General features: G+C 44.3%; 1 protein-coding gene across 2 annotated transcripts; it reads left to right on the top strand.

The window, feature by feature from the left end:
* The first annotated feature begins 213 nt into the window (after nt 1–213).
* Nucleotides 214–45,697, top strand: SQOR (sulfide quinone oxidoreductase). 2 transcript variants are annotated; one of them, XM_036842562.1, is made up of 10 exons: nt 214–563; nt 20,675–20,925; nt 23,478–23,648; nt 30,526–30,579; nt 34,157–34,351; nt 35,970–36,179; nt 41,334–41,517; nt 42,422–42,426; nt 43,588–43,655; nt 43,934–44,075. In XM_036842562.1, the coding sequence occupies exons 2-9, from the start codon at nt 20,692–20,694 to the stop codon at nt 43,624–43,626; spliced, it is 1,092 nt and encodes a 363-aa protein (XP_036698457.1). In that variant the 5' UTR covers nt 214–563; nt 20,675–20,691; the 3' UTR covers nt 43,627–43,655; nt 43,934–44,075. The 2 variants fall into 2 exon arrangements, with proteins under 2 accessions (XP_036698457.1, XP_036698456.1); XM_036842561.1 differs by lacking the exon at nt 42,422–42,426 and adding an exon at nt 45,346–45,697 and having other exon boundaries at nt 222–563; nt 43,934–44,112.
* The last annotated feature ends 15,251 nt before the right edge of the window (nt 45,698–60,948 follow it).

The raw sequence follows: 60,948 nt of genomic DNA, 5'->3' as shown, positions 1-60,948 counted from the left end.
CTCGTTACCTTATCTGTGAAATGAACGCGGGAACAGTTGTCTCTCTGGACAGTCTTGGAAACCAGACGAGAAGCCCAGTAGGGCTCACTGGACGACCCGAAGCAAACCGCCAGGGCCTCTATTCACAGCCCCGCCTTCACCTTTGTTCCTCCCAGTTACGCAACAGTGTAGGCACCCGGGAATGGGGGGAGCGACAGGTGGCCTCCGTGCCCTCCTATGTCGCGCCAAGGGCACCCGGCCGCGCTCCAGGGTGCGCTGCGGGTAGGGGCGTCTGCCCTGCCGGCAGCGCCCCGGGCCCTCTGGACTCGCGTCCCTGGCTGTACCCTGTGCGCGCTCGAAGCCCGGGTGCCGCTTGCACTTGGCCTTGGTTCCCCGGCCTGTGGCGCCGGGCGGGGCAGCGGCGGGACCTTTCCGGAACTTTCCTGGGGTGGGGGTGGGCTCGCTCTCCCCGCCTCCAGCTTCCGCCCAGGGCCGGGCGGGTCCCAGCAGAGGCGAGAGCCCTCGCAGGGAGCGGCTGCTTTTGCTGCGCCAACGCTGTGGCCGGAGGCTCTGCGCACCCCTGGGTAAGAGGCATCCCGCGGCCTATATCGGGCACTTGACCAGGGGAGGGGGACCGGGCGGGGACAGAGATCACCCCTAAGGCCGATTGTTAACCCAGCTCTGTCCCAGCAGCTGGGACTGCGCGGCCCCTGTGTGTCGGGTTACATCCCTCTTCACACTTTTCTTCCCCACCCCCGGCATCTACAGCTAGTGCTGCCCTTACTGGAACCCGGGTCTTGGGACTCCTTCCGGCAGTGTCGGGCCTCGGGGTCGCGGAGAGGCTGACCTGCGAGGGGCGGTTAAAAACCCGAAGTATCCGTTGTCTTGTGTATGGGAATTTCTTGGTATCTTAGTGTGTGGGAATTTCTGGCACCTTCCGCTTGTTGACACTCAGCCTGGTTCCCAGGGCGCGAGGGGTGCTCAGCCCCCGGGGGTAGGAAGTGACGTCTGCTTGCCCACAGTGGGGCACATTTATCCACACAGCTCGTGGCACGGAGTGGGGCTCAAGGAGTCAGCTTCAGCTGCAGCTGGAACCAGCAGAGGGGAGCATTTAGGGCACGTGCTGAGCAGGAACTGGTGGAAAGGGTAGAAAGGGTCCTCTCGTGGAATTGGGGTCCTTTCCTTTCCTCTTCGCTTCTCTCTTTTAGTTATAAAAGAATCCCAACCTAGCTTCTTACTCAAAGACGCAGTGAGCAGAGCCTCTGGATTTGCCTGGGCTGCCCATTGCTGTAATGTAGGGTTCTGACCCATTTTTCTCCCAAGTACCACTTTGGCATTTCTGGGAAGACTAAGGACCACTTCTTGGTGCAGTGCTTTTGAAGGTGTAAAATAAAAGGCATAGTATTGTAAAGGAAACCTATTCCAAAACACTTGTCAACATATGAAAAGAATTTATGTAGTGGTATATGTGCCTTTAGAAAAACAAATGCATGAAGTAACATGATCTAGCGGTGGATCTAATAGCTATCATAATTTTGAAATAGTAATGAACATAAATAATATTTCAAGATTTGGGCAATGCTTGTAATATAAGAAAATATCTGTGATTTCTATTGGTGACAAAGTCATAGGTACTGTTAGTACTGCTGGGGTTTCTTGCATAAATATATGAAGAAAGTGCTAAAGTTCAGTTAGAGATTAGTGAAAATAAAGATATAAATTATTATCTTCCACCCAAGTTCAGGAAGTCAGGTCACATGGCTTCTGGTCTTGACACTTCCACTGACTAGCGGCACGAGCTTGTCTTTTGGACTTCTTTTCACCTTGGCTTCTTCATTGTACGGTGGAGATAATCGTACCTTCCCAAGTATTTAAGGTGTCCAGTATTGCACCTGGCACAGAGGGGTGAAATAAGTACCATTTATTAGAACTTGTCTCCCTCACTAGACCCCAAGCTTGTGGCCATCACCATTATGTCCCCAATCCTGGTACATGGAATGTAGTCAATAAACATTTTTTGAATGAATAAGTGCATTGGAGAGGGTTGCTTGTAACTACATCTAAAAAACCCAGAATTTATCCAGGAGACAGCTGGTGGTTTGAGAAATGACTCTGCTTAAAATTCGAGCTGCTTTTTCCTACTGGCTGAACAATGTAGAAACACATCTGGAGCTGGAGGGCTTGAAATGTCAGTCAGGGCCTATGGGTCTGTGCGTGTGGGTCTGTGTGGCTGGTGTTTTGCCAGAGAAAATGAAATTGAGTGTTGATAGGAAACTAGAACTCCTTTGCAGAACAGTTTCTCCTCCATCTTGCCCATGTCTAGGCCTGTTAATCTGATGTGATGTAACGCAGGAAATTGTCTTATAGTGCATGGAGACAGACCCATGATGAGGCATTTCTGGGCACAGATGCACATTTCTCTTTCCTCTTTTCTTTTCATGTTTCCCTGCTCCGTCACCCATTACATAACTCCTCTATGACCCTTGAAGATTTGGTAAATAGGAGCAGAAGGTGAAAGTTGCTACAAGCTGCCTAGACTAGACCTAAAGCCAACTAGTTGCTTCTTAATTCCCAGCCTTAAAAGTCTATGTAATCCAATAAATGTGGATGGTAATAGGAAGAAGAAAAGTAGATCCAGCCAGTGAACCCTGTGGTTTACTTTGTAAAATTGCTAAGTTGGGGCAGAGAGATGGGGAGAGAACTTTGTAAAGAACAGTAAATTTAGACCACGCTGGGCCTGTCTATTCCTGTAACTTTGAAGAGGGCAAATGCTGGTGTTATGGACTGAATTGTGTCCCCTCAAAAAGTCATATGTTGAAGCCCTAATCCTCGTACCTTAGGATCTTACTATTTGGAGAGAGGGCCTTTAAAAAGGTAATTAACGTTAAATGAGATCATAAGCATGGGGCCCTAATCCGTTATGACTAGTGTCCGTATAAGAAGAGGAAAAGACACCAGGGGTGTGCAGAGACGGGACCATTTGAGGGCATAAGAAGGTCCAAGCCTAGGAGAGAGGCCTCATGAGAAACCAAACATGCTGACACCTTGATTTTGGACTTCTAGCCTCTAGAACTGTGAGCAATCAATTTCTGTTGTTTGAGCCATGCAGTCTGTGGTATTTTGTTATGGCGGCCTGAGCAGAATAATATACAGGCTGAGGAATTGTACACTGAATGTGAGCTCTTTATTCTCTTTCTTCCTTTGTTGCACCGACCTTCAAGGCCATGTGTTCCAAATGATGTTGCTAAAAGGTGGAGGAGGAAGGCTCAACCCAGATAAGTTTTCTTGTGTCAAGCCGCTGATATTTCTGGTTCAATTTTTGCTGTAGGATAGCCTGATGTTAATCAGGCAGACTAATTCAACCTGGACCTTGCCTTTTGAAAACAAAAGCTAAGCATCTGACCTTTTGGTTCTGCAGTTCCGTGGGATGAACCCTCCTGGAGGCAGTGGGTGCCACATGTCTGGTTGCATGAGTGGGGTTGACTCCCAGGGTAACTGGGAATCTCAAGGTGAAAAGAGTTGGTTAATATATCAAAATATTATACTGCTGCAATTACATAGGGCCCCAAGAGACCTTGCTCTTGAACTTCCAGCCTCTAGAACTGTGAGAAAATAAATTTCTGTTGTTTAGCTGTGGGTTCTCTCTCTCTTTTTTCTTTTTTAATGGCAGCTCTAACAAGTTAATATAACTTGGCACTCTATTCTAAGTCGTGATCCCAGCAGGTCCATCACTTTCTTTTAGGACCCCTCTCCTTTACCTACCCAAGAGTATCTTATGCTCTCTTTCTACAGACACTCTGTATTGTCCCTTGGATCCTGTCTGAGGTCGTTAAGGCCTTCTTCACCTTCATGGTCCTGACTGTTAGGAAAAACAGTCTTAAGCAAATGACCAGCCTAGCTGCTGAGCCATGTACGGAGCAGATGCTTTTATAAATGCATGGTGGGTGATGGGATGATGGTGTTGGTGATCATCCTTAAGTACCATGGGGTAATTCCTTTCCAGTCATACTGAATTTACAAATTTGACCCTAGCCCAGCCCTCAGGGAGCTTTCATTCTGTGTAGCTGGGAACCAGCAGCTCTAGCCCAATCTACAGTAATGGAGAGGAAATATCTGTGTCTTTGTCCTGGGACCAATCCCTGACTTCTGGAAGGGGGAGACCTCAATAGTGGGGCCTATGGTGATTTCAATCTATGATACTTTCTTTTTCCCTTGGCAGTTTGCTGTAAGGCAGCCCATGGTGTCTTGATGTGTTTTAACAATCACCTTGTTTACAGTATAGATTGTGAGAACATCCCAAGGAGGTGCTGCGTTTAGTAAATGTGGTTTTGTGTTTCTGTGAGCATGTGCATGGTGCTTTAAGTGGGTGACGGGCCATCCTATTTTCTGGCCAACTGGGTTTGCACGATAATCGTGAGCCTTTCAAGGTCTAGGTAATCAAATCCAAGCTTGTTTTGAGTCATAGAGTAGGCGAGGCCTTTAAAGTCAACTGGACACATCCACTTATTTTACGCTTGTGGAACAGAACTCAAAGCGGTTGCGACTTGCCCATGGCTCCACAATGTCTGTTTCCTCACTTATAAACAGGGATAATAATACCAAGCTCTCGGGTTGTTGTGAGAAATTATGTGAAGTTCACAGTGTAATGCCTGTCACATAGAAAACCTTCAATAATTTTTTCTGATGTTTTTGTTGTGTCTGGGATAGTGCACAGCAACTGCCCAGTGAATCATGGTCAGTAATGGTCCTGGTGTCAGACTTGGGGGAAGAGAAAGGGAGATACGTTTTCCATTCTGATTATGTTCAAGGCTTGGTTACAAACCATTGTCATTCTTTGCTGCAGTAGTTCAGAGCTCCAGTCAATTTATGGAGTTAGTAGGACAAGTATTCCCATTTGAGTATCTGCTTGTGAACCTCTGTTTCCCTTTTCCCCTCGTTTAGAGGATCACAGAGTTTGGAAAAGGAAGGGACCTTTGAAACTACCCAGTCCAATCCTTTATTCCACTGATGAAGAAAACATGACCCAGAATAGTTCAGGACAAGCCCTACCTGGCACTACCTGGAATGTGGACTTGGGTCTCCTAACTCCTGACATGTCCTCAGACAAGGCTTTTGCAGGAATGGGGAACTGTGTCATTTATTTAGACATAGGAAAGACACTAGCTTAGGGAACCTGGCACACCTGTTACTGTGTCTACCCCCTCATTCTATCCTAACCATTAAAGTATTGAACTTGGTATCTCTTCAATCACGTTCAAACAACACATGTGTAACTTGTAATTAAAGAGTCTCTTCTCATTGTGTTAAGACCTCACACGCTGGATTCCATGGAACAATATGCCTGACAAATTGGCCAGTCCCTGTTTATAATGAAACTCCACTCCTCAGAGTCTTCTTGTATGTGAAACTCTGAGTGGGAATTCCAGCACTCCAGAGGCTGATGAGTAATTTTATTGTGATCGTTGAATGGGTTCAGGAGATCAAGGCAAAGCTGGATCCCTGCTGTGTGACTGGAAGCAAATTAATTCCACATTAGGCCTCCCTCTCCTGTGTGTCTTGTTGTACAGCCTCGGGATGGACACACACAGGCATATGCAAACATTGAAACCTTCAGTATACTTGACTAGAGGCCAACTGTGAATGGTGGGGTTGAAGGGGAGCTAAATTGTGATGATTTATACACTAGAACATGAGTGGTCAGGCTCCCACTGGCTAAAACAACAGAGAAACAAGGCACTTCCCCCCCCCCCCATATAATTCAGACAAAACCTTTAACTTTCAGTTGAAATAATCCAATTGACTGTCTTATTTTTTCTTTTTCTGGAGCTGTAATGTGAGAGAATTCTCTTTCTGTAAATAGGATTTTAATTTTCTGCTTAGCAAATGTATGGTTTGGTGAAATTGTCAGTCCCTCCCTATTGCAAAGCTCCCTGATTGTAAAATGAATATAGGCTGGGGAAACTTGTAGGAAATTTCTCAGTAGCAAAGGGAGCCACTGTTTCATTGCCACGTCCTCATTCGTAACTCTTAATCAGTAATTCTTTAAAGAAAATTCCTACAGTTTCCCCCTAAAGAGTTAGGGAACTAAAAAACCCAATGTGACTAAACCCTGAATCATCAGGGAGCTGTACGGGATTGTTTCTGTTGCCTGGACGATTTGCTCTTGGTCCACTACTAGAGCACTACCTTCACAGCTTCATGTTTAAACAAATATTTGGCATTGTAACAGCTCTAGAGGTAGAGTTCCAACATGGCCCTGCAAGCCTAAATGAAGATTGCCCCATTTTCTTTATTTGTTAACAAAATAGTAATCCAGTTGCTGAATTCAAGGGGAGGTGTGAGCTGAGAGGAAGGGCGCCACCTGCCTAATCCCTTCTCGGGCTCACCTCCTTCGGCTCCTTCATTCTCAGGGTCCTCAAGGGGCGTGATTTCCTTCTCTCTCACCCTGCTTTGGATCTTCACTGCACTCGGGAGTAATCCAATACTGTTACTTACACCGTCTCTTCAGTATAGCCACCTGAACAAGGTCCCAGTTCACATCCTTCCTTCTTTATCCCCTGTGGCAAATTTGTCACAAAAATTCCTTCAACATCTGTTTTGCATTCACACCTTCATCTCTGTTCTCATGTCTATTCTAAGCCCTTGCTGGTGCCTGAATTTCTGAATCAGCCACTTAATGGACCTTCATATTCCTGGTCTTCCCTGTGACGATAGACTCTTCTTATTCATCCCAGGTTCCGCAGTGCTTAGCACAGTGCCTGGGACATAGTGAACACTCAAAAATGCTGAACTCAACTGAATTGCTCTAAGTCATCCTCTCGACTCCCCCCAGGGGGTCTTCTTCAGTTTCCTTAAGAACTTCCAAGGACTCTCACTGCCTTTAGCAGGGACCACAGCTCATGTGCAGCTAGGGCTGAGCAGTAACAAAGGAGTATTGTAGGCCACGTGGGGCTGGGTGAGAGGGAACCTTGTGCAGGGTCTATATGGGCAGTGACGGCTCAGCTCCAGCCGAGAGTTGACATGTGAGAATGTGGGTTCAGTGTTGTCAGAGGGGCCAATAACCTGGAATTTCAAGGGTAAGATATCCAAAATTTTTAACGTTGGCACTAATTCAAAATTTAAGCAGAATTTGTGAGTCAAACAAAACACAGCTCTGGTCTGCATTGGGCCTGCATGTTGCTACTTTGTGACCCCTAGATGAGATTACGATTGTCTAGGATTAAGCTTCCAACCTCAAATTTTACTTAATATGCCTATACAGTCTTATTTCTCTGTTTTCCCAGTTGGCACCAGCTTAGGCTCCCTTCTCCTTGTCCACAGTTATGCCATGCTCATTCTAGCATTTGGAATTCTATTTCCCAAATCCCTAACTTGTCCCAAACTAGCTCAGACAGGCCCTTGCCTAGACATCCCTGTTTCTGCCCACACAATTCCTCTCTCTTTAGCTGCCTAGATTCAACTTTGGCTCCGTCCCCCCAGGGGCCCTTCTTACCTCTCATTCAGTCATTCTCTTTCCCTTACCTCTGTCTTATCTGGATCTTTATTTGTATTTCTAATGCTAGCACTGCATCAGGCCCTTATCATTATACCTGGACCTCTATACTAGTCTCCTAACTGAGGTCCAGAACTGGTTTTGTCTCTCTTTTGATTTAATTTTCTCCCTGATACTAGATTGATTTTCTCAAAGCTTCCCCCTCTGTTCTGAAAACTTTGATATAAAGCCTCAGTTCCCTAGCATGGCCCTTTATAATTGGGCTCTGATGTTTCTTTATTATCTACTCCTCTCAATAGCAGTCATATCTGGTTGGCCTTCCCAGCTTACTAGTCAGGGTCTTGTTGAAACACTTGGCACACTCAAACAGTGCTGTTAAGAAGGGTTTAATGAAACAACTATTTACAAAGATGTGGGCAGGGTTAGAGGGAACCAACAAGAGTGGTGAAGCAATGGTATTGATTTGGAGCCTGAAGAAGCAAGTAGAGGGAGTGATTACTAGAACTCCGAGTAAGGGCAGTAGCTGAGGAGAAGGCCACCCCACAGGAGCCAAGGCCTTCAGCTGGAGGAATCCAGCATTGCTCAGCTGAGGCTTGGCTGGGAGGGGTCTGGGGAATAAATATCCTAATTTCATTCTTTTCCCATCCTCCAATCTACTGGTGACTCTCACTGGCTGAATCCAACTGGAAGCCAGAGGACCAGGGAGGCCAGCTGATGCCCACCTCACAGGTCAGCTCTCAGGTTTGGAGAGGGCAGAGAAGGCTGGAGAGAGGTCTGGAGGGCAGTAGCTTACTCTTTGATTCATTTACCTATGCTGTTCCCTCCCATAGCATCTCCGCTTGTCCAAATGCTGCCAATCTTTTACCTGCTGCTCAGATTCTGTTTCACCAAGTTTTCATTGATTATTTCTTCTCTCCTCAAAACACCTAAGGTGTTTAGCTCATACTGATTACATTGTACTTTGCTTCTGGTAGTTAAATCTAAGATATGGGATATAAACCCAGATTTTTGGAAGCCAACGCCAACTTTCCTTCCCCTAATCCAGAGATGATGTAGGTGGTGGAAAATACAGGTGCCTCATTTTTTGGCAACTGTCCCTGAGGAGGTGGCTAGAGAGTGCTACACTCCTGGTAGGCTGCAGAGGTTTTCTGCCTGTTGCCACCAACTGTTTGGACCCCAGGGTTGACAAGAAGGGCCCAGATACTCGATAAGTGTTGTGGGGATAGATGGGACCAGAGTTAGAACCAGGGTCTCCAACCATCAAGAGGTTTCAATCTCTCTGAGAAAACAGATGCATCAAAATGCCAACAAATAACAGTGACCACAAGAAGGTTCCAAGAAGGGCAAGACAGGTACCACGACTTGTAGAACCAACCTGGGCTGGAGGGACTAGAGAAGCTGCGACTTGGACTGCACTTTGGGCCACGGCTAAGATGAGGAAACAGGAAGGGGCACTTCAGAAGGGAATAATAGTCGGCGGTGAGGGGCTAACGTGTACTGCATTCCACTAGAATGTAAGTTCCGTCAGCACAAGGACCTGATGTGACACGTTCACTGGTTTTTTTCCCAGCACCCAGCACAGCTCCTGGCGTAATGAAGGATAGGATCTCAGTAATTGTCTTAGTCTGTTTGGGCCACTATAACAAACACAGTAGCCCCCTGTTATCGGTGGGGGAATACGTCCCAAGACCCACCCCCTTGCCCCCGCCCCAGTGGATGCCTGAAACCATGCATAGTACCGAATCCTGTATATACTATGTTTTTTCCTCTATGTGCATACCTGTGATAATGTTTAATTTATAAATTAGGTACAGTAAGAGACTAACAACAACAATAATAAAATAGGACAATTATAACAATGTACTATAATGACAGTTATGTGAATGTGGTCTTCAAAATATCTTGCTGTATGAATTTAATGCCTTTTCCATCCTAACTAAGCACTTATCACACCGGGGCTGTAACTTTGGTGGTATGAGGTGCAACATCAATACTAACACGAATTTCTTTTTCCTTCTTCATTATTTCATGGATAGAAGATTCATTCCTACTGTAGATCTTAGCAACCTCAGTGTATGATTTCTTTTATTTTCTTAAGTCAAGAACTTTCACCTTTTCAACTAAAGGAAGCATTTTACAGCTTCTCTTTGGCAAATCCAAATTGCCAGCATCGCTACTCTTGTGCTTTGGGGCCTTCATTAAGTGAAACAAGGGTGACTTGAACACAAGCACTGAAATACAGTTGATCTGATAACCGAGGTGGCCACTAAGTGACTAAGGGGCAGCATACGCTGGACAAAGTGATGGTTGATGTCCCAGGTGGGGCGGAGCGGGATGGCCTGAGATTTCATCACACCACTCAGAATGGCATGCAGTTTAGAACTTATGAATTTTTTATTTCTGAAATTAAAAATTTAATTTCATTTAATATTTTTGGACTGCAGTTCACTGTGGATAATTGAAACCACAGAAAGCAAAACTGTGAGTAAGGAGGGACTACTGTACCACAGACTGGGTGGCTTATAAACAACAGAAATTTATTTCTCACAGTTCTAGAGTCTGGAAAGTCCAAGATCAAGGTGCCAGCATAGTTGAGTCAGGGCCAATGTGTTTTCCCTGTGTCCTCACATAGTAAAAGGGGTGAGGGATCTCCCTGGACCTTCTTTTATAAGGCACTAATCCCATTCATGAGGGTTCCACCCTCATAACCTCATCACCCCCAAAGGCCCCACCTACTAATACCATAACCTTTGGGAGTTAGGATTTCATTGTATGAATTTTGGGAGGGCACAAACATTTAGAGCATAGAATGAATTAGCAGATGGATGGATTTATTCAATACCTTTATATGTCAGATGTGTACACAGTGAATTAAGGTAGAACTTAATTCATTCAGAAAAACTCTGTTGAGTATAGAGGAAAACACAAAGCACTAGGACACATCCCTACTCAAGCTAGAAAGGGAAAGATGTACACACATCTCACTACCTTTAACCTTCCAATATTTAAATTAGACCTTCTAACCTTAAAAAAACTTTCCCCTGGGGAATCCTGTGGTGGTCCAATGGTTAGGACTCCACGCTTCCACTACAGGAGGCCTGGGTTTGATCCCTGGTTGGGGAACTAAGATCCTGCAGGCCACACAGTGTGGCCAAAACCAAACAAACAAACACCTTTCCCCTGAAATTTGGCTCACCTTATTATTGGCCTACATTATCAGTAACTGGCAAGCTCTGCTGTTCTTCCATTAGCATCTAAAGCAAATAGACTGGGAATGGGACCAGGACTGGGTGGGGAAATTTCTGTCCATCTGCACAGGTCCTTGTATGTAGTAGGTACTCAATGAATACTTGTAGAAACATTCTTAGATACAGCAGAATTGTGGCCATGCAGATTTCATGTAACTCTTTCTTTCCATAAAGATATGATTGCACATTTAGCATAGCTAAATGTAATTTAATCTGCATACCTTTTGTGTAGGAAATAAATCTGTAAATAAAAATATAGCTTAGGTGATGTTTTTTGAGCACTTCTGGCTGATGACACCTCTCTTTTATCAAGGTTAAATGGCTAAAATATATGTGAAAACTTTCCTTGTTGGAGAAGATATCTCGTTTTAATACATTGATAGAGTGGGACAAAAGAGAGGACGTCCCAGTGCTGTATTCTTCAGGAGTAATTATTGCATTAAAAAATCATACCGTAGCTATGTTATTTAGTTGCAAAATTTGGCTCACTCACTCACATAATTATAGCATTTGACAGTAATATGTAATTAAATTGCTTTTTAAATGCCACCTGACAGTTCAGCGAGTTTGTAAGGAGAAGGAGTAGAGCAAAATTTGTTAAACATGTAAAATCTTCCATCTGACTGGACAGTAGTGAATGCACTTTAATGTAGTGTATTAAAATGTACCTGGGATTTGTTTTCAATCAGGCATGGTGAAACCAGCACATCAGGAGATGACTGCCATGAAGGACAAAGATTTGACTCCTAGTTCCCTAGGAATGGGAGGCCTGGTACACCATGTACCAGGGCCACATGGGGAAGCATGCAGGTTGGTCAGGAGACAGAAAAATTAAGGAAAACCTGTAATGTGGTTTTCATGAGGCAGGGGGAACAGACGGACCAGGTTTGGGATTGGCTAATTTGAATAATTTTAGTGGGCTCTGGCGTATAGGGGCTGCCCTAGTTGTCTGATGTCTGGTCCTGGGATGATTAGGGCAAAAGAATGTTGCCTTCTGGAATGTAAAAGCCAGACAGAGGAAGTGGTTCAGGTATGGACTCTGGGTTTGTTGGCTTACTTATCAAAAGTGTGCTCCTAGACTGAGTTGTTTACTGTCTTTAGGAGCTGGTTAGCCCTGAGAGGGGCAGTCTCTTTAGGATTAACAAAGCCCCCAAATGTCAAACAATCATAAAATACAGAAATTAAAAACATGATTAACACAGTAGGATTCAAAATATCTCCAGGAAGGTTTCATGAAGTGTCTTATTCAGTGCCATTGATAAGTGCCACAAATATGCCTACATACTTGCATGTACTTCAGATTGAGATGAGATCACATTAAGGAACCATAGCATTTGGGGGGCAATGTTTGGTATTTTCCTGGCAATCCAGTCACAGTGACAATTTCCTTCCTGAGATTTTTCCATATTTGGACCTGCCCTTTTATAGTTTAAGTCAGAGGGTGTGATGGCTAATATCATGTGTCAACTTGACTGGGCCACAGGTGCCCAGATACTTGGTTAAACATTATTCTGGGTGTGTCTATAAGGGTGTTTCTGGAGGAATCAGTAGACTGGGTAAAGAAGATTGTCCTCCTCAGTGTGGGTAGTGCCATCCAATCAGTTGAAGGTCTGAATAGAACAAAAAGGCTGACCCTCCCACGAAGAAGAGAGAACCCTTCCTGTCTGCCTGCCTTGACCTGGGACATTGGTTTCCTCCTGCCTTGGTACTTGAACTGAAACATCAGCTTTTCCTGGGTCTTGAGCCTGCTGTTCCTTTGGACTGAAACGACACCATTGGCTCTCCTGGATCTCCAGCTTGCTGACTGCACATCTTGGGCCTTAGCCTCCATAATGGTGTGAGCCAATTTCCAGGAGTGCCCTTTGTATAACAGGGAAAGGGATGATGTTTGCTTTGGTTCTCTCCCTCTCTCCTTTCCATCCACTCCGGTTTAATCCTGGTTTTGTCCTTTTTTGGCTGTGTGGCCTTGATGTAACCAGTCTCCTGGAGCCTCACTTTTTTCAGCTGGTGAAATGGGGATATGTCTACCTCTAGTGCCTAGCACAGTGCCTGGCACATAGGAGTCTGAGATGGTACAGTGATGAGCCAGTTTTCCAATAGGGATCAGGATCCAGCTTCAGATTGTCCAAAGGAGGCATGGTATGCTGGCAAGGGGTGGGAGGGGCTTTGGCAGAGCTCAGAACCGGTAGAGGGAGGGCCCAGGCCAGTTCAGTGAGTCCCAGAAGGGTGGGCGGGCAGAGTGCCCTAGAGGAGTGCAGTAGGCACTAGAGGTGGATTTACCCAGAAGCAAATGAAGTTTAAGCTTCAGGGCCTCTCTTTTGCACAGGTCTCTGTGGGTGCTGGGAGTTCCAGGAGCGGAGGGGTAGCCAGGTTATAACCAGAAAGCATTATGCTTATGTTTCTGATAAACTGCCTAAAAGAGATCTCAGAAGGGTCTTGACTCACCAAGGATCCAGACATTTACTTGGACTTGTTTTCTCATTCAAAATTAATATTAACTATCTAATTTTGTATTTGTAATTTTGGGTCCCCAACTTGTATAGGCTTCACTGCCCATAACACCTGAATCTGCCCCTGCCTGGAGGGCTGCCCTTCTGGGGGATGGCATGTAGGGCCCCAGCAAAGAGGTCATCCTGAGATCCAGAGCTGGGAGAAGGTCCAGACTGGGAGCTCTCCACCTCTGAATTGCAGGCTCCCGCTAATGCCTGCATTGCTGCTCCAAAGGGCATTCAGAAAAAGTTGCTGTTCATGGAAAGGACTCACTGTAGCTCTGACCCTGCTGCAGATTCAAGTGACCTTTGGAAGATCACCTCGGCCCTCTGAGCCTCAGTTTTCCCATTTGTAAAGTGGTATCAATACCTCCAGTGTAGACTCAGGTATGGGTCCTGTGAATTGTAAAGCTCTAGGCACATGGGAGGGAAGTATTATAATTGTGTTGCTACTACTTGTATTTCTGTTATCTTGCTATTACTTGAAATATGCTTAGACCTTAACATTTCAGTGACTAAAGAGCAAAGGTAATGTCCACCCTGACACACTGTTTTTTGATTTCTGGTTTTTGCTGTTTCATTCATTCGTTCATTTTAATTTTTTATTGAGGAAACTTCCCAGCATATACAAAAATTCACAGATTACCACAAGGAATGCCCATATATATATATCCATAAATTGGCTTCAGATTATTATCAACTCTGAAATAATGCCATTTGCAGCAATGTGGATGGACCTAGAGATTATCATACTAAGTGAGGTAAGTCAGACAGAGAAAGACAAATAACATATGCTATCACTTATATGTGGAATCTAAAAAAATGATACAAATGAACTTATTTACAATTACAAAACAGAAGTAGACTCACAGACATAGAAAACAAACTTATGGTTACCAAAGGGGAAAGGGGGGGCAGGGATAAATTTGGAATTTGGGATTAACAGATACAGACTACTATATGTAAAATAGATAAACAACCAGGACCTACTGTATAGAACAGGGAACTATATTGAATATCTTGTAATAACCTATAATGGAAAAAAAATCTGAAAAAGAATATATATATATAATGGAATCACTTTGCTGTACACTTGAAACATTGTAAATCAACTATACTTCAATTAAAAAAAATTATTATCAACTCATGGCCAATCTGATGTCATCTACACTCCCACCTACTCACCTCCTGTAATATTTTTGAGCAAATTCCAAATCATTTAAACTGCAAGAATCCCAGTATTTTAAAAATTTAAGGGCCCATAAAAACTTACATCAATACTATTATTCTACCTCACTCATCCCCCAAAAAACTTAAATTTTTTTCTTCCAATTTCTTTAGTAAGCTAAAATTTAATATCATATATTCCCTCTCAACTCACTCCCTGGGGCATAAGCTACTTTACATTTGAATTAAATAAAATTCAGCTGGTAGGCATTTTCCCTGAATTATCTCTTAGGTCTAACACTGTGAGAACTCAATTGAGGAGTAAGTTTGAATTAAACTCTGCTCTTCAATCAGTGAGGTGACCTTAGGCAGGTGCTCTAACTTTACACTAAACCTCAATTTTCTCGTCTGTAAAATGGGGATACTAACACCCTCTTTACGAAGTTATTGTCTCTGAGACAGCATAAGTACAACTAGTAAACACTCAGTAAATGTTAGCTATTATTATTATGATAGTTTCTCCCTACTTTTTCTTATTGTACCCTGTCTTCTGGAAGTAATTTTGTTGAGAGATGTAAATAACTGATGATAGCCTTGGCTGATTTAAGTTAAAAGGCCCAGCAAGCCCAAGGGGGAGGAGCTAATGGAGGAGGAAGAGCCTTCCAGGAGTCTTACCACCTGGGCACTAGGTGTAAGCCCAACCCATGCTGTGTAGACAAGGTTCACTTGTGTCTCAGAGACTAGGACCCACAGGGATCCAGACAGCTCAGCATAAGCTTGGCTGGGAAGCTGGAGGCCCAGAGGTCAGGTAGGAGGAACCGGGTGGGTGGTGAGAGGTGGAGGCTGTTCGTTGTCTGTTTTCCTCTTTGATTTTTGAAGTTTTGTACGAAGACGATATAATAAAGGTTGGCCTTGTAGTTATTGAAACTGAAAGCAATGAGGGCCCAGCCTGGCATGGGCTTGAGATAAGACAATTGTGACCCATACAAAGACCCCCTGTTTCCTCAAGAGCAAAAATAGCTGAAAGATGGACTAAGTCTTGCTGGCCTGATGGGTCTTTCATTAAGATGCTCTGAATAATCCTTGTTTAGAGGCCAGCTCTGTTTGAACTGAGCCAAGTGTCCTAGCTGACACCCAGTGAGTGGCATACACGTGGCATAGGATTAGGGAGCTCTCGACACTGGCAGTCTGCGGCTTGTCCCAGAAAGGCTGGCTGTGAGAGGTGTGGAGTCCCAGAGACTTGTCTGGACCAGGGGGTCTGGAGTCAGCAGCCAGAGATGTAAGTAGGAGATGCCTAGCAGGCTGTCTTATTTTTCAATCAGCAGGGATTTTACTTCAGTCAGACTACAGCTATAACAAAGCATTTATTTTGATTCTTTGAAGGAAGCACTCAATTGATGTAGCATTAATTGAATTTTTATCTAACTTAAAAGCATGACGTTATTTAACTAGGACATGTATTTGTTATATGAAATACATTTACTTCAATTAAATAAGTGTGCCACTTGTTAAATGAAAGTTAACTTTGCCCTATTTATTGATTCTTTTAAAAAGTGTGTGTTTCACCTTGTAAGAGGGTAGAGAGAAAGCAGCTGCATTCTTCTGCATCCTTAGTGGGTAATTCTTATTTCTTAACCTAACAGGTAGATGTGTTTCAGGCTACCTTCTAGGGAGACTCAGAGACTTACATTTATGCTCCTTAGTTATTTTGTTGACAGAGGTTTTTTATTTCTTTTCTGTTGACTTCAGGGTCAAGTTTGGCCTTTTCTTTTCTTTTTTTTTCATTCTGGTTAAGATTGTGTGACCTGCTTCCTTCAATTGTCTGGTGTTTTGATTGTTGCTCTAGACTTGGTTTAGGTCAATGTCAGAAATTTCTCTTGGTTCCTGTTGATATTTTCTGACGCTACTTCTAACACCAGGTGTATGTCTTTTCCAACACCAACCAGTTCTCTGACGCCAACTGGGTGTTCAACAATTCAGTTCTGATGTTAGATCCCAGAGCTGCAAATGGCATCCCAGGCGACCCACACTTCTGCCTGCTTGACTACAAATTTTGGGGCTCCCAGGATGCCCTCTTAGGTTTGATAATTTGCTAGAATGACACACAGAACTCAGGAAAACACTTCACTTATGCTTACCAGTTTCTTATAAAGCTTATTTCAACTCAGGAATGGCCAAATGGAAGAGATGCGTAGGGCAAGGTATGGGGTGGGGTGGGGTGGGGGGAGAGGGTGGGAGGTGCCACAGAGCTTCCATGACCTGTCTGGGTGTGTCACCACCCTCCCAGCACTTCAGCACGTTCGCCAACCTGGAAGCTCTCAGAATCTCATTGTTCAAGAGGTTTTTTTTGTTGTTTTAAATTTTACTTATTTATTTATTTATTTATGGCTGCGTTGGGTCTTCGTTGCTGCGCGGGGGCTTTCTCTAGTTGCGGAGAGCGGGGGCTACTCTTCGTTGCGGTGCGCGGGCTTCTCATTGCAGTGGCTTCTCTTGTTGCGGAGCACGGGCTCTAGGCGCGCGGGCTTCAGTAGTTGCGGTGCGCGGGCTCAGTAGTTGTGGCTCGCGGGCTCTAGAGCGCAGGCTCAGTGGTTGTGGCCACAGGCTTAGTTGCTCCGCGGCATGTGGGATCTTCCTGGACCAGGGCTTGAACCCGTGTCCCCTGCACTGACAGGCGGATTCTTAACCACCGCGCCACCAGGGAAGCCCCTGTGCAAGAGTTTTTATAGAATTCAATCTCCAGCCCCATTTCCTCATAGAAACTGGGGGCGGGGCTGAAAATTCCAACCCTCTAATGACATGTTTGGTCTTTCTGGTGAACGGCCTCCATCGTGAAGCTATCTAGGGGTCCCATCCTGAGTCTCTTCATTAACATAAACAGTTATGGTTGAAAGGGGCTCCTTATTATTATTTGCTATTGAATAACAACTCCTATCACCCAGGAAATTCCAAGGGTTTTAGGAGCTTTGTACCATGAACGGGGAATAAAGTCCAAATATATATATTTTATTATACCACAGTTCCAAAGTGGGATACTAAAAAATTATGATTATGCATTATTGTCCTGGGTTTTTTCTGGTCTTTGACTTTGTATCATGCCCTACCTTCTCCACAAATAGCATTAGATTGTGGTTCTGGTTTTTCTGATCCGAAAGTGAGGACGACATTACATTGTTAGAATGAGAGTGTTTCTGAGATTTTCAAGTGTTTTCAAACTTGGAACATTTCCTCTAACACGTTCTTTTATGTTTGTGAAATTTTTGTTTATGGTTCACAAGTGAAATTTGACTGCAAAGGCCAGGATATTCTGCTTGATGACTGTTATTAATGAAGTTGATAGAACTGGTTCAGAGGACTTTGTGTTTATTTACACTGAATCCAGAAATAGGCTACGGGTAACTGCTGAAATAAAACAGAACTAGTCTTCTTGGCCGAATGAAGGAAATATTTGCATAACCTCTTCCTCTTTCAAGAGGAGAACCATGGGGTATTAGGCTGGAAGGGAATTAGCAGGTTGAAGAGCCTCAGATGGCGTGGCTGGAAATCAGAAACTTAGCCAGGCCTCCTTTTAGATCATTATTTTGTAACTCTTTCCATGGAGTTAAGATGTTGTGTCAGGACCATGAAAAAGTGGTTTCCCTAAAAGGCAAGCGAGGAGTTTTGCTGTGATTCCGTTGCTCTGTGGACATATACAAAGGCAGGATGTGATGACTGTCTATTCACCATAAAATATCTTCTTCCCTAGCAAACAGCAATATCCTACTTGGTGATTTCCTCCACTCCTCAATGATTAAGAAACAAAGAACGAACAAACAAAATACCCAACCAAACAAATAAAACCAAATTGAGTGATTTTTAAAATTTAAAGCTCATTAAAGAAAACGTGAGAAAAGCACATGTAAAGAAGAGGCAAAAAAATCAATTATAGTGTTATCAAAACATTGCTAATATTTAGGTGTCAGTACCGTGCAAAAAATGGTTTCCCTTCTGTGGGAAGTGTGGAAAAGATATCTGGATTTTTTTCATTTAAGATTATCATGTAAGCACTGTTTTGTTGTTGTTGATAGAGATAATAGATATAGTGGTTTAAAGCAGAGGCTCTGGCACTAAAGTGCCCAGGTTCAAATCACAGTCCACCATTTGTGAGCTCCCTGCCTCAGTTTTATCATCTGTAAAATGGGGATGATAATGACAGCCATCTCACAAGTTAAATGTTTATGTAAAGGACTTAGTACATGTTTGTTATTGTCATCAAAATAGATTTCATTATTATAACATTAATATATGTGTACAGTAGATATTTTATAAGATACAGAAAAGCAGAAGAAGTCAAAATCACCCATTATTCTAAAACCCAGAGAAGAACCATTACCCAGTGTTAACATTTTGCTGTTTTTTAAAATACACTTTCTCTTACATAGTTGAGCTCATATTGTAATTCCAATTTATATCCTGATCATAACATAATTATTCTGGAAAACTAATTATGTAAACATAATTTGAAAAGACTACATAGGTCATCTTGTGTAACCATATTTTACTTACCCCTTCCCCAAAGTTTTAACATGCAGATGGCTATTCCTGCCCATCTCCCCGCACACCCCCCCCATATTTAAAAGAGAAGTAATCATAAATTAGCCTTGGTTAGAATAGTCTGGAGCCTGAGCCTTCCTTGGCCAGTGTGGAACCTGCAGTTGTTTTTTCTGTAACCAGGACGTAATCAGATCCAATCCACAAACCAGTTAACTCAGGGTTGAACGTATTATGAATGAATATGTGAGATATATCTTTGTAAAGGTTTGTCTTCTTAAGTATTAGAGGTTACTTCCTTAGAACAGAGTCCCAGAAATGAAAATGCAGGGTCAAAGGATGGAAATGTTTTCTATAAGGGTCATACTGATTTAAACTTGTGGCAACAGTGTATGAGCCTGCCCCACTTTCTGTGGCCCCCATGTCCCTCCCCCCCAGCTCTGGGTTGCTTTTCAGATCTGAAATATTGAGGAAGTTGTCAGGGGTTCCAAAACACTGGAGTAGAGTTAATCTTAATTAAAATCATCACTCCGGCCCCTCCTTCTCACTCCTCCAGGGCCCTTCTTTCTTCCTTTCATAGCGTTTTTCCCTCCCAGCTCTCTCTAATTCCCTCGTGTAGCCTTCCTCTTCTCCACTGGCGGGGGAAGTCATATAATTAAGTTGTTCCCATTAAGAAGTTAGTGAACTTAGCAGCTAGAAGTGTTATCCCCCAGCTGGGTACTTGCATTTTAATAAACGGTTCCTGGAGCATTGTTGAACCCACAGGGATGAGCTTGATGGTGGAATTTGGGGTGCTGTAATACGCAGGGAGGGAGATAGTTTGGTCTGGACCCCTCAAGTTATAAAATAGACTGTATCCAAGATGTAAGGCCGGATCTATGGATGGGATGACGCCAAGGCCAGTTTCTGAGACGCCTTCATTTCCTCACTGCCAAAGCACCAGCTGCTCAGAGCAGAAACACCTTTTCCTAAAGGTAAAGTGTGTCTCTTGGAAAAACTATAAAGGGGAGATTATTTACCGAATTGGCTATAATAAAAGACTGGTCAGCAGCATATGCAGATTCTTTTCATAAAATATAACTTTATGATACCAGGCAGGGCTCCTTTTATGGCTTTTGCATCATCTGGTTGAAACTGCCAAAGATATGGAGGGCCTTTGCTTATGTGTCTGTAGCCAGTGATTTAAATCGTGTGTCGCTGGGCAGGCAGATCCGGGTACTTCTTAGTGGGGCTGAGGCTCTGATTACCTTGGCCTGAACTCTGAGCTACAGAGAAGGTGGGATTCTTGCTGGACTATTTCTGTTTCAGCAAGGTCTCAGGTGCCCTTTGTGGCAAGGGATTGTTCAGATGTCTATCTGTAGACTCATACATATTTGGTGGACTGAAAAGCCAAAGAAAGAATTGAGGAATGTGCCTGAGAGGAGAAGGATGACAGCGGGATACCGTAGATGATGCCCTAGCTTTAGGGAGGGACAAGGAGAGGTACAGGCACATTATGAGGAGAACTTAAAAGATGAGACTTACTTGGTTCAAAGTCTGAGATGTCCCGAAAGGAGGAGGAAAGGGAGAAGAGGAAAGCTTAGCCAATTGTTAGCCATCTGTGGAGCATTCCCAAGAAGCTCTTGACCACAGCCAGGTGGGAAGGTGGTGTTGAAACGGCGGCAACCAGCTAGAGCCGGCCAGATGCCAGCCTCCCCTCCCTCCGTGAATGAAAATGCTTTGGTCCCATAGTGGCTCCTTCCTTACACAGAGCCTTATCTGTTCCTTTCTAGCCTGATCCAGCCTGAAGATGACCCCGCTGGCCGCTGTGGTGTCTGGCGCCCGTGTCCGACTCTTTGCCTGCTTCCTCAGGCTGGGCTGTCAGCAGGCCAAACCACTTCAGCTTCACACAGGGGCCAGCCTCGCAGCCAAGAACCACTATGAGGTGCTGGTGCTGGGTGGGGGCAGTGGTGGGATCACCATGGCTGCCCGCATGAAGAGGAAAGTGGGCGCAGAGAATGTGGCCATCATTGAGCCCAGCGAGGTAAGTCTCCCCCTTTTGAGTGCATGTGTGTGTGTGTGTGTGTGTGTGTGTGTGTGTCGTGCACATGCATGCGTAGGTTAGGGGCTGGGTTGGGGATGACTGTCATGCCTAGGCCACCATGTTCCCAGGTTAGTGCTTCTCTTTCTGGGCATAAAAAGCAGTTCGTCCAAAAGAATTGGGAGAAGGTGGGGGGAGGGAGAGAGCGAGGACAGATCTCTTGGCTTATGTTCTTCTCTCTGTTAGTTTCTTAGGGCTGCCATAACAAATTGCCATAAAGGGGGTGGCTTGAAACAACAGATAATTTATTCTTTCGCAGTTCTGGAGGCTAGAAGTCCAAAACCAAGGTGTTAGCAAGACCATGCTCCCCTTGAAGGCTGAGGGGGAAGGGGAAGCTGTCTCATGCCTCTCTCCTAGTTTCTGTGGTTGTGGACAGTCCTTGGTGTTCCTTGGCTTGTTGTAGATCACTCCAGTCTCTGCCTCTGTTTTCACATGGCCTTCTCTCTGTGTGGCTCTAGTGTCTTCACGTGACCTACTTATAAGGACACCAGTCATTGGATTAGACGTTAGACAGTCTGATGGATAGACATTAGAGAGTCAAGGACATTCTAATCCAGCGTGACCCCATCTTAACTTGATTACATCTGCAAAGACCCTATTTCCAAATAAGGTCACGATCGCAGGTCCTGGGGTTAGGACGTCAGCATATTTTTTGGAGAGAAACAATTCAACTCGTGTCATCCTCCACCTTCAGTCTCATGTCCAGAGGAAAATCAGTGGCCGTTGCACCTTCCTTTCCCTGTTCCAGTCTGGAGAAAGGGTGATGAGTTGAGGGGCGGGGGGGGGGGGGGGTGGGGGAAGGTAAAAACCCACTGAAAAGGTGTCAGTGGGTTTGAGAAATATAAGTGTAAGAGATTATAAACAGATTATAAAGCAGAAAAAGCTAGCAGACACGAGGAGGGAAGTTGGGAAGTGTTTGTAAAGCACTATTTCATGAAAAATATTTTAAGATTGTCCAAAGCTTCAAAAAATAGTCAAGCATTTTGGCGGTTGGCTTAATGTTTCCTAAGGAACTGGGTGTGCACCAGTGGGAAGCTGTATCTTTGGGAGGAAAAAGCAAAATGGATCTGGTGCCGGTTTGGTGGAGGAGGGTAGGGCAAGAAAGGCACGGTCCTTTTCAGGAAGTCTTCCCAGTACCAAACGAGGCTGCCCAGGGCTTTTTTGCAATCTCCAACTGGTAGGTTGTGACTTGTGGGGAGACTGGAGGGCCCTCTCTGTCTATTTCCTCTTAAAAGTGACTTTAATTCAGGGACAACATTTGAAATGACAGTGGTCTGAGAGCTGTATCAGGTGGCCTGTGGTGGATTGTAGCTAACGCACGGAAGGCCTCCCGGTGGAGCTACTCTTTGTGATGAGACAGGCCCCTCCAAGGCACTGGACACAATTCAGGAGGCCAGAATGGGGTCTGTCCCGCTCTGTGAGGAAGTGCGTGACAGGGGCTGTCGCAGGAGCTGCCAGCGGCTCAGGCCTTTGCCACTTTCCCTCCTGTGTCTGGTTTAGTGACTGCTAGAGCTCGTGCTTGTTTGCAGTCTAAAAAATAATCCGAGTTTGTATTTTCATTCCCTTTTCTGTTCAAGATGGACTTGAAGTCGTTGAGCTCTCACAACTGGAGGCCTCTGCCCCCCTTATCTTTGATCCCATGCATTACGGCTATAGGGAGATTGCAGAGCTGTTCCTCATGTCCTCTTCACTCTCTGGGGGTGTGGGCAATTCTGTCTGGCCAGTATGAGGCATTTTGACAATGTTGAGATCTCTTGGTCCCCTGGTCTACTCCATGGATGCATTGGAATTCTCAGAGACCATTAAGCCAATATGCCCTTTGGCCCCGAGCCTAGAACTTTCACAACTAGCTGAGATCAAGAGTGGACCATCTGAAGCAGAAGAACTCCAGAAAATACTGGAAGTTTTGGTATCATGGTAGGATCTGATGCCTCTGAGAAAGGAGAAGAGGGATCCTAGTGCTGATGGGGGATGTCTGTAGTCCTCCCCATGGGCTTGGGAAACACAGTGGGAAGTTAATGAAGCTTAGAGCATCCCCAAAGTGGCAGTAAACTTTTCAGACTTACCTCACAAATTTCTGAGGAGCCATATTTAGGTTTTGGGGCTTACTTTTTCTTTATATCCGTGCACATAAATGGATTAATAATGTGTGTGTGCTTATATGCATGTATATGTAACATGTACATGTTAAACACCAAATCTTAAATCTGTATTATTTAAGCAATAAATAATACAGTGCTCACTAAAGATAGTTTATGGCTTTTTTTGCTGATCTTGGCAGAATTCTTTTGTAGGTGACTGCCCTTCAGAGCTTAACACAGTAGGAGACATCAGTGGAGTCGGTGGCGGGAAGACTAACCTTCTGGAGACTTTTCTCTGTGATGCTCCAAGGGTCTGGAGGGAGGAATTGAGAGAGTCTAGCTCATGTACTTTTAGCTATGACCCTTTTGATCGGCCTCACGTTGAAATGAATCTCCAAATACTTTGTTCCTTAGAGACATTTCTACCAGCCAATCTGGACCCTGGTGGGAGCTGGTGCCAAACCATTAGCCTCATCTGGCCGTCCCACAGCGAGTGTGATTCCATCTGGTGTAGAGTGGATCAAAGCTAGAGTGGTTGATCTGAACCCAGACAAGAACTGCATCCACACAGACAACGACAAGGAGGTAACTGTCCTTTGGCTTTTGTTAACCTGAGGGCTTGTATTGAACGCACAGCCATTATCAAACTGGACAGCTTCATGGTAAGAGGGCGGTATACATGTGCGTGTGTGCGTGTGTGTGTGTGCTGAATACTGCGTGAGATGGGAGGGCGTGTGGGGAACGGAGGATGGGATAGACGGAAGGACTGAGTGATGCTGAATTAATAAATGAACAACGAAGACAAGTATTTATTGAACACCACTGTTTGTCCTATTGCTTGGTACAGTATCATATGCCTGAATTTTTATTGAACAGATACTACTGCTCTGTGTGAAAATACCAGGTACCTCCCTCCTTTTTCCTTTGAAGCAGCCAGCCTCTCTATCTGACCCCTGGTCCTGCAGAGGAAGGGGGTGTTGGGAAGTATCCGTCCCAGTCACACGTTGGGGAGCTCGGCCAGAGCTGTTAGGGAACTGTGTTACTGCGGTAGTGCCGGGGTTGAGAATTGCTGCTGCTGCGGCTTGAGGCTCATGGTTGCTCGGCACCATTTAGAAGTCTCCTCTCCCCCTCCCACCACACAGGGATCACAGCTTTTCAGCAACTGCAGCCCCTGTGTCTGACTGAGGGGATGAGGGCAGGACGGTGAGAAGACAGGCTTAGGAGCCATCGGGGCATCGTGTCCCCTCGTCTGCTGCTGAGCCCAGGACAGCCATCGTGCCGCACAGGCCTGTTCCGGGCTCCCATGGTTCTTGGGCCCCCAGGGTATCATTGGCCTTAATATCCTGACCCGGTTCCCTCCAGACTGGGCACTCCAGCATTTTCACAGAACTGTAGAATCTGAGAGTTGGTGGGAATCTTTCAGATCCAACCCCTTGCTCTAAGCAGGGACCATTGGCTCCAGGCATTCTCAACCTTTCCTTAGGTCATGGGTCTTTCTGAGTGTGGATCTTAAGTAGCCCAGTCTAGAAAATGCATATATGTACCTAATTTTGCATTTAATTTCAAGGAGTTCAGAGATTGTTTGCAGCCTTTCCCTGAACCCTGATCAACCCTGAACCAACCCTCCTTCCCCCCTTCCTTCCTCCCTCCCTCCCTCCCTCCCCTCCCTCTCTCCCTCCCCTCCTTCCTTCCTTCCTCAATATTTATTAAGCATTATTATAACCTAGGTACAGTTTTAGGGATATACAAGTGAACGAAAACAGACAAAAATCCTTATTGTCCTGGATTTTATATTTCTAGTGGAGGAGGACATACAATAAACAGTAGACATGATAAGTTATATAATGTGTTAGAAGGTGATGAATATTCATTTAAAAAAACAGAGCCTAATTACTGGGATTGAGGCACGTGGGGTAGGGGGTTGAATTTAAAATAGGTTAGTATTTACACTTTCCAGGGCCAGGGACTTCTCTGACAAGTTATCCCTCTTCATTTTTTATAGACAGACAGGTTATAAGAAAGTTCTGCCTTTAATGAGTCAGAATCTACCTTCCCGTAACCTCTTTTTTTGTCCTTTCTTGGGCCTCCAGGGTGATAGTAGCCATAATACTGTTCTTGCCCCTTATTCTTCCTGTAGTGTGGGAGAGAAAGCCTTCTCTCTTTTCTGTGGAGAAACCCTCCAACTATTTGAAGGTGGCTCTTAGAGTCTGTGTCAGTCTTCTCCTCAGGTAGACTTGTCCTCCTGTCTCCGCTTTCCTCAGATTTCATGAGCTCCAGCCCTCTCACTACCCTCTTTACCCTGCTTGAGACATCATCTGGCTTGTTTTGCCCCCATGATCCGTGGCCCCTAGAGGTGCCTGGAAGAGTAGCCAACACTACAGAACAGCCCAGAAAAGAGTGGGACATTCTCTCCCACAACTAGATAGAATCCAAGCTAGCATTTGCCAAGTTATCACAGTGCTGATTCATGCTGGGCTAGAGGTCAGTTCAAACCACTGGGTCTTTTTTTCACATGATCTACTGTCAAGTCAAGCATCCCCCATCCTAAAATATATACAGACATATTTATTTATTTACATTAAATTAAAAATTTTATATATTATTTTCTCCCTGTTGAAACGCTTCCATATTTTCCCCAGCATGTCCAGGAGAGCAGACTGGATTAAACACAAGATTGTTCTCAGTTCACAAGATTGAGTTTTGGGGCTCGTTTCCCTTGCCAGTCTGCTGCCAGATCACGGGACCAGCGGACTTGTATCTTCTAATACACATCCCCCTTTGGTACAGCAGTGCCTGCCTCCTAGTCAGACCCCTTTGCATTATAGGAATAGCTCAGAGTCCTCTGTGATTGGGTTTGTGTGTATCTTAAGGAACATAAACTTGTCTTATCTCTTGAGAATGAGAGGCACTTGGAGGTGCTCTCACTTCTGAGTCCTGCTTAGACATCTAAGGCCTAGACCCTTGGGAGAGTTGTAGAGTCTTATTTTAGGGCTGCGAAAGAAGTTGGTATTAGTTGGTGAGACTCTTCTCCGAGATTTTTTAAGCAAAAGTATTCCATAGCCAGATATCAGAAATCTACATACAATGTCTCTTCTTCTTGGTTTTGGTTCACCCTCCCAGCCTGCCTGGATCTTTTAGATTTTTGATTCAGACATCCAGTTAGCAATTTTTCCTTGCCATTATCCATGATGGTTTCATTTAAGTTCAAGGTTTTAATTCTTTAACATGCCCCTAGAGAACTTTTTTCTAGCTTACATAAATCAATCAATATTCTTTGAAAATATTAAAAAATTTACCAAATCATTTCCATTCTTTGTTTACACTTTCCTATCCTATTTACAATGTGAGGGTACTGCTGAAATCCAGCCTCAGTGTGTCTGTGTCTCTGACTTTTCCCTGATTCAGAGTTCTGTGTGTTTGGAATGTGTCCCCCAGGCCCCGTGTAGACTGGTCCTTGCTCCTTCTCCAGATTTAACCTGGTTCTATTCTCTTCCTTGTTCCTACTCCAGCACACTGGCCTCTCATTTCCTCAAATACCTTGGCCTCCTTCTTCCCCAGGACATTTGCACATGCTGCTTCCACCTCTTCCCCTAGCTAACTCCTGCTTATCGTTAGCTTAGAGATGACATCTTCAGGCAAGCCTTCCCTGATCTACCAGACTAGTCAGGTTCCCCCTTGACATGCCATCACAGCATTCTGTGGTTTAGTAATTATTTGTGTGATTATCTGGTAATGTCTGTCTTGCCCACTAGACTGAGTTCCTGGCGGGGTAGGAACTGGGTCTTTCTTGTTCAGCGTTGTATGTCCAGGACTTAGCACAATATCTGTCACATAGAAGGTGTTCAGTAAATCTTTGTGATCAAGTAGTGCCTCAGTTTCTTCATCTGTAAAATGGTACTACTAACAATACCTACTTCATTGGGTTGCTGTGAGGATTAAATGAATTAAAGCATGTAAAACATTCAGAACAGTGCCTTGTACAGAGTGAATGCTCAAGAAATGTTGCTGTTATTATTTTTTAAAGAATACATGAAATAAACAAATGGGACTTAATTAAACTTAAAAGTTTTTGCACAGTAAAGGAAACCATAAACAAGACAAAAAGACAACCCTCAGGATGGGAGAAAATATTTGCAAATGAAACAACAGACAAAGGATTAATCTCCAAAATATACAAACAGCTCATGGAGCTCAATATCAAAAAAACAAACAATCCAGTTAAAAAATGGGCAGAAGACCTAAATAGACATTTCACCAAGGAAGACATACAGATGGCCAGGAGACACCTGAAAATATGCTCAACATCACTAATTATTAGAGAAATGCAAATCAAAACTACAATGAGGTATCACCTCACGCCGGTCAGAATGGCTATTATCAAAAAATCTAGAAACAATAAATGCTGGAAAGGGTATGGTGAAAAGGGAACCCTCCTGCACTGTTGGTGGGAATGTAAATTGATACAACCACTTTGGAAAACAGTATGGAGGTTCCTTAAAAAACTAAAAATAGAACTACCATATGACCCAGCAATCCCACTACTGGGCATATACCCTGAGAAAACCATAATTCAAAAAGAGTCATGTACCCCAGTGTTCATTGCAGCACTATTTGCAATAGCTAGGACATGGAACCAACCTAAATATCCATCAACAGATGAATGGATAAAGAAGATGTGGCACATATATACAATGGAATATTACTTAGCCATAAAAAGAAACGAAACTGAGTTATTTATAGTGAGATGGATGGACCTAGAGTCTGTCATACAGAGTGAAGTAAGTCAGAAAGAGAAAAACAAATACCGTATGCTAACACATATATGTGGACTCTAAAAAAAAAAAAATGGTACTGATGAACCTAGTTGCAGGGCAGGAATAAACATGTAGACATAGAGAATGGACTTGAGGACATGGGGTGGGAGGGGAAAGCTGGGGTGAAGTGAGAGTAGCATCGACATATATACACTACCGAATGTAAAATAGCTAGTGGGAAGCAGCCGCATAGCACAGGGAGATCAGCTCCGTGTTTTGCGATGACCTAGAGGGGTGGGATAGGGATGGTGGGAGGGAGGCTTAAGAGGGAGGGGATATGGGGACATGTGTATGCATAAGGCTGATTCACTTTGGTGTACAACAGAAACTAACACAGTATTGTGAAGCAATTATACTCCAATAAAGATCTATTTAAAAAAAAAAGAGTACATGGAAAAAAGGAAAAGGAAATATTTATTGAGTATCCACCCTGTGCCCGCAGAGTATTTGACTGCTGACTGATGGAAAGCAGGTTTACAGTCTGTGAACACATGCTGATGCTTTTCTTTTTCTAAATTATTACGAGACATCTATTTAGTAGATGAGCCTGGAAGTTTGAAATGTTTAAACATCCTATTTACTAAATTGTTAGTGTCAGAGTTTACCTCCCCCATCCCCTGTATAAAATTAGAACACTTGCCCATATTTAGCCTTCCAGCGGGGTCTGCACTGTTCTCTGAAATTGCTCAAAAGTTTTGTCTACAAGTTTTTGCAGTTCCTTAGAGTTAGGTCTTCTGGCCTGGAAGCTTGAACTCATTCAAAAGACTTGAGGCTTTCTTGTGTTGTTTGCTACTTTAGGGTTTATTCTCCCTTATTTATTTATTTATTTTTCATAATCTTAAGCATGTCTGTTACTAGTCCTTAAAATAATCAATATTATGCTCTAATAGAACCATCAAGGCAGGCACAAACCAATGGCTTTTCTTGCTGACAGTATGCATATGTCTTACCTGTAGGGCACCACCCCCAGACCCCATGCCATCTCTGACCTCACACCCTGAAGACTCAACACAGTTCACTCAGCCATTTAATGGGCCTGGTACACCTTCCTACAGACCAAGGAATTTAAGGGCACCCGGTCTCTATGGGTAGGCAAATCATACAGGTGAAGATGTATATATTATCTGTCCACTTTGATAAACTGTATTTTTCACAAGCAACTGAAATCAGCCATCCACCTATCCTTTCATCCAACAAGCATTACCAACTTCCTCACTTTAATTTAGTGACTGTGCTAGATTCTAGGACTATAGGGAACAAGACATAACCTTTATCCTCTAGGCGCGTTCGATGTAGTGAGGAGAACATTGCTGCTGTATAACACAAGTGCTTCTCTGTTTGGTACAAGACTGTGGCAGTGACCACCTGTGGCTCCATTCGGGGCTCCTGTCACGGCAGTCATTCTCCAGTTTTCTAGGCAAGTCCTTTCACTTTACATCCTTCTTGCTTACACTCTTGTGCTTCAACTTGTCTTCCTTCTGATCCTAAACCCCCATTTCCATCACAATAAATATGGATACTTTTGCCCTCAGCATGGGTAAGCACAATGCCCATATTTAAAGAGAGGAGTTTTAAATTCCAAACAGATCATTAAACAAGATCAGGTAGGTTATATCACACACATCCTTTTCAGTGACCCTCAAAAGAGCAGTTTCTCAGTTACGATATTGATCCAATTCATACGACAGGTCAGATTTGCTTGGGATTCACAAGTTGCCTGATAGCTTTTAAAGAAAGCTGATTGTTTTTGGAATATCACTCAGCCATAAAAAGAAACGAAACTGAGTTATCTGCAGGGAGGTGGATGGACCTAGAGTCTGTCATACAGAGTGAAGTAAGTCAGAAAGAGAAAAACAAGTACCGTATGCTAACACATATACATGGAATCTAAAAAAAAAAAGGTTCTCAAGAACCTAGGGACAGGACAGGAATAAAGACGCAGACGTAGTAGAAAATGGACTTGAGGACACGGGGAGGGGGAAGGGTAAGTTGGGACGAAGTGAGAGAGTGGCATGGACATATATACACTACCAAATGTAAAATAGATAGCTAGTGGGAAGCAGCCGCATAGCACAGGGAGATCAGCTCTGTGCTTTGTGACCACCTAGAGGGGTGGGATAGGGAGGGTGGGAGGGAGACACAAGAGGGAGGGGATATGGAGATGTGTGTATACATATAGCTGATTCACTTTGTTATACAGCAGAACTAACACACCATTGTAAAGCAATTATACTCCAATAAAGATGTTAAAAAAAAAAGAGAGCTGATTGTTTTAAGATTTGAAAGTCATCCTCCCACTCTTCAACATGAAAAATGTTGTGTTAACACAAGCACTAGGGAAGCACTGTGGCCTCTTTGCTGTCGTTCTCCACTGTGTAAAAATACAGGCGTCTCGAGCTCCCAGAGGCCAGGCAGGTTATACAATATTTGTGAAGCAGTGAGGTGTGAGGCAGCAGAGGACGGTGGGCATGATGGCAAACTGGAACGTGCATCCCTGCCTGCTGTCCTGCCCACTACCCACAGCCCCAAGTCAGTCACGGTAAAAAAATGGAAACGCAGTGTTGGCCACACACATTTGGGGCCTGAGTCAGCCCTTGGGCTGCCACTTTTTGGGTCCTGGTCTAAAATGTCATTTTTTTGTGTTGCAGATTTCCTACAAATATCTTATCATTGCTCTCGGAATTCAGCTGGACTACGAGAAGGTACTGTTTTAAGCTACTTTTATGTTACACTGGTGTACTTATGCTACGATCAAAACCGCATTTAGTTGCTTTACATTTGTTTTGACAAGAAAGAGTATTAAGAAATCCCCTTCTAGTTTTATTTCTCAGCAGTCTTTTTATGGTTTTAAAAAAGTCTTCTCTAAGATTCTGTCAATGATCATGATATGTTCTAGCTTTAAACTTTAATCAGAGTTCAGCGTGTCCATGGCCTGATGGTAATTCTTGCAAAATAGCAGCCTTTTCCACACTTGCAAGAAAACTACCTTTCTCTGTAGAACTTAGTTGGTTATATTACAGATAAAATTTTCCTTTGAAAGTAAGATTTAGATTGTGAATTCTTAAGCAGACTTTAAAGGTAGAATACCAGCAGTTAGCTTACCAGGAGCTGGAAGGATGTCTGAGTTTTGTTGCATAGAGCTGGGTTTTTTAGTATGAAGTGACCGACACAATATAAATGCTGCCCTAGAAGTTCCTTAGACCTCCCTTTTCAGGGAGCTAGAGAACCAGATGCCTTCTGACAATTGTGAGATTCAAATTTATTTTCCTAAGACATAATGGGGTGAGTTAGTAATTATGATTTCCAGAAGCTTATTGGGGACTGTGGATAAGTAGCTGAAGCACATAAAGCATTGTGATGACCAGGTCACAGGTTTCAGGAATGCGGTCCAGGTGAGGGCCACATCTGAGTTGGATCAGCAGGGTCTTTGAAGTGTGTTTCTGTGTAAAAAACCAGAATCATGACATGTCCAGGGTAGGGTGTAGTGAAAATGACCTGGGACGTGTTCTGTGAAGGTTTACACAAGCCATGACTTGGTGTGAAGGTGTGATGAGTTTGGTGCCATGGGTCATGAGCCTCATATAATGACAAACTGTGGAGGAGACTCTATGGAGAAAGGTGCCAGTTACAATTTCTGGGACGTCCGTGCCTCTTAAAAAGCCCACCAGAGTTGACTTAGCAAAGACAGCCCATCTCCACCATCCTGTCACCCTGACAGCCCGGTGCCGTGAGGGGAGGACTGTTTGAAGAGACCAGCGCTGAGAGTTCTTAGCACCCTCTTGCAGTAAACCAAGAAACAATAATATTTAAAAGTGGGCTTCCCTGGTGGTGCAGCGGTTGAGAATCTGCCTGCCAATGCAGAGGACACAGGTTCGATCCCTGGTCCGGGAAGATCCCACATGCCACGGAGCAACTAAGTCCGTGTGCCACAACTACTGAAGCCTGTGCACCTAGAGCCTGTGCTCCGCAACAAGACAAGCCACTGCAATGAGAAGCCCGTGCACTGCGACGAAGAGTAGCCCCTGCTCGCCACCAACTAGAGAAAGCCTGCGCGGCAGCAACGAAGACCCAACACAGCCAAAAGATAAAATAAATAAATTTATAAAAAAAATAATAATAATATTTAAAAGTAACTGTTACTATGGAGTCTCTACTATGTACAGGGACCATGCTAGGAATCTAATACTGATTCCTCACAACTGCTTGTGAGGTAGATATTTTTATCTCCTCTTGATAGATGAGGAAACTGAGGCTAAGAGAACATGAATAATGTTACCAGGGCTACTGTGTTACTTAGCACTCTTTGAAGATACTAGAAAACTACCCAGGTTAGTGTAAACAAAAAGGGATTTCTTTGATGAGGATACCAAGGTGTTTGGATCTCGGGGGCAGGAATGTAGTTGGGCCTCCAGAAGGGCTGGATCTCCGATCTGGGCTCTGTTGAACCGCAGCAGCTTCTCTCTGCCCAGCTGCCTCCGCCTCTTTCCCCCACCAGCTCCCGAGGGGGTCTCTGCAGCGCCGTGTCCTGCTTGCTGGTCTGCTCAGTGCAGTAGGACGGTCCACAGCTCCCAGCGCACAGCCTGTTATCTCATCTCTTTCTCAGACTTTCCCAGCTCCTTCTGCTTCAGGGTTCCCAGAAGCAACTTGGATTCAGTGGCGTCATAAACTGCCCTTTATGACCAAGTCTCCTTAAAAGGAACTTGGTTATCACTTTATGGCACCCTTTTCCTTAACAACAACTTCTTCAGACTAGAGAAAAACAAGGAAGGCAGATTTGCTGTTTGTTTATCTCTTGGATACTGAGTTTTTCTTTGGGAGCCAGGAAGTGTGGAGGTCCTGTGGGAAGAGCCACAGGCAGTGGTCAGGGGCCTCGGTATCTAGTTCTGTAAGAGTCTGGGTGGGTCTCTCAACCTTGGTCTTCAGTTTCCTCGTCTGTGTCTGTGGGTCAATAATATTCCACCCCCTCCCTCAGAGGAGTATAGTGAATGGAGTGAATATTAACATAGATGTGAAACTGCAGAAACATTAAAATGCAAGGTGATTTTATGGTAATAAATGGTTACTGTTGTTGAGACTGAGAATATTACAACTACTTAAACTGCAGCAGAAGATATAGTCAGTAATCAGAGGAATAGTTGCTCTTAATGTTGGATGCAATGGAGGAGACCATAGGACTCTGTTTCCTTGAGACCTGAGGAATAGGTGTTGGGTGACTCTGCAGGTGGGTGCCCTACAGCCTGGAGAACAGGCTGGAGAACAGCCTGGGGAGGTTCTGAAGGACCAGGCCATCTTGATGACTGTTTTTGATGGTTCCCTGCTTGTGCTTGAGTCTCTTAACTCACTCCTTTCCATCTTCATTGCATTGTATGAACCTTCTAACATTTAAGACAGGGACCCAGTTAATCTTCCTGGCAGGAATACACTAATACTTACAAAGCACTACCACGTAAGTGTCATTTTTCTAATCACCTTACACGCTTGGTCTCCTTTATTCCTGCCAACAACCCCACGAAGCAGTTACTTTTATCCCCATTTCACAGATGCTGAACATGAGCTTCTCAGTGTGCATCAGAATCACCTGCAGGGCCTGTTAAAACAGATTTCTGGGCTTGCCTCTGAGTTTCTGATCCAGTAGGTTTGGGGTGGGGCCTGATAATTTGCATTTCTAACAAGTTCCCAGGTGGTCCTGTTCTGGGGGCCACACGTGAGACCCACCAGCTGATTTACTGGGTAATTTACACAGGATCACAATGCTTGTAAGTGGAAATCTAGGACTCAGGCTGGGTCTGTAGGGTTCCCAAGTCCATGCTTTTAATTTCCTGCCTTTGCGGCCTTTACCAAGAGCTGGGCCTGGTCCAACCTGATACAGAGTAATTTAATTTTGTTAATCACTGACAGTATGGCTCTTGGTTCTGCCTGTTGTTCTTTTTCTTCCCAGTAAGGCAACTGGTTCTCCGAAAAGGAAGTAAGCCTGGCTTCTTGTCCTCACTCTGATGGTGGGAAGAGATAGGTTCAAATCCTGGTCTCCAGGCCAGGGATGCCGAGGGTTTCCGCCGGGCCAAGCCTGTTCTGTGCTTTGACAGGTGACTGCGGGCACCACAGCTCTGGGCTTAGCAGATCCCTCAGCCACCTGCCTGCTCCACTGTGTTTGAGTCCTGGGGCTAATGATTGTGCTGAAATACTTGAGAGGTTGTAGATATGGCAGAGAACAAGGACTCTAAACACAGACTCCATTTGCACTTCTGTTAAATAATAATTTCTTTGTGTGCTTTGTTGCAGATCAAAGGCCTCCCTGAAGGTTTTGCCCATCCCAAAATAGGGTCCAATTATTCAGTTAAGACGGTAGAGAAGACATGGAAAGCTCTGCAGGACTTTAAGGAGGGCAATGCCATCTTTACCTTCCCTAATACTCCAGTGAAGTGCGCTGGAGCCCCGCAGAAGATCATGTATTTATCAGAGGCCTATTTCAGGAAGGTATGCTTCTTTTCCAGGGATGGAGACAAGGAGGGCAGAAGGAATTTCATTTTTATCCATGTCAAAATACCTTTTTTGTTTTTAAATTTGTATTACATATGTACAAAATTATGTAATTGGAAGTTTACAAAATAGAAAAAAAGGAAGAAGTCACTCATAATCCAATTGCTTTGGTATAACTGCTGTCATCAATTTGACATGTACTTCCATTTTTTTCCCTATACATGTTTTTTTTTTAACATGGTTATAATCATACTGTACAGACAAATTTATTTATATGTATTATATGTTATTAAATAGTCTTTGTAATATGCTTTTAAATGTGTGTATAAAAGTCTACTGGTAAGATATGTTAGAGATTGTTTAAATATATCTGTGCATTTGCACAATTAGTTGCACATTGTTCATGTTTGTACATAATATCCTCAGCTGCTCCCGCTCAACTTCAGTGTTATGAATATTTTTTGGCTCTTATTGTATATTCTTGGGTGTATAATAGGCAAACTGTCAACTCTAAAGACAAAAAATTGTTCACTTAGAACTTTGGCCCTTAGTGGAAAGAGATGTTTGGGTGGGGATGCTTTCTCAGCGTTCCTCAAACACCTTCAGGTGTCCACAGCTCAGGTACACCTGGTGAGAAGCTGTGGAGAAGCTGCTGTCGCCCTCCTGCCCATGTGTGGGATGTCACAGTTGGTTTACCAAAGCACGGTTTGACTTGAGACAGTGACAGGATTCAAAGCAGCCTCTGGTTCTGTAAAGGGACAGGTGGGCAGAAGGGGAGGGGAAGGTGGGACTGAAGAGGTGTTGAATGTGTGCTTGGAGCCCAGCACTGGGAAGGCCTTCCCCTGGGTTATGTAAACCTGCCCCAACCCTGTGGGGTGGGCAGTTAAGGAACAGGTCCACCATCGCTGCTGTTTCTAAGAAAAGGTCACTCCTGGGTCATGAGAATTTCGGGTTGGCACAGCCTTTTGAGGTTCTTACCCACCCATCTTCTTTCAAATAGTGTGATCCAGGTGAGCAAATCCTAAAAGGAGCTGAACAAAAGAAAAGAGTCAGAGGTTAGCTTTCTTCCCTCCTGGAATTCTCTTTGCATAACATCTCCCAAGTCTTAGATGGCCTGAGAGGAAGGTTCTCTTTCAGGTGCCTTAAGATCTTAGGCACTTGGGAGGATACCAGCCTCTCTGAAACATATGAACAATACTAGACTGTATGAGCCAAGGGGACGGGAACTTTGTTTTGTTCACTTCTGTCCTCTCAGCACCTAGAATAGTATCGGGCCAACTCTAGGACCTTATTAAATGTTTACTGAGTGAATCAACAAATGAATATATGAATGAACAATTCAGCTCTATCTTCCCTTGGACTTGACTTTCATCTCTGGCCCTCTTTGAACAGGATCCACCTCAACACCTGAATCAAGTTGCTCTTAGTTGCTGTGTCACTGACAGAAAATGAGGAGGCAGTGGATTGGTCCACAGCTCACCCACCAGCGCATAGTGATGGAGAAAGCTGGCGAGGTCTCTTCTGAGGGTTTTAAGTCTTGTCTAGGTTAAAAAAAAAAAGGGTGGCTGGAGTAATACTTTGATGTTGGTTGTTTCTATTCTTTTCTTTTTCTCAGACGGGGAAGCGATCCAAGGCCAATATCATTTTCAACACTTCTCTTGGAGCAATTTTTGGGGTCAAGAAGTATGCAGAAGCCCTGCAGGAGATTATCCGGGAGAGGAACCTCACCGTTAATTACAAGCAAAACCTCATTGAAGTCCGAGCTGATAAACAAGAGGCTGTTTTTGAAAATTTGGACAAACCTGGAGAGACCCAAGTGATTTCAGTGAGTGTGGAGGTGAAGCTGTCAGCTGAGCAGTGCCATAGATGCAGGCGACGCTGAGGCCCCCACTTCCTTGTCCATCAGCATCATGTGCTTGGGAGGCTGGTTACAGTGAGCATCTTAGGGTTGCAACAGGGCAGATGGTGGACCAAAATGGGTGGGGAAGAGAAAGAGATAAGAGGCTGTGTCTATGGGAGGTGAGCAGGGTTCATCTACTGGTACCAAGTGAATTTTTATGCTATTTTGTGTGTACTTCCTTGGCATTGAGTCACTTGAAGCTGCCAAAAATATTTTACAACTTCAGTTATTGCCTAGAGTTTAAGAAAGGCTCCTTAAATGCAGGATTTGGTGATTGTCTCAATTTATGGTTTGTGAGAGTCAGCCCTGCTTGTGGGTAGTTCAAGAATGATGGGTATCTTTCATCTGTGGAAGGGGCTGTCTTTAAACATCTTTCGCCTGTGCCTAAAAGGAAATGCTTAAAAATCCTTGAAAGATCTGGTGGAGCCACATCCTGCTTGGAAAGATCTAGCCTTTGTATATGGGCTTGGCTTCTATGTGTCTGTTTCTTCTTCTGTGAAGTGTGGGACTAGTACATTAAGAACAAGATGTAAAGGCATCTGGAGAAGATGCATGGAAGCATCATTTGTTTATGTCATTCTGGCAAGAGCTGTTACTAATGAGGAAACAGTACATAGAGTCACAGTTTATTCATTCAGCATTTTTAGAGGAATGAAGGAGTCCATAAAAGGAAATTTTGAAGTGAACCAAAGATTAATTTTGTAAACATCAAAACTTCACATTTTAAGCTTCCTAGTACAAGCTCTTTTTAAAATGTATTTCACACATCTTTCCTTTCTTAAATGGCATGTAATGACTATCATTTAAAATGTTGCTAATGACTCAAGGTCATATTTTAAAAAACTTTTAGTTAGAAATAATCTCAAACTTAGAGAAGTTGCAAAAATAAAAATTGTGCAAAGAAGACTGTATATAGACTTTACCTAGATTCACTTATTATAAAGTTTTACTCGTTGATTTCACTTTCTGTTTCTCTCTCTTTGTCTCTATGTGTAAGTATCATGTAATGTAATGTAATATAATGTATTTTCCCAAAGCATTTAAAGGTGAGTTATGTACATCGTACAACATGGTCCTTTACCCCTAAATATTTCACTGTGAATTTCCTAAGAGATAGGAGTATTCTCTGACATAACCACAGTACAGTTATCAATTCAGTAAATTTAGCATGGATACAATATTTTAATCTATGAGTTACAGTCTGGTTTTGTTGATTGACAAGTAGCATTTGTAGTACCATCCCCTCCAGGACAGAAGCCGGTATAATTGTCATGTCTCTTTAGCCTCCTTTAATCTGGAATGTTTCCACAGCTTTTCTTTGTCTTCCATGACACTGACATTTTGGAATAATACAGCTCCCTCCCACCCCACTTTTATTTTTTAATAGAATGTTCCTCATTTTGGGTTTGTTTATGTTTTCTTCTGATGAGTTTCAGGCTCTGCTTTTTGGACTGAAATACGGCATAAGTGGTGTGTCTTTCTAGGGCATCACATTGGAAAGCACACAGTACTCATCTGCCCCTCGCTGAAGATGTTCATTTTGATCGCCAGTCAAGATATGGTCCAATTCCTCCACTGTATAATTATTATTCTTTTTCTTCCTTGCTAATAATAAGGAGTTTGGCGGGGGTGGGGGGGGTGCAATTTCAGACCATGCAAACACCCTACTCAGTAAAGTTTCCCACTAGATTTAACATCCATTGATGATTTTTGCCTAATCCAGGCTTTACTACGGTGGTTGCAAAATGATGTTCCAGTCCAGCATTCCCTCCACCTTTACTGGTAGACTCTTGGCATCCTGTCAGCAAAAGCCCTTTCTTCTCAATTAATTAATTAATTATTAGTATGAACTCATGAATTTCTGTTTTTTCCCCCAGTGGTTTATAATTCATCCCTGTCCTTAATTATTTTGGTGCTCAAGTTGTCCCAGATTTGGTCAGTAGGAGCCCTTTCAGGATGGCTCCTATGTCCCTGTGACATGTCCCCATCATATTTTTGAGCAGTTCCTCGCTTTCTGGTGTCACAGCATGTCTCAGGCTCATCTGCTTGCCCCAGCTCAGGGTCATAATTTTTTTTTTTTTAAATAAATTTATTTACTTATTTATTTATTTATGTTTGGCTGTGTTGGGTCTTCGTTTCTGTACGAGGGCTTTCTCTAGTTGTGGCAAGCGGGGGCCACTCCTCATCGCGGTGCGCGGGCCTCTCACTATCACGGCCTCTCTTGTTGTGGAGCACAGGCTCCAGACGCGCAGGCTCAGTAGTTGTGATGCATGGGCCCAGTTGCTCCGCGGCATGTGGGATCCTCCCGGACCAGGGCTCGAACCCGTGTCCCCTGCATTGGCAGGCAGACTCTCAACCACTGCGCCACCAGGGAAGCCCTCAGGGTCATAATTTTGCATAGCTCTTGCATAGTTATGCTCTTAGGGCCTACTGGGTTGTTTAGGGCTAGGTATCACCTTACAAAAGAGTCTCAGACTACTCTTTATTTGATTTTGTGTGTGTCCCTTTTGTGGTTTTCCAGTTTTCTTTTTTCCTGGCTGTCAGGCAGTTGTGACTTTGGAAGGCCCCTCCAGCTTCAGCTCTTTTAAGTCGCTATTTCTAATTTTTTATTGGCTGGAAAACGAGATAGCCAAACTCATTACATTTTGTGTAAAGTAAAAGCAAATGGGCTATGTGTGAGGGCCCACAGCATACTTTTATGAGCAAAGTGTATGAGCTTGAGTGCATGGACTTAATTTTGTTATTTGGTCCTTTTTACTTTGGTTCTCAACTGTGCTGTGGATAGTTGAGGCTACAGATAGGGACTTGCATAAATAAATGGTTATTGTTCTACTAAAGGGTTTATAAGGAAAGAAGATTATTTGTGCCCTTTTGAGGTATAGGATTTTAGGTAAGATTTTCCCTCCAGACCCAATTCCACTGTTTAAAATATGAATTTTAAAAAATCAACCAAAAGGCTTTAGAGCAGTGGCTCTCAGCCCTGGCTGCACATTGCAATAACCTGGAGAGCTTTTAAAATGTGCTAATGCCTGGGTCTAACACCCAGGGATTCTGGTTAATTGGTCTAGGGTGTGGACTGAGGATTGGGAATTTCAAAAGTTCCCCTGATGATTCTCTTGTGTCACCAGGATTGGGCACCACTGCTGTAAAGAATTAAATGTACCCAAAAGCCTGTAGTCTCTGATCCTTCATAGAGAGCTTGTGAACTGGTCCAAGTCTCCTATGTTTTTAAAAATCTAAACTTTTTTTATATCATGGAGTCCTAGAACTAGATGAGATTTTGGAGACTGTCTAATGTAGTGCATTTCCTTATAGATGAAGAAGGGAAAGGTGAAATCACTTGTCTAAGTAATAGCATTTCATTTTTCATTGTAAATGAACCTGTTCCTTCAAGCCAGAGCTTCTAAGACTATCATCTACAGGTTTCATATGTCAGAATCACTAGGGGATTTTGTTAAAGTGCAGATTCCTGTTCTTCTCCCACACCTACTGGATTGGGATCTGGGGGTGGTGGGGTCCAGGAACCTGCATTTTCCACAAGTCTCCCAAATGCTGCTTATAAACATTAAAGTTTATATTCTGAATAGATGATTTATGTTAATGAAGGAGAACCAAGTTATTTATCAGATTCAATTTATGGAAATAATGGATAAAGAACAAGCTACAACTGAATGCTAATGTTAATTTTCGGCAAATCTATAAAGCAGACCCCAGTAGTTCTTTTCTCAAATAAAACTTTCATACCTTTATGATGATTATGTGGAAATATTTAACCTTCCTTCTAGAAAAGATATATGAAATTCATGTGTATTTGTGAAATTCAAGCACATTAACTTTAGTAAGGTTTAGCCCTCAGCTAAAAAAAGTGGTCTGGTTAACTGCAGAAGTATAGACATGGCCTTAATAATTTGGTGGATGACGGTTCTTGACCGTTCCATCTGCTGTCCTGCGGACATGTGCTCAGTCTCCATGTAAATGAACAGACCCAGCCTCAGGGACCCAGGCCCCTAAAGAGCCACCCAGAGTACTTTGCAGAACACTGCCCATTTGCCCCACTCCTTCTACCTTAAGGTTGATTAAGCTTATAATTGTCTGAGAGTGGGAATAAATACAAGTCACCTTCCTAACTCCCTCTGCCACCAATGACTGCCAGGCCCTGGTGAGGGGACAGAGCTCCTTATAGAAACCAGGGGTTGTTGAATATCACAAGGTTAGGATTGTCCTAAGATGCTAAAGTTTTCACCGTAATGAAATGTTTTGTGTACATTTAAATCAATTTGATATTGCTAGATGGAGTTTATTAAATAAAAGGAATAAAAAGGATAAACTGCAAAATATCATGTAAACAAAAAAGAACGTTACATAAACAAAAGAGTTAAATGAGCCATCAGAATTGACCAGGTTTGGTTAGTGCCTATTGCCAACGGTAACCCTGATACAGGTTTCTGGAAAAAAAATCCACCCTGCCTCCCACATGGTTCAGTAAACCCAACGCTGAATCAGACCCCTCCTTCTTCAAAGTGCTAGCCAATATTCTTGCCACCTTTATTTCACCTTAAATTGGTGTTTTGATGGTTTTCTTTATGTATTTTGAGTGTTGATCCACATTTGGGAATGGTGCCCACTTATGAGCTCCTAACATGGCCAAGTTTCAGGTGCCCTGAGAACCTCTTTGCAGAATAAAACTGAAGTACCAGACTTTACAAGTCGACAGCTGAGGGTCAGGGAGAGAGCAACTGAGATACACCCCCCACTTTGTTTTAGTAATAAATAGAAACATCAATGAGTTCTTTCAAAATGTTAGTGAGGTTCACTCCAGTGTTTCGGATTCCCCCACGCCTACTGCCCAAGGGATCACATGCCCTCTGTATAGGGAGACCATGCCAGTTATTTTATCACGACATTGCACAGGAGCATGGAAAATCTTGGAGTGGGTGTGGATCAGTTTGGATCAGCACTAACTTATACTGCTCCGTGCAGCCATAGTACAGTGTGTGGGTTAGGGAGTTAGGACGGGAGCTTGTGGGGCTATAGAAATAACAGAAGAAACACACATTTGGATGCTCTCCTTTTTGGCAGTATGAAATGCTTCACGTTACACCACCAATGAGCCCACCGGATGTCCTCAAGACAAGTCCTGTGGCTGATGCTGCCGGCTGGGTGGACGTGGATAAAGACACTCTGCAGCACAAGCGCTACCCAAACGTGTTTGGGATTGGGGACTGCACCAACCTGCCAACGTCAAAGACCGCTGCTGCCGTAGGTAAGACCACGAGCTGTGTTTCTTCCCCACCCAGCATGATGTCATCCTCAGGCACCATCATAACAGAAACAAAAGTTGGGCACAAGTGGCATTTCATTATGTGCTAATTATATTAATGAAGATATATTTCATTATCTTCATTAATAATGAAGAAACTTTTGTGGCCTAAAAATGACTTTGGCCTCCCCAACACAGAAGCAAGTTGTCAAGTGAACCTAGTGTTGTGTAAAGAAGAAAGTATCTGTTGAGTGCTTTGCACCAGAGTAGCACGACCTCATCTGCCTTTTCTCTGTCAGAGGGGTGGTTTTCAGGGGAGGGGGCATTAGAGAGAGAGAGGTACCGCTTTTCCAGCTCTCTAGAATTCTCTTACTTCTCATACTGCCGTGCTCGCATCTCTGGCCTTCTTTGCCCCCGATGCCAGGCAGGTTGGCTATTTTTCTTCTGCCTGAAACACCGTAAAACTAGGGAAGCATTTGTTTCCCCAGAAAACACATGCAAGTCAATGAAAGCTTGCAGAGCAGAAAATTGCACTGTAAAGACAGATACAGTGGAGAGTGCCCTGATTGGTACATGATTAAGGCCTCAGCCTGGGAAACTAAATTCTTCACATCAATGTTCTGCTCTAGCAGTGATGGAGGGAATTGCCTTTTAGATTCTGTATTCTGTAGACAGGAACTGTCTTCTTTAGATGCTATGAAACACGGACCTCCCTGCTGACGGGTATGGGAGCATTTTGTGTGAATTACACACCTGCCAAACATGTGTTACTTTTGCTTGACTATGTCAACCTAAGAAAGACTTTCTAGGAAATCCACTGAATGTCTTTTTCATTATTATTATTACTATTTTAAAATTTATTTTTGGCTGCATTTGGTCTTCGTTGCTGCGCGTCGGCTTTCTCTAGTTGCGGTAAGCAGTGGCTACTCTTTGTTGTGGTGCGTTGTGGTGTGCGGGCTTCTCATTGCGGTGGCTTCTCTTGTTGCAGAGCGTGGGCTCGAGGTGCGCGGGCTTCAGTAGTTGTGGCACGTGGGCTCAGTAGTTGTGGCTCGCGGACTCTAGAGTGCAGGCTCAGTAGTTGTGGCGCACGGGCTTAGTTGCTCCGCGGCATGTGGGGTTTTCCTTGATCAGGGCTTGAACCCGTGTCCCCTGCATTGGCAGGCAGATTCTTAACCACTGCGCCACCAGGGAAACCTGTCTTTTTCATTATTAACAGTAATTTTCCCCCAACTTTTCATTTCAAAAATCTCAAATCTATTAAAAATTTGAAAGTACAATGAATACCCATATACCCTTCAGGTATTAACCAGTTATTAATATTTTGTGACTAACATAATAATTAACCAATAAATTAATATTTTGCTTGATCACTATGTACATTTTTTGGTTGAGTCATTAGAACGTAAGTTTTGACATCATGATACTTCACTCTCAAACACTTCTACCTCTATTTCCTAAGAAAAAGCACTTTCTCCTCTATACCCACAAGACCATTATCATGTCCAAGAAATTAAGCATTGTATTATAAAATCATCAATACAATCCAGTTTTTATTTCTCCATTTTCCCTAAAAATGTCCTTTATAGCTTTCTCTGCCCCCCGGCCCCAATTCCCCTTAAATTCATGAGCGGTCAAGGGCCACACTCTGTATTCGTTGTCATGTCTCTTTGGTTTTCTTTAATCTAGAAGCCTCTGACATTTTTTTTGTTTTGTTTTGTTTTACTTTCATGACATTGGCATTTTTGAAGAGTCCAGGCCGGTTATCTTGTAGAATATCCCACGATTTAGAACCGTCTAGTAGTTTTTGATGATCAGATTCAGATCATACGTTTCGGCAAGACCTCCACAGTGAGGCTGTGTTACCTGCCACTGTGTCACCTCAGGAGCCCCTCATGTTAGTTTGTCTTGTCCCTGGTGAAGCTAGATTTCATCACTGGGTTAAGAGTTATGCTCTAGTTACAATCTAGAGGGATGCGGTCTTCTTAACTTGTTCACATTAAAGTTATTTGCAAATTGGTTTTCATGGAAAATCTAGATGCTTATGTTTTTCTGACTTCTCCATTTCTCATGTAGCTGCCCAGTCAGGAATACTTGACAGAACAATTTCTCTGATTATGAAGAATCAAACACCAGTGAAGAAGGTTTGTATGCCTTGTAAGAATCACTGTCTCAATTGACCATCTTCCATTCTGCATGAAAACAGTGTTTTCCCACAATTTTGCCACTTTCTTAATTAGTTTCTCTAATGTGGGCACTTCAGTTTTTGCCTTTAGTATATTCGTGTTATATAATCTCTATTTTTTCACTGTACAAAAAAAGAAAAAATTACAACTGTTCAGAGTAAATAATAAATTCTAAAGTATCTAGATAGCACCATGAAAGGAGCCACTTTCCAACTCTGTCTCATGGCCAATTTTAGTATGATGGCTACACGTCGTGTCCGCTGGTGACTGGCTACAACCGTGTTATTCTCGCGGAATTTGACTACAACGCTCAGCCCCTGGAAACCTTCCCCTTTGACCAGAGCAAAGAGAGGCTTTCCATGTACCTCATGAAGGCTGACATGATGCCGTTCCTGTATTGGAATGTGATGCTAAGGTCAGTGCATTGCCTGGGGGAGAGGCACAGCTGTCAGCAGATCGTACCGACTTGTGCAGGGCGGTTGTTTCCAAAAGGCCTTCCAGCTTCAGGAGATGTGACCCCGAGCAGGACTGGCGAAAGGGAACCACCTTGCTGTGCCATGTCTCATAGATTAGTGATGGCAGCCTGAGAAGGGTTCTGAAGCCTCAGCCAGATGTGGTGGGAAAGAGGCTGCCCTGGGTGAGGGAAGGGAGCCCTAGCACAGCTACCACCCACAGGGGATGCAGCCTGTTGTTTTCATTATTGGCAGTGACCGAGTCTTCTGTCTTCCAGGTTCTGGTTCTCTCTTGCTGCTGGATAAATAATAGTAATCATCATAGTAAATCACTTTTGACATGTCAAGTACTTTATCATTTGCTACCTTGCTTTTGTTTTTGTTATAGGACAAAGAAAACATAGCGATTAAGAGCATAAGCTTTGGAGTCTGACCTTTGTTTGAATCACGCGTCTGCCATTTACTAGCTGTGTGTCCTAGGGCCAGTTGCTTAAACTCTCTGTGTTTAAGTTTCTTATCTGCAAAATGAAAGTAACATTGTCTTCCTCACAGGATGGGGAAGAATGAGACAATACATAAAGAGACAGCTACATAGTAGGCATTCAAGTAGTGAACAGAGTACCAAACTTAATAATTCCTCTTTTTTTGTTGCAAAAAAAAAAATGATCTCATTTGACTTTCCTAAACCCTTTAAGAAAAGTAAGTCAGAATATCGATACCAGTGTTTTTCAGCCAGGGGTGGTTTTGCTCCCCAGGGGACGTTTGACAACATCTGGTGATACATTCTGTTGTCACAACTGGAGGGGACGCTCCTGGCATCTAGTGAGCAGAGGCCAAGGATGCTGCTAAACCGGACAGCCTCCACCACAAAGAAGTATCTGGTCCAAAATGTCAATAGGGCCGAGGTTGAGAAACCCTGACCTATACTTAATTCATGAGCAAGTGAAAGTAGAAAGGATTGCAGTCTGCATGTAGTAGGGGCTTTGTTTGGCTGAACTGAGTCAGCATGTTCAGGCTCACGGAGCAAGTCAGTGTCAAAGCCAGGACTTGTCCCCTCCTAGTCCTGGGATCTTCCTGCTTCTCTGTCAGCCTTGCTGTATGGCCTGATAAGTATTTTGTGTGAGGAGCCGCCAGGCTGGCCGAAGTCACCCCCATCTTTTCCGACGCAAAGAACTTCTCCGTGTCATTTCTTACAGGGGTTACTGGGGAGGACCAGCCTTTCTGCGGAAGTTGTTCCATCTGGGTAGGAGCTAAGGATGGCTCAGCCTCTGGATGGCTTGGAGGGATGGCCATCCATCCGTGGATGGCTCCTGGACCAAAATCACAGCCACTGATTGACCGCGAGCAGCATGAAGAACTCAAAATCTAACCCCGTAAAGAATTTACTGCTGGATGATGGTGACCAGATGCCTCCCTTTTCAGTCCCTCTGGACAGCCACCATGCAGGCTGCCCGGGATGAGCTTGATTCTTTGGAAATACGCAAATGAAAGAACAGACTTCTATTTTTTAAATAAAAGCTTGCCATTGATTGACATTCTGTGAGAAAATTCTATCTTGACTAGTGGAATGAAAAGTTACGGCCCTGGGGAGGAAAAGATGGTGGTGGTGGGATAGCTTACCTGTTATCTACTTCGAGTAGTCAACTGATAGCGGGCGTAATTTCACCAGAACCTGTTTGGATTTACAGGAAACAAGAGTCATTCCAGGGAGAATAGTATTTCAAACAGTGTCTGTGAAAGCCCCGAAGACGTGCGGCCTAGAACTGGTGCTGCGGGGGCAGTGGACCGAGAGCCCAGCTGCTGCCCCTCTGCTCTGCCACCATGTTCATGCTGAGACCACGTTCTTCTAGCCGGTGACTGATGCGGGGCAGGGGGTGGGTACTCATGCTGGCCTATTCCTACAGGATGTGGAACTCTTCTTCCTGGCAACTTTGGCTCCAGGATTTCCCATTAGCCTGGCTGAAACTTTCTCAGGACTGCATCAAGCCTGAGGTGGTTCTTTCCCATCCCTCCTTCCTTCCCCTCCTCCTTTCCCAGGTGTCCCTGCCGAATCACGGTCTGAAAGCCCTCCCTTGCCTTCCCCTGTTCCTCCTTCTTTAGCCTTGACAGACATTTCCCCCAATAAATCTCTTGCAAATCTAATTCTCTCATGGCCCCCGCTTTGCAGAGAACATACACTCAGCGAGGGTGGCATTGATTCAGTCCCAATTTTGGCCAATAAAATTTTGAATGAGATCACATTGGAAATATTGCAGGAAGTAGATCCAGTTTATTTGAAGTTCAGCAGCAAAATCATTTGTTCCCAACCAGTTTATTTGGAAGCTTGCAGTTTCAGTTCAGTCTGGTATTTGAAAGCTTTGCATGTTTCATATTTATTTATACACTCCACCAAAGGGCATTGCTTAGCAGTCTATGCAATGCCTTAGATTTTTATAACAGTTTAGAGTTCAAAGCTAAACTGTTACCTAGTTTAGGTAACAGTGTTACCTAGGGTTGCTAAGTCTCTCTGGTTTCCTGAAGTTCCCTGACGACTTTAGAAACTCTGCTTAGGCATTCATTCATTAATTCAGCAAGGATTTACTGAGCTCCTACAAGCTGCCAAGCACTGTCTTGGCCCCGGAGATGCAGTGGCGAACCGACAGATAAGGGCCCTGCCACAGTTTTGTGGTTCCTGAAGGACAGTTTCCTCTCCTTTCCCTGGGATGCTGGGGTGCTTGCCGAAGGAGGCCTTGCTCTGATTTGGAAAGTAGACTTTCCTCAGTGGCACATGTTCTGAGGACGAACGGGGTACCATCCTAGCAGCAGACCGCTAATCTGGCAATAGAAGTGGGAAGTGTTTTCTGCATGACCACACATATTCCTGTTTAACATCTGTTATTCTGGCAGAGCTATCAATGGCGCCCCCTTTCACTCTCTGAAATGTCCTATTTGGACCATAGATTATATTGACCACTGTAGTGATCACACTCAGCCCTCCCACTCCCACCTCAGTTCTAGAATGGGAGAGCAGTGCTATAATAGGTGGCACTGTTTTTCCCCCTGTGCTGCTCTGAAACAGGCGGAGGTGGGGTGTTTCTGCCCTGTTCTCCGAGTCCCCGGGCCTTTACAGAGTTCCTGCCCGAGGTGGCTGCAGCCTGCCTCCTCGTGGGCTGCTGAGTCAGGGAGAGCTGGGGGCCGTTCACCCCCAAAATGATCTTTCTCTGCGAGGTCCAAGAAGTCCTGGGAATAACCAGCCATGACTCTCTCCCTAAACGTGGGCAAAAATGTATTTTCAGAGAGTGAGGCTGTGTCTCTGGGAATGGCTGAGGCTCCGGGGTGAGTCACTTTGAAATCCCTCCCGGGGTGAGCTGGAGCTTCTTGGGTCTGTTTATGATCATGCATTCCGAATAAACCCCCAAGCGTCAGGAAATTGCCTCAGTTCACATTATGCCGGGCAGAGTTTACTGCCGGGGCTGGAGGTAGCAGTAACCATTATTGGTCAGTACATTGGTCTCCAATGAAGCCATATCTCCTTAACCACGAATGTGGGATCGGCCGAGGCGAGGCCTTTCTCTGGGACTGCCTCCAGTTAGCTGGGTCAGCAGCAGTAAGGGGGGGAGGGGTAAGACCAGGATAGGTGGTGGTTTCTCCAAAGGTGGTGCCTGGGGCGGGGTGAGGTTGCTGGTCCCACCCTGTGGAGAGCTCCAGCTCAGAGGCTGATGCCTCCAGAGTCCAGAAGTGACACAGGGCTAGGACTGCTGACTTGGGAAATCCCTTCTGGTCCCCCCACCCCCACCCTTGGTGTCAGCCCGGGGTGAGCTGTGGATATAGTGAAAACAGAGCTGGGTGGCAGCTTAGGGACCACTGAGATACAGGGAGGGAAGTGAGACTTAAGTCAGCAGGGGGGGCACAGGGTTTCAGATTTAGTTGGTTCTTATTTCTTTCTTTTGTATTAAAAACATTTTTGGTGGGTTTTTTCCCCCCTTATTTCTAAATTTTGTAGAAATTTTAGAGAACAGAGATCAACAAAAGGAATAGAAATCACTCCAAATCCATCACCCAGCTGTAACAGCTAATAGCATCTTGGTGTCTTTTTCTCTAGTGTCCTAATATTGCTGTTACATATAAAGTTCCTGAAAACAAACAGGATCGTACTGTAAGTACTGTTTTGTGACCTGTGTTTTACACTTCATATGCGTTGAAGACCCAGGGGTTGGTTGTAGAGAGGAGAAGGAGATCGGTGAGTAATTACTCAAGGTGCACGGATCATTTGTCCTGACTGAGAAAACTGCTAATTAATTAAGGTAACAAATATATGTCATGTGCCTTGGAGAGTATTGGTATATAGTCAGCACTAGATACTTTTCTCACATAATCCTCCAATAACAGATAATTATCAAAGACATGGAAGGTCTTTTTGTGGAAGGTGGCTTTGTAATGCAACAGTTAAGAGTGGCTCCTCTGATTGTTTGTATGCACTGGATAAGTCCAGTCTGATTTTAAAGCAAAGTCCCTGCTTTATGCCCTAAGACCACAGATGAAACTTTCGTTTGGGATAGGCTCATTGTGATCATTTCAGGGAGGGAAGGAACAAGAGCGATGCTTTGGATAAGATGAGGCTTTCTGAAAGGATGAATGAAAACCAGGTCTCTCTGCGTAGGTTAACTGCCAAGTAGCTAAGGAGATTGCTTGTCTAATGCTAGAGAAAGTCAAGGCTAATACTTTGCAACAGATAGGTAGAAAGGTCACAAGACACAGCTGAGAAAGATGGATGGTGAAATATGGAACAGTTTTCTCCCCCAGTATTGATTTTTAAAAAGTAACTTCCCGGGAGGAGTGCACGCTGTGAACAACCCTAAATGAAGTTATAACTTTCCATGTTTGCATGCAGTAAAACTCCTGTAATTGCATCCCTCAGCTGCAATTTGGGGCCACACCCAGGCCCGCAGTGGTGCCAAAAGGCAGGAACTCTGGTGCTGTACTGGCACAAGCTGGGTTCAGATTTCTTGAGGAACAGCTGGATAGAACTCAGGATTTGGAGCCACAGACGGGGGTTCAGGTCCTGGCTCTCCCACTGACTCATGCCCCATAGCGTCCCACTAGTGCGTTTTAATCACCACTTTACAACCTGTAGAGTGGGTAACAATACCTACTTCACAGGGTTAACACAAGCATTAAATGAATTGAGGTATAGCTTTTAGCAGTTTGGCGCATAGACTGTAGCTGTGATTGTTGTTGTTAACTCCAGTAGTTGAATGAAGTGCTCAGAAATACAGCTTTCCCTTAGACTAGAAATTCCTGCCTGTCTGTGAGAAATGGGGTCATGACAGCTCTCCAACATCCTCATTCTAGCAAGACGGATTCTGTCACTTGATACCACCACAGCTCCCTGCCTCATTTCGACAGACTTTCAGAGTTGGGAAATTGCCAGCATTATAGATTAGCCCATGTGGGGTAGTGGCTAAGAGTACATGTCTGGATCCAGCTTGCCTGGTTTGAATCCCAGATCTGCCTCTCACTGGCTGTGTCACCTAGGGGAAGTCCCTGAAACTCTCTGGGCCACTGGTTAATTTAGATCACAGAAGGCCCTTTGTATTCAATCTCTCTTGATCTCAATCAGTCCCTCTCTCCAGGCTATATAAATACATATGATAGATATATACTATTGGTTATAGGGGTTCACTGACTGCAAGAATTCACTATCAGCTACTCCCACAAATATTTTTTGGGCATCTAATAAACACAAGGCCCTGGGGATTCAGAGATGAAAGCCCTTGTCCTCAGTGAGGACAAGAATCCTCTGCTGGATTCTTTCCATAAAGCGCCAAGATAGATGTCCCATCTGTGTGTGGTCATAGCATTCAGAATATGCCACTGTCTTACACCAGACATTCAGGGAGAATATCCAGAAGAAGGTAAAGTTTGAGATGAATCCATGTATTAGCCAGGTCTCATTTGGTTCGGACAGAAATCCAACCCAAATAAGCCTAAGAGAAAAAGGAGAACTTATTGACTCTTGTAACTGGGAAATTCAGGTGTTCACTTCAGATTTGGCTAGATCTACGAGTCATAATATAATCAAGGTGCTCTCTTTTCCTTTCAATTCTCTCAATTCTTTTTCCCTCTCACTCACTCTCTGTGGCAGACAGGCTTTCTCACCTTGCCCAGGGAAGAGGGCTACATGCATGTCCTGGTTTGGCCTCCTTAGTGGAAAAAAGAACTTGGGTTTCTACATGTCCACAGACCAGTTCTGGGGGACGATTCTGATTATCAGCAGATAAACAAATAAATGTGTCTCCCCTATCCGAAAGAGTGCTCTTTTTGTTGAGTGCTGTATTAGCAGTGCCTAGAACAGTATGACCTAGAACAGCACACAGTAAGTTCTCAGTAAATATTTATTAGCTGAACGAACCAGCTACATTTTGGCCATGTGCCCACTTCATAGCTAGGGGAGTGGGGTTTGCTACCTAAAGAAGTAGATTGATGGATAAATGTTCTCAGCACCCCAAACCATCATTACCGCTGCAGTCCTGAACCACGAGGAAGACTTGGCCGGGAGCAGAGGAGCGGAAACTTCCCGGGCGTGGGGAACAGTATGTGTAAAGGGCTGCAGGCGGGAGGCTGTGGGAACTGTGGGTAACTTGGTACGTGTGCGAGGGATACTGAACGACAGGAAGACAGGGTGGAAAATGGGCTTCTGGAGGATCTTGGGTTGGGATCTCTGATGTTGCCTTTTGCTCCTCCAGCCCCACCCTGGACCTTCTGCATCCTGCTGTCTGCCCTGGGAGGTGGCCCAGCACAGGCCCTGTGAATGGTCTCCCCTGCTGTCTAGTTTCTGGTTGGGTTTGGCCAGTGTGGGTTGGTAAGAGGTGGGAGGGAGGGAGGAGAGTAAGGTTGGGGCGTTTATTTTTCTGGCTCCCTCCTGGCGGGGCTATCTTGGCCCTATGATGAGGTAAGAACAGAAATTGAGGGTAGGAGTTAATTTGACAGATATTTTATATCTGTTACCTGTTGAATCTAATAATAAAAAAAATTGGGGCTTGTGTTTTATGTGTTTTCAAATTTCATTTTCTCCCAATAATTTTTAATTGTATTTTACAGAAGTACTAGTCTGAGAAGAATTAGATTTAAAAAAAAATCAAACAAAATGAAAACAAAACCCACAAATCTGGTCCTTCAGCACAGATGGCTGGAGAAGCCCCACTCTCTTTTTTTGGGTTCTGATGCCCTCTCCCTGCACCCATCCTGACGGGCACAAGGGTGGAAACAGCTCCCTGGCTACGAATCCCGAGGGACCTCACTGTGCCTGCGGTTCCCCCAACTGGCCCACCTTTGTACATAAGCCCTTCGTGAATTATCCTCACTTGACCACGTCATCTGCTTTCCCTTGGGCCACTGACTGACACAACGTAAACTCAAAGGGGTGCAGAGCCACTGAAGGAATTTACGCGTGAATGAGAGGAGACTGTAGCAGCTTGGGTGAGCTATGGATTGGAGAGAAGACTCCAGACAGGCTGACCAAGGCCACGGCCAACTAACTTCAGCAAGGGAGGGTGAGGGCTTGAATTAAGGCACTAAGGAAGGAGAGGAGGGGAAAAATTCATGAATATTTAGGATACTGTATGTCAGGCAAACAGAAACCACTATATAAATAGTGCAGGCAGAAAGGAATTGAAAATTGCAGAGGTTGGCAAACTATGACCTGTGAGCCAAATTCAGTCCACTGCCTGTTTTTTTTTTTTTTTTTAATTAATTAATTAATTTATTTTTGGCTGTGTCGGGTCTTCGTTTCTGTGCGAGGGCTTTCTCTAGTTGTGGCAAGCAGGAGCCACTCTTCATCGCGGTGCGCGGGCCTCTCGCTATCGCGGCCTCTCTTGTTGCGGAGCACAGGCTCCAGATGCGCAGGCTCAGTAGTTGTGGCCCACGGGCCTAGTTGCTCCGTGGCATGTGGAATCCTCCCAGACCAGGGCTCGAACCCGTGTCCCCTGCATTGGCAGGCAGATGCTCAACTACTGCGCCACCAGGGAAGCCCCCACTGTTTTTATAAATAAAGTTTTATTGGAACACAGCCATCCTCCTCCATTTCTGTATTGTCTAGGGCTGCTTTTGCGCTACAACGGCAGAGCTGAGTAGTTGTGACAGAGACCGAACGTGGCCCTCAAAGGCTAAAATATTGACTAGCTGGCCCTTTACAGAAAAAACTTTACCAACTCCTGGAACATTGGGAAGTTGGTACGTACAGAACTCTAGGAATGGCTGGGGAAACAAACATCATGGACAAGTACTGCTGGTTTTCAGGGGGTCAAGAGGCTACAGAAATTGCAGGAATACTGGCCCCATTGATCTCAGCATTTGCCCCATCAAATCAGGTGATTGCCTGCAAGTCTATGCAAGCCTCATGTCTACAGACTGATATGCCAGCCATTGCCAAAGGGAAAGGGCTTCTCTTCCGTCTTCAGTCTGGTGCAAATGCCCCTCCCTCACTGGAAGACCTCGGATGAAACCAGCTGTCTTTTCCCAGCTTTCTTCCTTGATACAGAGGTGAGTATAGGAGGGACAGGGATACAGAAGCCCAGGGCTTTGGGGTGACTACAGTGGGTGGGCGATAGGGAGGCTGGGATGACTGCCAGGCTTGGGTGACTGTGACGGATGACAGTGCAGCCACGGAGAGGGAGGGGGGTGGAGGAGAAGATTCCGGACAGGGAGAGAGGCACTGCCCGCAGGTTAGTTTCCCAAATCCCTGCCAGCTGTGGGGTCTCAGCCAAGTTCCGCGGTGGGGTTTTACTCAGACTCCTTCACTCAGTGATATTCATGGAGTGAAACCATAAAGTAGTTTTGACATAAGAAAATTGGATTTACAAGCCTGGGATTAACATATCTTTCCAAGCTTATAGGCTAAAGCAAGTTATAAGTATTCCTTTTAAAGGAGACCTTCCAGGAAATGGAAAACATTGGCCCAAGGGCCCTGTTGGCATGTGTAGTCCTGTGAATGGCAGAGAGAGGCCTGAAGCAAAGCAATGAGGTGAAAAGAGCAGAGTGGAGGGAGAGGTGGTGAGAGGCAGAGGGTGGAGAGGAGAGAAAGCGTTGCACCTGGGAGGACCTCATTAAAAAGGGCAGTGGTCACTTAATCCCTGTATGGGAGCAATGGGAGGACGTGGGGAAAGGGACAATTACTGACCAGCCCTTGGCCTCTGGCCGCCCCTGTTTACTATCTCAGTGGTCAGTCAGGGCCCTTTCTCCCAGAATAGATGCCCTAGGTTGACTGGGGACCATCCCCTGACGTTTAACAAGATTGTGGCAGAAAACTCTCCCCACTCTATTTCTTCCTTATCTCGGCAAATGGAGGCCTTTTCACTCCAGCAAAGCTAATTTTATTGCTTACTTCCTCCAAATTGGTAATAGTTCAGCTTGTAAATCCATCCATACATCCTATGAACCCACTGTATATCTGACTAATTAGTGGTTGTCTTGTTAATGAGGAATGCCTTCTTATGGATTTTCTGTGCAAATACAATACTGTAAGTGCTTCAACATCAATAACTGTACAAACAATATAGTAATTTGAATGGTTGTGGTTAAAATGAAACTTTTCTAGAATCCAATTTATAAATCTAGGAAAAGGCTGTTATTTGTGACTAGGAACTATGTGTTCATTGTCAAAAGTTCCAAAAGATTTTCAAGATCGCATAGCAAATGAGACATGGAACTGGGATTTGAATCGCAGTCTGTTCTCACGGTATCTTAGAAAAATTGTTGATATCAGGATTACTTTGGAAGGCTTCTCTTACTTCAGTGCTGTCATATTTCTTCTCAGGAGTAAAAGAAAAAGGAGCCATGCATTAGTCCAAGTTCTCTCATTTTCCAAGTAGCAAAAAAGCAATTTATTGGCTTATGTACTTAGAAGTTTGGGAAGGAGATCAGGCATGGCTGGATACAGAGGCTCACTTTCTTCCTCTCTTATTCTTGCTCTGTGTTTCTTTGTGTTGGTTTCTTCCTCAGGTACACCACTTCACATGCTGACAAAGTGGGGCAGGGGCAGGCTTACCTCTGGTCTTTAGAGCCCACAGTCCCTCTTTTCTAACTGTTAAAATGGCAAAAATCTGGGGAAAGATGTGATGATCCAAGCTGAGTTTGTGACTTTTGTTGAACCAGTCTTGGGGGAGAGGATTGGGTCAGCCCTGTGGGAGCCACTTGGACTAAGAATGGGGGTGGTGGTGGTGATTCTCCAATGAGATGCTGGGGTTAAAAACCTCTTTTTACTACAAGAATAAGAAGGTGGACACATCCTATCTTCTTCTCCATTGTCAACATTAGTCTACTTACTCACTCAGTCTCTGGCCGGCTACTGGGGTCCTCAGGTGGGTAAGTTGGGTTCCCCCGTTGGAAGAGCTTAGACCCTAAGGGAGCCTGCGTTCTCAGGAATGGTCCTTTTGCACCCTCTCAAAGCATCCTCCCGACCAGGAAGGGGGACTGCAGCTCCCCCAGGATGCCTGCTGACACCAGGGATTCCTTCCCGGACCTGCCAACAAGAGCCCTTTCAGCTTCCCAGGGTCTCTCAGTAGGCTCTGTGACAGAGCCAGTGAAGTCCTGGCCCGTGGAGAGGGAGCGGGGAAGGGGAGAGCGCGCCTGGCTGGGTCCTGGAGCCGGGCTGTGGGCGCCGCCTGCTGGAGAACTGGAGCGCCTGCGGATCTTCTTTTACAAACGGGGCCCAGTAAACGCTAGGTTTGAAGTAACGCCAAGCTGTGCGTGTTTACCACCTGCACCTGATTAACTGGCAGCCAGGTGAGCGCTGAGTAAAGGAGCCAGAACTCCGCGTCTCTGGGAGCCTCTGCCCGTCTGTCCAGCCACCTTCCCCACCACCTCACACGGCACAGGGACCACAGGGACGGCGCCGCGTTCCCTTTCCTTACCAGTTCCTGAGAGGTGAGTCGGCTCAGCCATAATCACAATCATAATCAAAATAATATTAATTGGTATAATTTTGAGTACTTTGAGGCAGACACTTGGCTAGGGGCTTTGCACCCAGTTTCATACTTAATCTTCGTGATCACCATACGGGAGGGCATTTTACTTGTGTTTTGTAAAGGACTGAGACTTAAATTAGGGAAGTAACTTGCCCAGCGCACGTGGCTAGGAAGCGACAAGGTCAGGCCAGGGCCACAAGAGGGCGCACCTCCTTTTTCAATACTGTCCTATGAGTCTTCCTTTTCCTTGGGGAAAACCCACAATTTTTTTTTTTTTTTTAAATTTATTTTGGCTGTGTTGGGTCTTCGTTTCTGTGCGAGGGCTTTCTCTAGTTGCGGCAAGCGGGGACCACTCTTCATCGCGGTGCGCGGGCCTCTCACTATCGCGGCCTCTCTTGTTGCGGAGCACAGGCTCCAGACGCGCAGGCTCAGTAGTTGTGGCTCACGGGCCCAGTTGCTCCGCGGCATGTGGGATCTTCCCAGACCAGGGCTCGAACCCGTGTACCCTGCATTGGCAGGCGGATTCTCAACCACTGCGCCACCAGGGAAGCCCCCACAATGTATTCTGACAAATGTTAAGAACCCACATAAACACAGTATGTATGTATGTATGTATGTATGTATGTGTTTATTTATTGGAGGAAATGGACAGCATTGGGAATATGGGCTGTAGGTAGGATGAACACGTTTCTGGAACTGGAAATTAGACTACATCTGCCGTGACAGGAGGCAGAATTTTTGAATTTAGGAGTCTTGTACAATCTGGGATGTTAGTCATCGGTACCATATGGCAGGAAACTGTAAAGCCACGAGAGGCCTTGGTGAGTTATGGCTGGCAATCCGCACCGTGTGCATATGCATGCAAGCTGCACACTTACCTAGAGCGTCCTCGCAGGCTAGTGCTGGGTTCTCCCTTGCCCTGGTAACACTTAGCATTAAAGTCTGGAGTAGCTGCTTTCCTCTGTCTGAGATAACCTAAAGGCACCAGTCTTCCTCTTTTTCTGTTTCCCTCTCCCAATTTTCATTGCTCCCAACTCTTGGTCTGATTGAGGGGTGTCTAAATTACGTATTTGTTACAGAGGAGAATATTGCTATTGGCCATTTCTGATTGCCTCATTTCAACAGGCCATTTCTGATTGTAAGTAACCACTCTAGTTTCTAATTATCAATCGATTTAAAGTGATAGTTTTTAAACCTTCATTAAGGAAGTTTGTATCCACTGATTCCCCCCCCCCCCAACAGACTTTAGGCTTCTGGAGGGCAAAGATCTATCTACTTTATGCAATGAAGCCTTACTATGTACTGTGTTGAGTTTTGATGCTGGGCAACTGCATATCTGTGGTTCCCAAACCTGGTGGTACAGTACAATCAACTTTTTTTTTTTTTGCTTTTTAAAGTCTTTGCCTGGGGATTCTGTCTAGATCACTTTGGGCTAAAGCCTGGCAGTCTGTGTTACATGAACAGGTGGTGCCCATCCCTGTGGTATCTACCTCTGCTGCACCAATATCTCCCCCAGCTCTTATTATGGCTTCATGGGGCGGGGTGGGGTGGAGGTTCCCTATGACGCTGGGAGAAGAGCTTGGGTCTGTTGGCAGGGGTTGAAATGGACTGCTGTCACACTACTGCCCCACTCAAGAGTGGCCTTAAGGACTGTGATGAGGGAGATAATCCCAACAGGCAGAGCTGTGAGTGGTACCCTTGTTTGTCCATTTCGTATGGAAGGAGAGGTGGCCTGAGGTAGTTTCCATGGACTCCTGGGCAGTGGTGAATAATTTGGTTAGGTGTCTGGAAGGAGCAGGAGTGGAAGATCCAAGACCGGGAGTCTGGGGAAGAAGCGTGTGATTGAACTGTGGGAGTGGGCAGATCTTTATGTTGACCATCAATACCCAGCAGAGGGGTCACTCAACAACCAGGTAGTCAAGATGACTCGTCTGATGGATGTCTGTCAACCTGTGTTCTCGGCAGTCCCTGTGCTTGCACAATGGGCCCATGGATGGAGGAGCTACAGCAGCAGGGATAGAGGCTCTGCATGGGCTTCCTCTGCCCAAAGCTGGTCCAGTTATTGTCGCTTCTGAATACCTGATGTGTTAACGGCAGAGATAAAAGATGAACTCTTGATATGGTACCATTTCTCAAGACATTTGTCACCAAGTTGATGCCCTCAGGCCTTTATCACCCTATATGGGACAGTGATTCATCCTCTTTGGAACTGATCCCACCAGATATTCATTGGCCTTTCCTGCGCCTCTGCTAATATCATCCCAGTGTTCACAGAGTGCTTGTTTACTGTCATGGGAGCCTACCTAACAGGTTTGCAGACCAGAAACCTCATTTTACAGTGAAGGAGGTGTGGTAATGGGCATATAAGCATAGAATCCTCTAGGCTTACCGTATCCCACATCACCTGGGAGTGAAATAGAAGGTTGGACTGGCCTATGGGGCCTTTTACCCCTCAGCTGGAATCAGCTGGCCATAGACATCCTTGAGCTAGGGCCTTCCTTTCAGGGCATGCAGGGACTCTGGGTGCTGGTGTTTCCATAGAGGAGGCCAGAGGCCAGATGAGTAGGAGTGCAGGTCTGGGAGGGTGTGATCAGGGGGACACTGGATGTCTAGGAGCAGGGGTAATGGGGGAGCATAATGGGGACAGAAGAGGGTGGAAAACCACCAAACAAAATCCAGAAACTGGTCTCTGGATCCCCTTTCTGGTGATTCTGACCAGTGAATATGAGGGAGGACTTAGGAATCTATACTTTTAAAAGGCTCTTGAGTAAGTTGGGTGCTCTCCCAGGTTTGGGAACCATATGGGGGTGGAAAAAGGATGGAACATGGAACAGAAAGAGGCAGGTGTGAGTCCTGGCTTCACCACTTGCCCAAGGTGACCACCCTTTACGGACAGTTACTGGCTTACTGGTTTATACTCTTCTCATTTATAAAATTGGGCTTATGATATCAAATGGGATAATAGTGTGTGAACCATTATTACATGAGTTAATATACTTAAGGCATTAAGTGGTGTCTTAAGGTAAAGTGGTGTCTGATAAGCACAAGAGCGCTACTAAAGCATTAGCCATTTTAATGTGAATTAATGTTATTGTTAAAAAGTTTGGGGCACAGAAAAGGGTCTGTCGGATGAGGGCCAAAGACATACCTGAATTCTTCCTGCTTGTTAGCTCTTCCAGAACCCAGCCCTGAGGGCCAGAACTACCATGTCTTTCCTCCAATTTTTCAGGGAAATAAGTTCAAACTTACAAAAAGTTTGCAAACATAAAATAGTGCAAGTAGCACTCATATACCCTTTACTGAGATTCACCCTTTGGAACATTTTACTCCGGTTTACTGTATCATTCATGGTCTTTATCTTTCTTCCTTGCTCTCTAAATATATGGAATCTTTGTACGTACATATTTATATACATATACATACATTTATATACATGCATACATATACATATATTTATACATACTATATATATGTGTGTATACACATTTCTTTTCTGAATAATTTAAGGGTAAGTTGCATGCATCATGGCCTTTAACCCTAAATACTATATTACACTAAATACTGAACTACAATATTAGGTGTACTACAATAGGGATAGTCTCTTCTGTAACCACAGTACAGTTATCAACCTCACAAATTTACAGCGATACAGTATTTTATCTAATCTACTGTCCATATTCCAGTTTTATCAGCTGTCTTTTCTAGCACTTTTCCCCTTCTAGTATAGAATCTAGTCTAGTGTCAGGTATTACATTTAGTTGTCATGTCTCTTTAGCTTTCATTAATCTGGAACATTTCCACAGCTTTTCTTTGTCTTTTGTAACACATCTTTTTCCCAGCTTTACTGAGACATAATTGACATATAATGTGATGTAAGTTTAAGAGGTACAAAGTGTTGATTTGATACACTCATATACTGCAAAATGATTACCACCATAGTTAGCTAACTCTTGCATCACGTCACATAATTACCATTTCTTTTTTGTGGTGAGAACATTTAAGATCTACTCTGTTAGCAACTTTCAATTATATAATAAAGTGTTATTGACTATAATCACTATGCTGTACATTAGATCCCCAGAACTTATTCATCTTCTAACTGGAAGTTTGTACCCTTTGACCAACATCTCTTCTTTCCCCTCAGCCCCCATCCCCTGGTAACCACCATTCTACTCTCTGTTTCTGTGAGTTTGGCTTTTTAAGTTTCCTCATGTAAGTGATATCATACAGTCCGTGACTTAATTTTCTTGATTTCTCTGTTTGTGTTCCTTCTGGTCTCTCGATGCATTCTTCCAACCTCAGCTCAACAACTAAAGGCCGAGAGCAAGCGTGCTGTGTTGGAGAAGGGTGCGTGGGGAGGGAGAACATGGGCGCAGGTGCAGAGGTGGAAACCAGGGAGCCATGCAGCTGTGTTTGGAGGGTCTTCGAGCCTGGTCTCAGGAATGTAAGGTCCATAGTGAGTGCACAATTATCACCTTTTCCTCTGGGTCCTGAGAAGTGCCTCTGCGGTCCAGGGAATGTTAAGCTTGTGGTTGTGTATGCGTGCAAGTTATGAGTACAATCTTGCTTCTCTCCTTGAAAAAGTAAACCATCATTGAAAATATTATTTATTTAGCCCCAATTTGAGGCCTCTGAACTGCCATTTCTTCATTATAGAAAATGTAATAATAATATAAAAAAATGGCAACAATAATGATAATTGCCCCCCCCCAAGTACTATGAGGATAAAATGAGATAATGTTCTCCAAAGTGCTTTGTAATCCAAAAAGAGCTATCGTTATACTGCATGTTGCTAAATACCAGTTATTATCACTGCCGTTTTCATGGGGGCTTTCCCCTTGTATGTTAAAGAGAGTTTATGTGATGTCGGTTTTCATTTCAGACAGTGTGTAGACACAGCCTTAACATTTCCTCCTAATTTCTTGGGGGAGACAACTAACTTGAAGTGAGGATCTACCATGTTCCAGGTGCTTTACATATATCGCCTTATTGTAACTAAAAACAAAACCTTCTTATATAGAATCATGATTTTTCCTCTTTTTTCCCCCTGAACTACTTAATAAGAGCAAGCTGTGGATATGACGCCTCAACACCTCTAAATACTACAGTGGCTCTTCCCCCTGCAAACAGCACTTTCCTAAATAACCACCATACAATCCTCCAAATATATAAAAAAAAAAATCAACATTGATACATTTACACCCAAGTTTTTCCAACTATCCCAACAATGCCATTTTTGCTGTTCTGGTCTGGGATCCAGTCCAGAATCAGATTGCATTTACTTATCATGTCTCTTAGTCTCCTTCAGTCTGGAATAATTCCTCAGTATTTCGCTGTCTTGCATGACCTAGAAAGATTTACAGAGCACTGACCTTTCATTTTGGAGGCTGGCCTTCAACCTGGGTCTGTCTGATGTGTTCTCATGGCCACTGAGGCCACGCATTCTTGGCAGTAATTCCACAGACATGACGCTCTGCTCCGCTTGGTGCATCACGTTAGCAGGTACCTGATGGGAACTCTTTCCACCACTGGTGATATTCACCTTGACCACTTTTCAAATGTCTTCTGTCAGATTTCTCCACCATAAAGCCACCATTTCCCCCCATTGTGATTAGTAAGTATTTTTGTGGGGAGATATTTTGAAATTACACCAATATCCTATTTCTCATCAAACCTTTACTCACAGTCTTTGCGATTACTGATGACACCCTCCATAATGGTTGCCAAGTGGTGATTGTCTATTTTCATCATTCCTGCTGCATTTATTAGTTGGCATTTTTCTGTAAGGAAAAGCTTTCCCTTTCCCTCCTTTCCTTCCTTCCTTCCATCCATCCATCCAGCTTTGAGGTCTCATGG

Source organism: Balaenoptera musculus, chromosome 2, assembly GCF_009873245.2.
Source record: "Balaenoptera musculus isolate JJ_BM4_2016_0621 chromosome 2, mBalMus1.pri.v3, whole genome shotgun sequence".
Lineage (NCBI taxonomy): Eukaryota > Metazoa > Chordata > Mammalia > Artiodactyla > Balaenopteridae > Balaenoptera > Balaenoptera musculus.
Note: the sequence above shows the minus strand (reverse complement) of the source record. Positions and strands in the feature narration are given on the sequence as shown.

Bases quoted from the DNA above. Each gene is read 5' to 3' on its own strand.
- SQOR (XM_036842561.1), top strand. From the start codon at position 20,692: ATGACCCCGCTGGCCGCTGTGGTGTCTGGCGCCCGTGTCCGACTCTTT. The intron at 36,180-41,333 runs GTGAGTGTGGAG...CCTTTTTGGCAG, and splicing joins GAGAGACCCAAGTGATTTCA to TATGAAATGCTTCACGTTAC. The intron at 41,518-43,587 runs GTAAGACCACGA...TTTCTCATGTAG, and splicing joins AAAGACCGCTGCTGCCGTAG to CTGCCCAGTCAGGAATACTT.